A 69,391-nucleotide genomic window follows, 5' to 3' on the forward strand; every position below is an offset into this window, starting at 1 on the left:
AACAGAGGACACATTTCAAGACAGAGACAGGCTTCACAGGAGCTTCATATAGTAAGCAGGCAAATTTGAAGGTCTGAAGATAAGGGAACGCCTTCTAACTCTACAGGAATGCAAAGGCATAGGACTCCTTTTTGTAGTGAAAAAACACAAAAATACAGACAAACCTAAACAGCTCAGGAACTTCCAGCCTGCTTCCAAGGTTGAATCCTGCTTTTACTGGTTTGAATTACAGTATTTTCTTAAGGTCTACATCTTTTTCCATTTCAAAAAATCTTCTATTCCCAAGTATTACCCAAGTTTTATACAGAGAGCGCCGTAGTGACCAAGAGCTCTAGCAACTTGTGTGAAGCTGGTCCTAATTTACGTGACTGCGGGAGAATCCAAGTATTTTCATCTACGTTTCTTCCTACTACTTCATGGGAACACTGAACAGATAAAAATTCTGGGATCAGTTACATTATGAGAGGGTGTAAGTTATACAGGAAATGATAGGAACATATTCAAATAGTATGAGATATGATTAAGATTTTTTTCTCTTTAAGCAAAACAAACAAAACAAAAGGGGATTCTTTTCTATCAAGAGGGAATTCAGGGATAACATATTCTGTCTCCCTTTGCAATTCTCACCAGTTTGAAGCCAAATGAAACAGCCCATCATTCATCCCATTATATCATCTTTGATTTTTCAATTAGCTTTAATACTCAGGTCACGTACGTATACTCCTGAGTAATTAATGTAGGTCTACCAGCTCCACCAGTTTTGTTTTAAATTATCCTACTTACAGGTAATCTTTTGCCTCCTTTTGTGAGCTACTAACCACAGTCTTTTGTCAGGGAAGTCCTAAGCAAATGGTATTTATACATTTTGCAGTTCCACTATATTTGAATTCCACGTGAATTCCACGTGTCTTGGATATGTTAAGTCTGAGCAAGCACTGAGCAAGTGATCTGCAAATGTGCAGTAAATCCAGTATATTTAATATCCACATACATATACTGGCTATGTAGTTTAGGTATTCTAGGAGTAATATGTCTATACTAGGTCTTGTATTGTGCCTGATATAGGCAATTGTATTGTGCCTGATATAGGTACACCTTTGTTATCCTTATTAGCTCATTTGGCATAATTATAGATACATATATGTATATTTAAAGTTGGGAAAACTGCTTTAGACTTTAAGAGCCAATTCTAATTTCAAAATCTGGAAAAGTTGGCTCAAATCTAAAACTAGTAGTACCACATGGACTTGAACCTGGCTTATCAGTTTCTTGGGCGAATCTTGGTAGTCAGTCACTTACTCAGGGATGAACTGTGTCCACTGTAATCTCTTTTTTTTTTTTTTTTTTTTTTGAGACTGTCACATTCCTTTGAGCCACTTTCATTCCACGAAACAGTATTTTGGCAGGATTTTTTGGTGAACTCTTCTTACCATAGTTTCAATGCCTGGAGTTTATTCCTATAAAGGACAAATATAAATAAATAACAGTAAAGGCTTTGATTTATGCATGCTGGTAGATTAAAGTGCAAAGGCTGCGAGTAGCTACTGACCTCAAGTGTCCTCATTGCCACTTTCCCAGAGGCTGCTCCAGTAGAACTGACAAGCGGACAGGACATACAGCTCCCAGCTGGTTGCTGTTGACAGTTCAGTATATTAAATTGAAATTAGCTACCCTTTACTGATACTTGGAGGCATCTATTTCCCTGTCGTACCGACCCCTCCTCCCCAGCACACACACATGCACTTTGCTGATACTTTCTACTTACTGTTTCTTATTTCTTTTTTAAGTATTTGCCTGCTACAGGTGCATTTTGTACGTGAAGCTTTCAAAACATTTCTATGGCACTTTAACATCGCTACAGAAGTGCACAAAGCTAAACACAAGGCAAAAAAAAAAAAATTACAAGCTAATAAAAGCTAGGAAAAACAACTCTTCTTCTAGAAATCTACATAGGTTTAATTTTGTGAATTACTGATGGTTTTCCATTCACGTTAGACCAGATTACTCCGATATCCATCAGCTAATCTGTTTTCTCCTCAACTCTCTACCTGCCAGGCTCTGCACAAGGCTTTTCTAAACGACCTGTCCCAGGTGCCAGTGCAGGTGCCCAGCTGAGCAATGGTGGCAGCAGGCGGTAATCGGAGAAGACTTTGGAAGGGGCACAGATTTCAGAATATTTCAGAATATTTCAGAATATTTAAGGTTGGAAGGGACCTCTACAGATCATCTAGTCCAACCTTCCTGCTCAAGCAGGCACACCTACAGCATGTGGCACAGGGCGGCATCCAGGCGGGTTTTGAAGACCTCCAGAGAAGGAGACTCCACAACCTCCCTGGGCAGCCTGTTCCACTGCTCTGTCACCCTCACAGTAAAGAAGTTGCTCCTCACCTGGAGACGGAACTTCTTATGCTTCAGCTTGTGGCCATTACCCCTCGTCCTATCGCTGGCCACCAGTGAGAACAGTCTGTCCCCTTCCTCCCTGCATTCTCCCTTCCTGAACTTAATGAGATGAGGAAATTACTGATGCCAGGCCTTCATGGGAAGGGATTTCATTGTGTCTTAGGCTTGTAAGAAACAACCCAGCTCGGGATAACTGTGCAATGCTGCTCTAGATGACTGTGCTTGAACTTGGCAGGTAGAGCGGATGGTCTCTAGAGGTCCCTTCCAACCTCAACCGTTCTGTGAGTGCGTGTGTGAAGCCCTCCGTGCGGGCGGATTTGAAGGGAGGTCGGGTCCCTTTCCGAAGAGGCACCAGAAGGTCTCATCTACCCTGACCGAGCAGCACCGGTGGCCAGGCTGGTGGCAGGCACAGGGATCCGGCTCAGTGAGGCAAACGTGGAACAGCCAACTCATCCCTCTCGCTATACCTATCTGTGGATACGTCTATATAGAGGCACGGGAAGTGAAGGACAGACACACAGGTAGGTGCGTGACGCGCTGCCCGGGGGGCAGGAGGACGGGGGCGGGGAAGCCCCGCGGCCGTTGCGGCCGTTAGGGCCGTTGGCGCGGCGCGCGCTGCGGCGGCCGCGCATGACATCACCGCGCGCGGGGCCCATGCGCCGCGCTGCGCGCCCGCCATCCATCCATCCATCCGTCCATCCATCCATCCATCCGTCCATCCATCCATCCATCCGTCCGTCCGTCCGTGCGTGCGTGCGGCGTTCCGGGGGCAGCGCCCGCCGCCGCGCCGAGCCCCCCGAGCAGGGCCGGGCCGTGCCGCGCCGAGCGGAGGATGGCGGAGAGCGAGGCGGAGACGCCCAGCACGCCGGGCGAGTTCGAGAGCAAGTACTTCGAGTACAACGGCGTGCGGCTGCCGCCCTTCTGCAGGGGCAAGATGGAGGAGATCGCCAACTTCCCCGTGAGGGACAGCGACGTCTGGATCGTCACCTACCCCAAGTCAGGTGGGGCGAGCGGCCGGCCGGGCGGGGGGCCCCGCCTGCCCCCCACCCCCTCGCCCCTCCATTGCCCCGGCGGCCGCTGGGGGGGCCGTGAGGGCCGGAGGCGCCCCCGGGGGAGCCCGCCCTGGGCTCGGGGGGAGGGGAGGGGACTCCTGTTTTCCTGCCTTTCCTGCCCGCCGTGTTTCCAAGCGGGATGCTCGGGCGGCGTGAGCGCGGGGACGGTGCTGCCTGCGGGGACGGCAATATGGGAGCGTTGCAGCCCACCTGCCAGAACCGGGAGCAACTGGGACCGACAGGCAGGGCCTCTCTGTTTTTCTTTCTTTTTATTCATTTCTCTTATTATTATTTTCTTTAAGCACGTTCCAGAGTGACATCCCCCCCGCCCCGGTCCATAAGATGATCTCTCTTTTCCAGAAAATTCAAAGTCTGTCATTCACAGATGACATCTGTGGTCTCCTGGTACCCTTGTAAAATGATGTCTCAGGATTGTGGGTTACCGACCAGCTCTTACCCTCACGTACTTATTACATGGCGCTATTGGCTACTGCCTCCCCAGTTTTTCTTGGCATGGTAATACACAATTGTGCACTGCTCCTGTGATGCAGAGCCTGCCTGCCTATTTCTCAGGGAGTTTAAAATATTTCCACAGTGTTTTTTAATATTTCATGGCTAATGGTGTAGTCGGACTGGCTGCTGCTTGATAGATGCACACATTAGAGAAGAGGGAAAGTGTGTAGACAGATGGATGACCCTCAAATTGCCAAGATTCAGACCAGCCAGCTATATCTTTATTGCTCCTTTAAACTGTTTCCTTAGAGATTTATAGTCTGCAGGAAGCTGAAAGAACACTATTTAATTACTTCAGCTTATTAAGATTTCAGTGTTGCAAATCTGTGTTTACAGTGCTCGTGTATTAGTACAGCACCCCAATTTCATATTGGCAGAGCGTTAAATTTCCGCAGCTAACCTCAGTTTCCATGTTAACTGTGCAATATGTCAGGTGTCAGTAGCTGAGTTTCTGTGGCTGTACGGCCATAGAAAGCCACCTTGCAGTCATATTTAGTTTGCTATAACCTTGTGAATAGAGCAGCACTGTGCTAGGTTTCTCAGAGGCCCATCTGACATCAGTGGTAGGGCACTGTCTCTTTACAGAGTTAGTGGCACCGTTTGTTCTAACAAGGCTGGCTGTGGGGCACCGTGAAAGCAAAGAGAAAGGAGGAAATGAAAACGGAGACACCAGAACTGAAGGGACAGAGCTGTGCAGACCATCTGGAAGGGGCAGCCTTGACGCCATGATTGGTAAAACACCAATATGTTTTACTTGCCCAGAGAGGGGTTGTTTAGGATAGGTCTCAGGAACATCTCTAGAACATGCTTGCATGTTCTAGAACAACCTCAGCAAGCGCCAAGAATAAGAGGGCCACATTTAGGGGGCCTAAGTGCTAGAGGCCCTTGTAACAAGAGTTTTGTTGGCTGCCCTTACATTGCTTACAGTTTAGTGCCTTGGGTAGGGCTTCTGAGTCAGTTGTCAAAGGCTCTTTTGATTTGGGACAGCAATGCCAGTGGAAATTAGGATGCCTGAATGTGGTTTCCACATTGATTAAATCACGCTCCTGCAGGGGGTCCACAGGAAAGCTGGTTTTCCAGCTTTTGAATCCAGACTTGCAAGCTCCTCTACATTACCTTAGCCATAGCTACAGCCTCCTGTTTCTCAGTAGCAGTGAGAAAGATTTTCCTGTTAACTGGAGCTATTGGGAATTTTCATAAATTTGCTGTAATCATAAAGGAGGTTCATAAAAGGTATTTTGCACACAGAATGATACTTTGGGGAGAGTAAAGGATTTTTGAAATTCACTTTTTTTTTAATCTTTGAACAGAAATAATCAAGATGGAACAAATTACAATAAGTTTTGCAGTAATATTTTGGCAGTGAAGATTAGGAAACAAGGAAAACGTGGATTTTCAAATAGCTTCAAGGGAAAAATTTTGCCGCTTTCACAAAAATCAGCTTTTTTCAGTGTTTCACCAGCTCTCCATCTGCTCAAGTTGTGGAAAAATACACAAACAAGTCCCTCTGCTAGATGTGAGGGGCCAGAGCTTCTATCTCTCGCTGAGCCCTATCCTAGAATCTAATAACAGAAGGCTCCCTCAGTAGCTGTTGACCATATGTTGGTTTATCTGGCGCAGAAAATACACAAATGGTTTCTAGGCACGTGTTCCTGGGGGTCGGGGCTGCATCACTATTCCTAGGAACTGAAGAAGTCCCTGCACCATTTTGAAAACATTATGTCCTGCAAAACTGGATGATCTGCAGTCAGAAACACGTGAGATGGCCATAATACTTGGAAACAGTTACAGATATTGGTGAATTGGGAGTGACCCAAGAAAAAAACAAGGCCAATCATGGCAGAAAATTGAATGCACCAGTGGCTTTACTGGGAGTAATGTAATAAGCTTAATGGAAAATGACTCTGTCTTAATGTGATTTCCACTGACGGATACCTAAATAATGATACTCTTTATATCTTTAATTAATCCTAACACCTGTGTCCAATCAGTGATAACAGCTTTTGGGAACTGCTGCGCTAGGAGAAGCTTGGGCCTATAACAGGCTCATTTAAACAAGCTTATGTAAATATGTGGGAGTGCATATACTTTTATATGTAAGCATATTTTAGGCTTATAATTACAGAAAACCTTTTTGTCTTGCAACATACTATAAAATCAGGTCTGCTTCTGCTTTTCTGAAGAGACAAGTCACAAGTTTCCTCTCTCATGTAACTCCATTTGTAGCATAGAATGGACAAGATGAACAAGATCCACTGAAATTTACGAGGAGTTGCAAATGTAACGCGGGATGCCTTTCTATACAGCATTAAATAAATGGCTCTCCCACAACAGATTGCTTCACAGATGAGATTAGGAACTCTGGTTCCACAGGAAACCCATTGTACAGTCTGTCAAAACTTTCTTGGAATGCTCTAGTTAATATGGGCTTTTCTGTACGCTACTTGGAAATTCACATTTTTCTCTAAAGACTTCTAAATTAATGAATAAGCTGATTCTTTCATGGTATTTCCCCGGTCACTGTGTCAAGAGATAGATTCTTCTGTTAACGTTGATGATTTTAGGGGAATTAAGCCAATGCAGTATAGTATTGACTCCAAAATCATTTAGGTATTTTGCTGTGTCTTTGTATGTTGTCTGCTGACTGTACCTGATAAATACATTTGTTTTAATCATAACTGATGGACAGTAGCTTTCTTAATTGTTGTCCTTGTGTTTGGCAGAATGTGTACTTTGCATTCTTGGATTAAAGCCCACAAATCAATACATTTTGCAAACATGGTGATTTCAGAAAATAAGGTTTTTATGAACAGTAAAGTTGTCTCTCCCATCTTTTTTTTTTTTCCATATAATTTTGGGGAGTTCTATGGAGGAAATAATTAGTGTTAGGTAAACTTTAAGTCCAATCAGTTAATGAGAATACTTGTGGCTCTGACATGTTGTCTGATTCGAGAGCTGTGTATCCATTTTCCATTTTTTTTAACAGCAGATTCTCTCATTTGTGTAATTTGCCATTAGAAATCCACAAGTTCCTAATTATCATCTACAATATTATCTGAGTCAGATTTTACTATCAGAAACTAATATATTTCAGGCAAAAGAATGCTTCAGCTGTTGATCATGTAGGTATTTGGACTTTGGCTGTGAGATTGGTTTAAGGATTTCTTAGTTCTGATCTCTTGTTTCTTCCTTTGACCTTCTTATCAGTCTCAGTTTTGTGGGATCATTATATAAAAATACATCAGTGAAATGGCCTTTCTTTAAGAAATATACTTTAAAGAAAGTAGACCAACTGCCTGTGCCTTGTGTGGAAATGTTGCTTTGTCTGTCTTGGGCCATCTCAGCCTTCCTGTCTTGTTTTCTTGGATTATAAAATCTTTTTGCAGGGATATTACATTTACTCAGCAAGGTTGCTTTCTGGCTTAGGTCTCAGAAGGTTTTTGTACCGAACAACAATTCCATATTATTTAACACGGAGAGTATTACTGCCTGACTCAACACTGCATGGCAGCACAGGAACTGTACTTGCAGGGGTGTCCTAGTTGGTAGACATCTAACTTGCCAGCTAACACATCATCTGCAGTTATCCACCGTACCAGTCAGTGAGTGGGTGACAAGAGTCTACACGGAGCCACAGCGATTATGCTGGGGAGTCGCTGCATCCCCTCTTCTCCTGCCTGCCCATCAGTGCTTGGTGAGTTATAGCTGCTCGGCACCCTGGCTCGCTTCCTAACCACCAAACCTGGCTTATTGCATAAGACTGATACACCGAGGCACGGGGAATCTGAATCTCTTCCCACTTAGCCAGGCTTACAAGCTCCCGCACTGCTGGCAGTCAGTCCTGTTTTGTGCATACGTAGTGGAGAGGAGAATTGGGCTGAAAGGTTGTGGATGTGCCTGTGCCAGGGAAGTTTTCAAGCCTGGGAGCTGCCAGGCAGATGCACTGCCATGCGTTGGCTGCAGTGGTTTAGCCTGGAAATGGCTAGGCTGAGGTAACCTTGCATTGCGGTGCAGGGAAGGAGAGTATTGACATGGACAGGAGCGTGCTAAGTTGGCTGATTGGTCATAATTGCGGAATTCCCATATGGAACCAGGAGGTTTTCTTGATATTATTTTGTGCTAACAGTTTCTCCTCTTGCCACATAGCCAGATTCAGCCATCACTTGGGATTTATGAAAGCCTGTCTTCTTTGCAGGATATCGTTGCGTTGAGTTTAACCAGTTGTCTTTTGAAAAGAGAATTTAGTTGTTGCTGCCCTACGGGTGCATCCCAAGAAATTATGAGAATAGCATGAAAATCCATACGCTTTTTACTCAAGTAACTACCCATTTGATGTTCTTCAGTGAAGCTGTCTCACTCCGTGGAAATAGATCTATCTGGAAAGATATTCATCCTCCCTTAGTTTCATGAATGTGGAGGAATGTGATAGTTAATGGCTTAGAAAGCAGAATGGAAGCACTTACCTTTATTTAATTTCTCTGCTTTAATACCTTGCTTTAATGCCTTGATACCACGTGTCTTTAATGCAATATGAATGTACATCAGTTCTCAGACCAACTGTCCCAAAAGAATGGCCACCCTAAGTAAAGAAAATGGAACACAAACGTGGGTGATGTGTTAGGAGCTGTCATACTGATTTGCAGAGTTCAGATTTGAATCCTTTTTTCATGCTCTTGGTTTTTGGTGACCAGTGTCATATTCCTTCCAGTCAGAGGAATTAATATCCTTACTCTATTAAGTCACTCTGTGGAGTCCACAGGACCAGTCTGCTGCAGAAAGCAGTGCTTGTCCAGGAATGTTTGTGGGTCAGGGCCTTTGGGATCCTTTAATGTTAAAGCCCTTTTGAAACAGAACTATCTTTTGTTTTATTTATGTATCACTCAACAAGCAGCCTGGTGTTGACTTGGAGTCTGAAATATCATTGCAAGGCAAAGAAATGATAAATTAAAGCATCAAATAATAAGTGATTGAAGATTGTGGGAAGTCTGCCACTCCCTGTGTTTGACTGGTTTTGGAGAGGGCAGAATTTAGTACATGCCTCAAGCAGGACATAATGGTAGAGAATGGAAAATCTGTAGGTAACAAATACCTGCTTTTGTTACCTTGCTAGCAGGGCCTCTCCTTGGAACCTTTTATCAAACCAGCGAAGAGGTGTTACTAGAGACAGAGAGAACAAGTGGCAGCCAAGAGGAACAAGTTATCTGGTAGGTTTTGTTGAGTCTCTTCGAAATATATTGTAATTGCTTTTCTACTGCAAAGTAGTAGTAAACTCAAGTGAGCTGCTTTTGAAAGAAGGCTCAGGGAAAAAGAAAAAAAAAAGAAAAAAAAGTTTTATTCTGATTAAATATTTCCTGGAGATACGGAAAATCAGTATTCACTGGATTAGAAAACAATGTCCTCAAAGACTAAAGAATTAAAAATGTAATAAATCATCCCTAAGCCAACAGCCAGTCTAGTTAGTGTTCATCTTTTGTTGCAGAAGGTATTAATGAAAGGAAGCAAAATGCTTGAACATTGAACTTAAATTAGATGAAGCACATGACATTCTTCATTCTCATTATGTAATCTTTTATTAAAAGAAGACTTTTCTCATTTTAACTGCAGTGAGAATTCATGTTACCTCTACAGCGGAGAAGGATCCCTGACTTCTTTGATTTCCCATATATGTTGCTTCAGAAGGGATGCTAGCCTGGAGACACTGGACATACGATCGAACTTCTTGGCTAGAGAGTTTGTGACCTTGGATAAGTCATTTAATCTCTGTCTCCCTTTTCTAATCCTGTGATATTTCATCTCCACTAGTATTTTTGTATTTTATTTATGAAGAGAAGAAATTCTCTGGGCTAGCAGATGTCATCTGCTGTTTATATTTGCTAAGAGAAACTTAGCAAATTGTGGCTCTGAATTTGAATTAAGCAGCTAGGCATTAAAGCAGAGCAAGCAGTAATGCAAATGTGAAAGAAAGCCCTTGAGATCTCTTCACTTTGACCCTGTTAAAATTTTCTTTAAGACTTGGGAGAATCCTGTAAGAATCCAGAGTGCTATGGCACGAGAGCTGAAATACTTAGAGCTGTGTGTACCAAAGTCCTTCATGGATTCCCACAAAACAAATTGCCTCAGTTTATGTCACGTATTAATCCTGTGACCTGCAGGTGCAGTCGCAGTGAAGCGTTTTGCTGTGCGTGCGCAGGCAAGACAGCCCGGCAGAGGAAATGTTCAATTATTAAACATTTCAGCCACGTAGGCCTGCAGGCTGGGGAGGCCTCTGCGAGAGGAGTAACAGAGGAATGTCAGGAAAGAGGCTTTTGAGGGGGCTCAAAGGGTGGAAAGGAGATTTAGCTAGGCAAGGAGAAACAGCCAAGGAGAGATTTTTCTCGTTGATGCTAAAATCCATCTAAAATTTTAATGTCATATTCTCTGAACCCCCCGCCGTTTGTAGGGGAAGATGCGCAGGCCATCACCCTTTATAAGGCCGAAGTTCCGGACAGCGGATAATGGAACCAGATCGCCCTATGGGATGTAGATGGTGCTTTTGAATTAGCCCTTAACTGCACTCAAGTACATGACTAGCAGATTTGTCTAAACCAAGGAAAGGAGAGAGAAGCCACTGAGATGAGGATCATGCTCAGTAGGTGTACAGCGGCGATGCGTGCAGCAGTGCAGGCTTGTCACTGCCTGGGCTGCTTTGCGGTGTCCTGTTGATGCAGCCATCCTGTTTATGTTGACCATAAAGGTAGGCTAGCTGTCCAGGTAAAGCTTCTTTACTGTTGATCAAGGCACCCAGAGCAGCACCAAACAGCTGCAGACATTGCTGAAATGGGATTGCTCAGCATACGTAGCTGAGGGGCACGCTGATAATGATCAGTCTCAGCGCTGATATTGAGTCACCGGTACTTTCTGTTAGAAGCAGTGTATTCTCAGCAAGGATTTTGCTGCAATTCTGAAAATCCACAGTGATACAGATTTGCAGATCCTCTTTCATACTCCCAACAGGATCTGCTTCCGTTTCTAATTTTGAAAAACAGCAATAGAAATATTTGTAGTTTGCCTAACCTTGCAATTCAGCAGACAGAGAAGGAGTGACAGTGTTAAACGTGACTGAGGGCAGAGGTTCCTTGCAAAGGCTGATGCTGCAGAGAGCATCTCTTGTGATGGATAGTCAAAACTTGAGGGGGATTCTGCTTGCAATAAATGGTGTAATTCCTCATTTTAGACAACCAGTAGCTGACTAAAGAGGCTTTGTAGTTGCATGTGTAGAAAGTGAACAATGTTTCTTGAATTTCTAAGGCACAAATATGCTCCCCCCCCCCCCTTTTTTTTTTGTTTTTCTTTTTTGTACATGTGGCTCTTAACTGCCTTGTTCTCACACAGTAGTATCAGTGGGCTGCCCTCTTGCAATCTAACCATCGGGTATATGCCAAAACACAAATTTTGCTTGACAATTTTCTTGCCAGGAATTGAGAGAGGGGCATAGAGTTCTGCTTTGGATCACTATGCAAGCCTGAATGTCAAGCAAGGCACTTTCAGGCGTAGCAGGTATCCTCCCAAATATACCTGGCATACAGGGAGAGGAGCAGGTCCACATCAAAGGAAAGGAAAAATGCCTCAACACAAGTTTCTCTTATGGATGCTCAACTCTGTCTCTTCTGAGGCTGTTTCAATGAGCAGAGCTCATGGCAACACTCTGCAATTAGCCACAGACCATATTCCAACTCTATGCAATAGATAACAGAAAGGGAGGCAGTTGTCCTAGAAATCATAGAATCATAGAATGCCCAAGGTTGGAAGGGACCTCGGAGGTCATCGAGTCCAACCCCCCTGCACACGCAGGGTCACCTAGAGCACGTGGCACAGGGCTGCATCCAAGCGGGTTTTAAAGATCTCCAAAGAAGGAGACTCCACAACCTCTCTGGGCAGCCTGTTCCAGTGCCTTGTCACCCTCACAGTGAAGAAATGCTTCCTTAAGTTCCTGTGGAACTTCCGATGCTTCAGTTTGAAGCCATTTCCTCTAGTCCTATCCCTGCCCACCACTGGAAAGAGGCCGCCCGCTCCTCCTCACTGCCTCCCTTGAGGTATTTATAGACACTGATCAGGTCCCCCCTCAGCCTCCTCTTCTCCAGGCTGAACAGACCCAGCTCTCTCAGCCTTTGCTCACAGGACAGATGTTCCAGGCCCCTGATCATCCTGGTAGCCCTGCGCTGGACTCTCTCCAGCAGCTCCACATCCCTCTTGTCCTGGGGAGCCCAGAACTGGACACAGTCTCCAGATGTGGCCTCCCCAGGGCTGTGTAGAGGGGGACGATCCCCTCTCTCCATCTGCTGGAGACGCTCTTCTTACTGCACCCCAGGATCCCGTTGGCCTTCTTGGCCACCAGGGCACACTGCTGCCTCATGGACAGCTTGTTGTCCACCACGACGCTCAGGTCCCTCTCTGCGGGACTGCTCTCCAGCAGGTCCACCCCTAATCTGTACTGGTGTCCAGGGTTATTCCTCCCCAAGTGCAGGACCCTGCACTTGCCCTTGTTGAACCTCATGAGGTTTCTCGCCGCCCAGTCCTCCAGTCTGTCCAGGTCCCTCTGGATGGCAGCACAGCCCTCAGGGCTATCAGCTACTCCACCCAGTTTGGTATCGTCGGCAAACTTGCTGAGGGAGCACTCCAGCCCTTCATCCAGGTCGTTAATGAATAAGTTGAACAGGACCGGACCGAGAACTGACCCCTGGGGGACACCACTAAGTACAGGCCTCCAGCTGGACTCCGCACCATTGACAACCACTCTCTGCACCCTGCCATCGAGCCAATTCCTAATCCACCTCCCTGTCCACACATCTATCCCACACCTTTGGAGCTTGCCCAGGAGGATGCTGTGAGGGACAGTGTCAAAAGCCTTGCTCAAATCAAATCAGCGATGCTGAATAGATAACTATGCCCTTCTCTTTAACACAAGGAAATTCTTGAGGGTGATTAAAAAAAAAAAAAGAATAACCTGTCATTACAGCAAAATTCTTCTCTTCATTGTTATCCTTGCTACCATGTTGTGTCCCCTGAATGAAAATGGAAGGGAATTAGGCACAGTGGGAGCGCTTAGGTAGTGTTGGAGATAAAGTTTGGCTTCTGATGGTATGATAGATCATACAATTTGGGCATATTTTTAGTATAGGCTCTAAAAGACAGTGGGAATGGGGCTGTCAGAGGAAGCAGGAGGGCAGGGCACAAATGATGTTTGTTAGCTGCAGTAAGGGCAGATACTGTCCTCTCTATGTCCCAGTAAGGAGGTGAGTGAGGCTTGAGAATGTGGTGTTATCACCTTTGACATGTCATGGAATCACAGAATGCTTAAGGTTGGAAGGGACCTCAGAGATCATCTAGTCCAACCCCGCTGCTCACACAGGGTCACCTAGAGCACATGAGGAGTTACCGCTACTGTTTTATGCCTACAGCCCAACTTCGCTAGATAATTTTCAGAGGTTTGAGACATATTCTGCCCTTTAGCATATATTGGCTAATAAAAGCACTTATTTTTTTTGTCTATAAATTACTGTTCAGCTTGCCTGCCTTTCTGCACAAGTGCATGATCTTCATGCTCATGTTACTGTTACGATAGGGATAGCGTCCCAGATTTGGGTCATGCGAGTGTGCATGAAGGAGAAAAGCTCAGAAGGGAAGAGAACAGCTGAATGTACTGGGCTGCCTTTGAACAAGTGTGGGATAACTTCCCAAAGAAATTCTGTAATTCTGACCGTCGGATAGCTGATAAGGTAGCAAACAAGCTTGGAGCTTTAATTCACTTGTCTACTATTTTCATATTCCTGACATGGGGCATTCTTTATACAATACATTTTTTGTTTCTTTTGCCATGGTTGTGCTCTCTTCTGGAGTGGGAGAACATTTCATTTGGAGGGTGGAAATGGAAAGAAATAATCCAAGAGCACTAGCAGATGCCCCATTTTCGCATATCTACGCCAGTTGTTAGTACCCTTTACCTGCTGTGTGTCACTGTTCTTACAGAACTGTCCACGGAGCGTTTTGTGTGAAGACTTTTTAATTTGCCTCAGGCAATATTTGCCAAGTGAGTTTAATGTCAAAAATGTAAACTCCTCAAGCTAATTTGGCTGATTTGGTCTCAGATGAATTGGGTGACTTCACATAAACTGCTCCGCTGGTGAGTACATCTGTGCTGAGCGTCCCAGTGAAGGTCCAGGAGGACACCCATGAGTGAGATACTTTTGCCCTTGCTCTAGCTTTGGGATGGAGTGCACATGAAAGTCCAGGTAAGCCTTCTTTAAAATCTAGTCTTCTGGTCTTAAATCTAGTCTAGTCTCTTTCCTTAAGTTGCAGATCTTGGTTCAGTTTCTTCCTGTCCCAGACTTCTTTGGCGAGAGACTTGATTTTAAGAGGCATTTGGGCCATTTAAAGAAGGTCTCAATTTCAGAGGATACTCAGCCCTCTCTGAAAATCAGGCACTCCATCGTGTACTTAAACAGGTTGCTCAGTATTGAGAAAATAACACATTTAGTCTCAGTTTTACATAGGAACATCATAACAGATGAATGGGAAAACAATCTGTCAAGGTGTTTGCCTTATCTCTGTTATTAAAACCCTCATTCATAACAATAAAGATCTTTATTGTTAAGCATATAGGAATTCCAGGAGGTAGTAGAAACAGAACCTATGCAACTAAAGAAGAAGTATTTTTAAGGTTTGAGGTTGGTTTTTTTTTCTTCAGTGGAAAGATCTGATTTTTCCTCCACTATTGTACGCCGAAGATGGAACTGTCATAGTGACCTGCAAATCCGCATTGGAATTGGTGAAAGCAGAAGACGTCTGTAGGCAATTAGGAGACCTATATAGGGAATTGCTTTACTGCACTGGCTAAGGCCATCTATGACATCTCTGGCAGCCCTTATTTTTAATGAGCACCCGTATCTACCAATGTTATAAAAAGCAAATAGGAGTCATAATGGGTGCAATGCATTGTATTAGCTGAAACTTGATGAAACAGATCAAATAAGGTGCAACTAATTGAGAGTGCTAGAAAATTTTAAATGCCAGCGTTAGTTCCTTGTATTTTTACAGATGATTTTCCTAACAAAGGGGTGAGCACAAGGAACGTAGCAAGGACCTTTGCAGCCTTGAGCTTCTGTTTTGTCCCATTTGGCCTGATGTGGAGGAGAGAAAACTGTGGAGATAAACTGCAATAAAAACAGTGGAGAGAAGGGAAATTTTGCAGGAAACAACCTGCTTTTATAGGTGCCACTTCATCCTGAAAAAATTGGTGGTGCTCAAGGGCTGCATGGGAAAGCCTGTCAATGGTCAGCAAGTGGTAAGAGGAGCCAGGGAGCAGCTGCACGGAGGAATAGTTCTCCTACAAAGACTAAATTTGATGTTAAAAGTAATAAATGAAAATAAAAAGGAGTAACTGAGGCATTTTGGAACATTACTGATTGTCAGGATGACTCCTGATTTCTGTACAGCATGGAATTTTAGGCTTAGGTGATTTAAGGCTCTTCTAAAAGCTTAGCAGTTCTGGCAGTGGCTAATCACTGCTATTTCCCATCCTATTTCTTTCCAGATGTTCTGTGATAAATTGGAACACTTTATTTTCTCCTGAAACATCATTATTGACATAAGAAACGAGCTTGCCGGAGACGAGTGTTTCTCAGAGCAAGTGCCCTGAAGTTTCCCAGGTGCTGACTGGCACCCTTTCTATTGGTTTTGGATAAACCTAAACAGATTCCACATCTGTTTTGGCATCTGACTTTGTAGCTAGTGGGACCAGATGTTTTCTTCCGGGATGAAATACGGATCTGCAGGCAGCAGCAGCCAGAAGGCTGCATTGCTGGGTGCTCGTGCCGCGTCCCTAAAGATGCTGAATCCCGTTCTTCATATTTTGGGGGGACTGATGACAGTTTTTGTGTCATGCCCAGTGCCCAGTCACATGCAGATAGACACGAGGCCCAGTTTGTCTGTCTGTCCTGCCAGCTGATGGTCTCAGGGACCAGCCCTGGCGTCTAAGTCTGGTATGTGGCTTGCTCTGTTAAATGATCATTTCCAAACCCAAAGCATGTTTGGCTTTGTTTATTTCTGGAATTTAACTTGGAATTACTTTTAATGCTAATAGTTAGTAGTTAGTAATATGGTTATATATATTACATTGTATGTAAAGGCTTTGTTTTTCTGTTTGTTTTCTTTTTAAACTAAAATTCGGGGTGTGTGGGGGGAGATGCTTCAAGTGCTTCAAAATACAGAGGGAAACAGTTGATAACTCTTTAAATAAGGCTTTTAGAGGTGCAGGAGGGGAGAAATTGGAATTGATTAATGACTGAGCAAGAAAAGACTGGGATGATGTTTATCCCTCTACAGTTGTTCCTTTTCATGGAAAAAAAAAGTTTGCTGTAAGAGCACTTTTCCTTGCAAGCAGGATGGGAAATGCAGAAGTAAATTACAGAGAACCACAATGTCTCCTTTCGGAATAAATTTTTAATGAGAACAAGGGTTGTGCTCAGTAGAGTCACAAGGACTGATCCTGACTGCAACTATCTGGTTGTTAATTCAAATGTATAAAACCTTTGCTTGGGCTTGAAAATGCAGAGCAAACAGCCTCAAGTGGTGGTCCATATTAAGTCAGTGACAGCTGTCTGTGAGTCATGATAATGTAAAAGGTTTTTTTCCAAGCCATTTCCAATCATTCAACCATCCATCGGCAAGCAAACAGGAATGTTATTTTGTTAGGCAGTTCTCGGCGATGTGGGGGCTTTTGCACTGTGTCCAGACTATATTCCCTCTAACTCACGTCCAACATAGAACAACTTTTTTTCCCTCCTTAGATCTTAAAGAAGTTTTAAATTTTATGTTATTATGTTATGAAGCAATTTTATGTTGGAACAATGTGTAAAAATACTTTTGAAACGTGTTCAAGTCAGTGTGTGCAGTCATGCTATTCACGTGAATTTACTGCGGGGCAATTTTCAAGTGGCCACAGGACCGAAGAATGTGGTCTCTGAAACTGCAGCTCCTCTCTCCAAGAAAATGGGACTGTTGGAGTGGGAAGGCATGGCCCTTATAAGGGGCTCTGAAACAACTGCTGGTTCCTGTCGGTCACACCAGGGAGAGAGAAATCCCCGTGTTATTTCCCGCTTACAATTCGGTCTGTTGTCATATCCAGGATTTCCCGGCCCCGCACTATTTGTCGCTTGGGAGCTCGTTTTGACCCCTCCTCTTGTATCCTTCCACCTCACCAACAGCCAGTGTCCCTCTCTTCCTGAGCCACTTAACCTCTGCTTGCCTGTCCTGAAGATTTCTTCCCTTCCTGCCTGCCTGAAAGTGGTCAATATCAGTTGAATAACTTCCCCTTTCAGCCTTCCATTTGGAAGACAAGCTCTTTAGTTTCCAAAGCAGAGTCATTAAGGCTAAAATACCAGTTAGCTGCTTTATAAGTCTCTTCAGGCTGGACAGAGGTGCCTAACTGGGGCCTCTGAAGCTTCTGACCGACCCACAGCACATTCGTGTATTCAGTGGTTTATCCAAACCATAAAAGAGAGATACAACTAGATTCTCAAATCATTCCACAGCAGCAGGGTTGCCTGCAGCTGAGAATAGAGGAGCTGGTGCCAGGTTCCTAGTACTGCCAGTAATGTAGTTTTTGAACTGGGATGATTCCTAATTTTCTTTCTTTATTTTTTTTTTTTCTAAAATGGAAATAGCAGCATTTACCTAACTGGCATTCACAGTGAGAGATTCAGTGCATGCAGAAAGCTTTCCGATTCATAGATGAAAGACTTGGGAAGCAAAAACCATATTTTTAGTTAAAGCTCTACTAAAGAAAAGTCTCCCATGTTTTGAAATAAAGGAGATTTTAGCCTGTTTGAAATAAACCAAAAGGAAATGACATAAGTACAGTGAGCACCATAGTGATAGACTTAGTTCACAGCCAGCAATCTGGCCTGACAGTCGTCATTATTTCTGCGCCCGGGTCTCCTTTCCTTTGCTTCTGTTTAGATAAGGACTGTAATACAATCTGTGCTCTCTTGTTGTCTTGTTTCTGCAGGCACAGGCTTGCTGCAGGAAGTGGTTTATCTAGTGAGCCAGGGAGCCGATCCCGATGAGATTGGACTAATGAATATAGATGAACAACTGCCAGTTCTAGAGTACCCGCAGCCTGGTCTGGACATCATCAAGGTACAATTTATTTCAAAGAAGTCTTTCAGCGTTTTGAGTGTCTTTTTGCCTCAGCTCTGTATTTATCACTCCATCTCATCCTGTGTCCTTGTCCTTTTCATCACTGGACTTGCTCTGTTTGTTGGAATGATGCAGAGTATTTTTAGGTTACTTGAAAATTGCTTTAGTAAGCTTTATTGTACTGTTATGTTTTAAAACATGGTTCTTGATATCCTAAATGTCTTGGCAATGTATTTCTGCAGCAAGAGTCCTGAGCCTCCCTTGCTTACATCGGTAGAAGCCACCAAAATGAGACAGATTTGCTTTAATCCCATCTCTCAATTTGCAAACTAGGAAATTCAATATTATAAATCTATAGACTCACCACTGTCTGGATTTACAGGTGCAGATCCTTATAGACCCAGGACCTGTGGGTCTACAGACTGTAGTGCAGCCAGGGGAATTCGGCATATTCTACATGAAATGACATCCCCACTGCTCACAACAAGATTAGTGACGTGGCACATAACTCCCGTGTTGGAATGATGAGGCAAAATACTGGGCTCCATCCTAAAAGACCCGCACTGCTTAAAGAATTGAGCCAGCAAAAGCTGGCAGGGGTGGATTCTAGTCACCCCCAACAGGAGCATCAGCCTGCTTTGGGCTGAGAGCTCTGGGGGCTCAAAAATTGCTCCTCTTTTCCATCTCTGTGAGGCCTAGTGCAAGGAGACCCCCAGTGTTACCTTAATGCAAAGAAATGGTGAACAGTGAGTGGGCTTAGTTTGAGACTGCGTGTTGTTACCTGTACAGCGCGCTAGCAACTTGATCTGGTATCAGTTTATGAGGTCTTTAACTACTGGGAGATGATTCGGGTCATAAGATGATTGTTGTCCCAAAGATTACAATGGAAAAATATTCCGTGGGAAAAGCATTTGCGTGCTCACTCAGGTGAACCTGGGGATTGTTTGGCCTAAATCAGAGGATAAAATAAATTGCAAAATTAACATTTGAAAGAGAAGAAATATAGTAGAGGGTTTTCTGAATCTCTCTACATTCAGAACTTCTGAGTTTTTTCAGAAATTTTCACTAGAAGCATCACTGGGAAGAAAGTTAATCTGATGCTAAGAATTTATCACGATACCGTATCTTCCTGAAAGGGTCTTATAAATGGAAGCAATTTGAAAAAGACTGATTTTTGCACACTCAGATTATCCATCCTTTTGATATTTAAGAGTCAGATGCGAGTTGCTGACTCAGTTCCCAGTCCCAGACCCGTGTTAGCTGAGGAAGTGAATTGGTGCATGTGGCACAGTATCGTAAAGGACTTGAAGTGCGATGATTCGGGAGAGCTCAGGATGCAGCCAACACCTCATGCTCAGTAAGAAATGTTTCTCCTTTTGTTTTATTTTAGGAACTGACCTCGCCTCGCCTCATAAAAAGCCACCTACCGTATCGGTTTTTGCCTTCAGACCTCCATAATGGTAATTCTAAGGTAAAAATATTTTCGTGTTTCATTAGATGTACCAGCCGCAGGTGTTTAAATGCTTTGGGAAACAGGGGAAAAAGCTCTTTCAGTCAGATGATTTTCCCCCCTTTCATAGGTAATATACATGGCTCGCAACCCCAAAGACCTGGTCGTGTCTTATTACCAGTTTCACCGCTCCCTAAGGACCATGAGCTACAGAGGGACGTTCCAGGAGTTCTGCAGAAGGTTTATGAATGACAAGTGTAAGGAGCTGTTCTCTCTGCACAGAACAGAAAATTTTCACATTTTTATCATATTTTTACTATATTTTCTCTTTTTTTTTTTTTGTTACACATTTATTTTCATCTCTGTATTCTCTCTGCAGCTGCAGAAATGAACTGGATAAAAGTGCGTTCTGTGTTCCATTTACAGCAAGGAGATTGCTACAAATGCAGGGCTGCAAGGATTGACATTTATCTGTGCAAACTGTGACCATACCTTGTAAATAATTGCCTTACAGTATTTGACCCCATGGGCTCAGTTCCACTTAACTCAAGAAAACTCCTGGTCTACTTTTAGAAGTTTGATTTGCAAGATACCAGGTACTGCATGGAAAGTACTGAGTGTTCCCAGAACCTGTTCGTTTACATGGGAGCTCACTGGGCTCATGCTCTTTCCCAGAGTCATTTCATTACCCAGGACATGGTGGCAAGTCCTTTAATGTTTTTATTTCATCATAAAACTCAAGGTTTGTCTCTCGCAAGATGCGAGTTAATGCACAGAAACCTTTCTCTCACAGGAGATTGATCTGGACTGCATCAGATTTGCTGTCAGCCCCGTGAACAGGCAATTGGGTAAACTTGTAGGCAGTTGCTTTCTGAAAATACACCACTGTAGCAAAAGTACTAAAACCTGCATTACAGCAACTTCTCAGCTACTTAACCAGGCTTTTGCCAATGGATTGACATACTTTTTAACCAGCAATATAAAAAGCTTATTATCAAATTTTCTACTGCCCTCAGTTTCTCTAAAATCTTACCTTATTGTTACAGTAAGAAGTTGCCAGCAGCCTTGTTCTCTGCTCTGAGACCAGGATCTCCTCTCAATCATGTGCAGCAGCTTTCCTTCAATATGGAATTTGGGGAAACTGATGTCAAAGGAACTGTATAATACTGAAGGGTAGGGAAAAAATAAAAACCAGACAGTGATGGTTAATTAAAAGGCTTTATAAACCCGTGTTGTTTTCTTCTGCAAGTGTATGCAGAAAAGGTAAATGCTTTCCCAGTCCAGTCCAACCCACCCACAGCTTTTTCTGTTGCATTCCCTGAAAATGGGAAACTTGTCCAAAGCCCACAAGCTGTGACTTCGAGAGTAGTGACAAGTCGAAGGCCTTCTAAGTTGGGAGGAAGGTTCTTTATTCTCTTATATAAGTGTACCGTGAGTCATCTTGCAGCAGGTAGCTGCTTGATCACAAACCTCCCAGAGGCAATAAAATATTACAGCATTTTCTGTGTGGCCATAATTGTTCAAATGGAATGTTTTATAATGCAATAAATTTAAAATTTAGCTAAACATTTTAATCTCATGGAAGCAATGCAAAGAGCTGAAAAGGGGCTTTTTTTTTTTTTTGCCTAAAAGTCCAAGAAGTGCTGGTGGAGAAGCACTGAGCCCACATGACACAATCCCACTCTCTTTAGCCCTCCTCAAACCTGGCCATCTTGAAACAAATTCATTGCATGTCAGCTCTGTTGTTTGAAGTTGGATGGGCAGGGGATTAGTCTTGAATATGTTAATTTTTTAGCATTTCACTCTAAAGCTTGAGGGAATTTCTGAAGTAAAATGAAGGTAAATTCTGTTAGTGCAACTTTGTCTGCCTTAAGAGTAGCTGGATTTTTTTTTCCTTTTTTTGTCTTGACCATTGTGAAACCTTTTGTATGATTTTCCTTAGGAGTATGTGGAGCAAAATAGAAATGGAGTTTTCACATACCTTTATGAAAATGGAAAATGAGTCAGCTTACTTAAAAATGACCTACAGTATAAGACTTTTCGTATGAAAACTGAACCCTTCTTGTAACGAGAATGTCCTGTTTAACAAACTAAATTCTGAGGTCAAAGCTGCTGGGGGCACCGAGCAGGGAGGAGGCGTCAGCTTTTCATCCCTGGCACCCCTGCACCGTGGACCTCCTCACAGCTTGGGATGCATGAGGAGTGCCCCATCACCCTGTGCTTGCAGGGGCACCCAGCACCCACCTTGGAGCCCAGATTTACTGCACTATCCTACAAATACTCTTTTACTTACAGTGCTGTATCTGTACTGTGCTTGAGGTAAAAGGAGGCAAAAGATAGAACACTAAGTAGCATATTGTGACAGTGGATTTTTAGTTGTCTGGAAACAACAGCAGAGCATATTTGTAGGTCTGTTTCCTTTCCTTTCTCTAAATAAGAAAGGACAGTGGTTGTCAGCAAGTTGTTGCCCTTCACAGAAGATGTGCTATCCAGCTGTGCACTGCTGCTGATCTAGCTCCTAGCTGAGGGAAGCTGCAGTCTATACGTTAATTGCAGAACTATAAACCTCTGACCATAAACCACCCCAGTTCTTCTCTTTCTCCTCTGTTCCTTTCTAAAGAAGGATTAATAACATGTGTTCATATTCCTCATGTAAATCCTAATATCTTCTGTATCTGTAGTAGGATACGGTTCATGGTTTGAACATGTCCAAGAATTCTGGGAACATCATATGGATGCCAATGTACTTTTCCTCAAGTATGAAGATATGCACAAGGTAAGTTAGTTCTAGCAAAGAGATACTTTGATTACTTAAGTGTGATCACATTTAAAACACGACATGAAGTCAGAAATTTGGTTCCTGTGTACGACATCTGATCCCATTTATAAAGCACAGTCATCCTGGAGCTTCCATGGATCCCCAGCACTTTTGGAAACCCAGCAATGCACTCAGGAATCTGTCTTCCAGAGGCACTTACTGAACTACCAGCACAGGAGGAGAGAAGTGAAACTGCAGAGCTCTTGCTACGCTCAGCCTTGGGCATTCATTTTAAAGCAGTCTCTTACTCCGTGTGCTATACCAATGGAAAAAAAATCTTCATGTTTTGTTATATGTATATGGAATTTATTCTGATTATTTGAGTGTGAATCAATCTTGAAAGCAGTTAGGGGTAAGCATTTGGCATGAGGTGAACATAATTTGGGGGTCCTTATAGTGTATTGGTTAATAAATCAGCTTTTGCATGTCAGAGGTTTGTTGAAAATACTACATAAACTATGTAGATGTCCATTTCTCATTGCAAGGATATACTTTTGAGAATTAATGTAAATATTTCAAAATACAGGATTAACTAACACAGAATTAATGCAATTGTAGGGAAAAACCAGCTCATATGGCTAAACCTGCAGAAAGGTAAAACTGGGATAGAGCTCAATAACGCTGGGTAAATTGTAATTTGAATTTAAACTCAAGAAAGCTGGGCAAGTTATAAATGTAATTTAGTGTATTTCTGACAGTGGAATTCTGAAGGAGAGTGTCACATATCAGGAATGGTTTTTAAAGTTTTGAAGCAATGACTTCAAAAGTCATCGTTTTCAATAACAAAATATTAACTGTCCCCTGAATGATGCTGCTGAAATTCGGGAGCATCACAGTACCTTTCTTCTTCCTGTTAAACACTCCCATTTTTTTCTTGCCATCCCAGAAAGCTATATTTCTGAGGGTCCTTTTTTTAGGGGTCTGGATACATAATTTAAGGACTGCTCGTTCTCAGAGACCTTACCTTTTCCTTTCTATCTACATGAACGCATTTCCAGAAGCGGACAGTGAAGGAGGAGCTGTTCTAACATTCATGGTCATGTATTTTATCCAGACCAAAATGAAAATAATTCCTGTTCCCACCCATCCCCTCTCTCCTATATGCTGGTATTCCAAAGTGATCTCTTAAGTCAGGAGAGAAACCACAATTACTTTGCAGTTCCCTGCTCTCTAGGAAGCATCGCTGAAGATGCTACCTTGTGTGATTAGGTTCTCAGTCCGTCTGTCTGCCTTCCCCAAATACTCTGGAAAGTGCAGGTTTACTTTCAGCCAATCTGAAGCCTGGTAAAAAATTCAGATGCTGATGCTTCTGCAACGTAGGCATTTGTATTTTGCATCTGCAGCAGAATGCAACTGATTTTAATCTTGTTGAAATAATAAAACAAAATCCAGCAAAATCAGCTCAGACGTTCTCTTGCAGGATCTAGCCACAATGGTCGAGCAGCTGGTGAGGTTCCTGGGGGTCTCCTACGACAAAGCCCAGCTGGAGTCCATGGTGGAGCACTGCCACCAGCTCATCGATCAGTGCTGCAACGCGGAAGCGCTTCCCGTCGGCAGGGGTACGTGCCAAATCCCCAGGAAAACTCTCCCTGTAGAAGAGGCAGGAGGCAGCTGAAACAGCTCAGTAACCTCCAGGATGTGTTAAGGCAAAACACTGCTGTAGAAAGGACGGGAGGAAACTGCTGGTGCAATAGGACGTTAGTGGCTTGTTTGGTTAAAAGACTAGAGAGGAATGGAAATACTCAAGCTCAATGGTGCGCATTCGGCACCAGCCAAAGGTGCCCTGGCAGAGGGGCTGTCCTTGGCTGACCTCTGCATGTAGGGCAGTGGGTTGCCCTCCTGCAGGCCGAGCAGGTGGCTTGGCTCCTCCGGACCTTTGTCATATCAAAGGCCACCGAAAGGCCACCCTGGCCTGTGTGTTCCATTAAATCCAGTTTTCCGGAAAAGCAGGTAATACCAATTTGAAGTCATCAAATGACAAGGACCTGTAGGTTTTTACTTCTGATTTTGTTTGTATGAGCTTTTTCTTTTCTTTGCCTACATCAGTTGCTTAAAATATATATCATCTTTCTGACTTGCCTTTGTCGAGGTGTAGCTTCCAGCTCTTTATTCTTGTGAGGCCTTTCTCTAGGAATCTGGAGGGCCTTTTGATGGGCTGAAACATCTGTCCTTTGAAAACAGCAAGAAAACTGATCCATTCTCAGTCTTCTTTCTGAAGACAGAGTGAACTCCGTAAGTTCCCCTCCGGTTATTTTTTGTCTACTGCTTTATAGCGCTTACCAGCTCTTCTTAAAAATGAAGGCTAGATGGAGAGTTCCTGTGTCAGCCTCACAAATACCTTATCCAGACATAAAATGACTTTTAAGATTGGATTTTTCTCTCCCCTCCTCTGCTCTTTTTGTCCTTCCACATCAGCCTTTTTTGCTAGGGTATCAAACATGAAGCTTGTCACGACCACAAAAGCTTTTCCAAGAAAATGACTTAGAGGTTATTATCCCTTACTGTTATGGGAGCATGGTCTGAGTACTTTGCTCTTAGGTGTCTGTGCCCTTTCCATGTTACCTCACGGACATTCTTCTCGTTACCTGCAAATTTTATCAGCTATAATTTTATAATTAGTTACAGATCCCCGATTAGTATAACAAATATCATCAGTCCTTCTTGATTACTAACCCAGAATTAGCCAGCTGCCTGTTCACTATTTTCCATTTTATTGAAATTAAATAATTCTATTAAAAAGGCACTAAAATCAAGTGCCATACAAAACTCTGTTGAGTCTTTGCATTCACGTTTAATCAGCCAGACTGTAATCTTATCAACATTGAACCAGATTTGTTTGAGAAGATCTTTCTCCCATGAAAGCAGGTTCACTGGTATTTGTTACTGCCGTTATGTCTTTCCTGGCAGAGCTTTGTGTTGATTTTTTGTTCCTCTGCTGAGACTCTGCTCAGGGTAGCTGACCTGCTTAATTGTTTGTGCCTTGGCACTGGCTTTTCAGAAGGTCAGGGCTTGCCAAGAGCCCTTGTTCAGAGAGGGGAAGACACCCCGCGGGCAGTGGCGAAACGTGCTACATTTTGCCTTTGCTAAAGGTAAGGGCAAGGTTCTACCAACAACAGAGCTACCTTCTCCTCAGCTCCCTGGCATGAAGTTGCACCAACATCAAGGTTCATTCCTCAACCTTGTGCTTCTGAGATCTGCAGAGTGGTAGCGTGGCCGCCGTCCTGCCTTCCTGGGAAAGGTGGCGAAAACCCAGGAGGTGGTGGCAAAAGAACAGTGAGAACCTGAGAAGCCCTGTGCCCTTCCCCGGTCTCTGCCAGCCAGTTCACATCCACACGGACAAACGGGAGGGCTCCCGCTTTGGCTGCGTGCTCCATTCCAGCCCGGATGCCCAGTCAAGGATCCAGAGCTTATCTGCTACAAATCTTTCCAAAAAGAAGGATCCACCTAGTAGTAGAGAAGGAAGGGAGCTACAGCAGTTAATTTAACGTTTTGTCATTTGTTCTCTGTATGCTTTTTATTGAAAGTATCCTTGTTTTGAATTTCTTTTGTTTGCTGTCTCTGGCTTTTACAATGTTTTGTTACTTCAGAATGCAGCTTCATTAAGAGATGCTTTTGTCCTCTTCTGTTCATTTATGCAACAAAGAAGTGTGGCAATAACATGATGTCTTATTGTAATTTGTTTCAAATATTTTAATTTGTCATTTGTTACATCTCTTATTATTTTGCTTTATTTTAGTTTTTTTCATTTTTTTTCTTTTAGCACATTTACTCTGAAGATAATCCTGAGCTGCTGTGAAAGCAGAACAATGATTAGATATGTTACTTATATTTGACTCATATCACATCATAATTTACACAGTTGCATGATTCAAATCATTAACCAGGTGGGTGACTTTTTTGACAAGTTATCAATCCATATGGTAAAAAAAAAAATGTTACAAATAATCCACTGCTTATGTCCTTTATAAAACTTGTCATCATTTGTCCTTAGGTATTGTTAGGGAGATTCAGAAAAAAAAAAGAAAAAAAAAAAAAAAAAAAAAAAACCTGCTTATCTTTTCCAAGCAATGGATGAAAATATTTTATCATTATTGAAATGGAAAAGTACATTTCTGTGTTTCATGCTGTACTTCATGCTACTTGCCAAAGGAAAACTGAAATGAGTATCAGATGTTCCCAATTGCGAGAGTTTTCTTGAAGGCCTGTTGGATAGAGGAGAGATTTGGCCCCAACCTTGACTGACACCTTCTCTGTCAGTGTCAAGTCCTTGCAATCTTTGGAGCTTGGCTGTGTGCTACGACACTGTCGGCTCTTCCAGAGTTCCAGGAGAGCCCCGATTTCATGGGATGGCCCTTGTCACACATACTCATTCATCATGTTAAAATTTGTGGAGATTCCAGATAGTTTGGGCCTTGAACTCAGTCAGAGACTTGCTGCACAAAGGCAATGGTAATTCATTTAAACTAAATGGGTATTCTTCATATGCATCAAATAATATTTGATTGAAATATCGAGTAAATAATTAGGCTCTCTGCACGTGGTTTTGTTCTTGTTACAATTAAACTCTGTAGGAGCATGGTCCCAGTTCTCCCTCCATTTATTCCTGTTGCACGAGCCTGGATTTTGTTGTTACTATGTCTCAGTATAAATAAGACAGTTACTCCATGGGGCTGATTGATCAGCAAGTAACCCTGGCTGACTTTGTTTGGGTTAAATAAATTTAAACTGCAATGAAACAGTAGTGAAGAAGGTTGCAACATTTGACTAGTAACTTCAGTGGTGCTGTCGGGTAATGTTATTAGTTGGGTTCAATAGAACAGAAAAATATTCTATACCTGAAAACGTGTTCAGCGTCCACAGTGCAGCCTCCAAAACCTTCCTGCACCTTGTGCACAAAATGAAAAGTGTCATGGATATTTTCCCTACATGTAATCTAGGCACGCACTCATACTTGACAAATTGCTTTTCTCCCTTTTGAGACCCTTAAATGCATCTGTTGAACTTATATTCACCTCGAAGCATAAATATAATAGAAATTAGTGATATTTTATAAGAATAAGAAAAATCAGTTTAATACTCAATATTTGATACTGCTTTTGGATGGTTCTCCAACCAGGTTATACTGAAGGTACAGAAATCTTGAAATACGTAGCTGTTAATTATTAGTTAGCAGTATTAAATGACCATTATTGGCATGAAAATCAGAACCCCCCAATTAAATTAATAACCAAATCAAAATCTGCATTTGTTATTGCTGAATATTAAAGTTAAATTAAAATGATTCAAGTTATAGAGCACAATCTCCCCAGATTATAAATGTTTCCTGTACAATACTCACCCATGCAGGCGGCAAGGTGAAGGGCACCTATTTTAAGGCTTTATGGGTGTTGTAGCAGGGTGAACCAGGGAGATGTGGAACCATCCTTAAATATCATTAAATTTCAATGAAGGTTCAGGCTTACTAGCATCTCCCAGAGGCTATTTTGAGATTTATTGTCCTGTCATGTCAGCTGCCTGACTTGTCTTCCCTCTCTGTGTTTCAGGACGAGTTGGGCTATGGAAAGACATCTTCACTGTTTCAATGAATGAGAAATTCGATTTAGTTTACAAACAGAAGATGGGAAAATGTGACCTCACATTTGATTTTTATTTATAAAAAGATGCATGCCTATGATATCCAAATATAGCTAGAAGTGCTTTATGCAGTCATTTATTACTTGCTGGACAAACTCCTGTAGCTATTATGTGTGTTGAGATTTAAGGAAAGGAGAACAATCTAAGTAAACCATAGCAAATACAATTATCTTTGATCCTACACAGCTGTTTATCTTTTAGTATTTTAATCCTTTGTCCACATGCAGGAACTTCCTAGACAATACTAGAATAATCAGCTGTTACGGAATGTATTATATGCGTATAAGGTATATATCATATATGCAACTAGAATGTACACACCCTTTCAGCCCCACGTTATTTAATGTGTTTTATAGAAGCTTTTCACTAAAACCTAAAAATAAGTCCATAAACCAAATAAAAATTATTTCAGAGGGAAACAAGTTAACAGGCCAAAACTGTATGCTAGAATGATCTCAGGGGTTAATCGTCACATTTATTTTTATAGCTGGTATATCAAGTACAAATCAATCCCATTCCAAAATAGGACCTGGTTCAAGTGGGGCTTCCATTACATTCTCTCACCTGCATGACTTAGGCGCAGGCTCCGTGGGCCGCCTTACTCCGCAAGCCAGGCCTTGTTAGGAAAGACTGCTGTGACTGTCCCTGTGGTGCCCAAGGCGCCCGTGCTCTCTGGTGCACCTGGTTTGGGGGTGGTTAAAGGTCAGCTCTGTGCAGAAGTCCAGCAAACAAGAGCATCTCGCGCTCCCAAGGCTGCCCCAGGCCCTTAAAATGCAACTTAAACACAGGGCATCCAGTGCAGTTCTCTCTCTTCACAGAGCAGGGTTTCCCACAGAAACTGCCTCGTTCCTCTTGAGACCAGTGGATACAGTAAGAGCAGGTGCTGGCTCTGCTCTGGCTCAACCCAAATCCTCAAAGTGCAGGGCACAGCTCATGGTCGGTGCTACGGGATCCCATCGCGCCCAAGGGGAAGACGGATGGAGGTTTCAGCGTAAGCAGGCGCAGGAGACAGCAGCGCTGAGGGAAATGAGTTTAAGAATATGCCACCAGATGGAAGTATTGCACAAATATTCAGCCAGAATACAGTCTTGAGAATTATTAGCAATGAACCGCCTGCATTATTGTCAAAACTAAGTTCATTTCTATAGTGCTTTTTATTTATTTATTTATTTATTTATTTATTTATTTGATATGACAGTTGCACATACAGCCTGCAACAGACTAGTTTCACAGTAAAATTCTCCAGAATTATTTTATCATTGTTCCTTTACATAATGAATCTATGTTCTTTAGGTTCTCAGCTGCAGAAGGCCCATTTTTGCTAGTCCGCTATTCTGTCACACTATAGGCCGTGAGGAAGAACTAGCAGATATTTAGTGTTTCAGTTATGTTGGGAAACAAACTGCCGGTTCAGCAGCTGGCAAGTAGTGTAGCATGACGTGGCTTGACAGCACTTTTCCTTGTATATTTGTGAGTGAAAATGCTTTTGGTGAAATTTCATTTCTATTTTTATATTTTTAGTACTGTATGAATATTAAGCACTACACATGATACTTCTGTGCTTGCTTGCTTCTTGAATAAAAGATGTGCTCCATGCACTGTGGTTTGCTCTTTTTGTAAACCTCTTGTACAAGCCACGTGGGCTTCCTACAACCACCAGGCCTCTCCTCTGCACACATTTCTGTCCTTGCATAGATAGTGCACAGGCCCTATGCAATCCAGTCACGACCTTACAGAATATTATCTTATACCTCCCAGGCCACTTTATTCTGAGGAATTCTTTTCTGTATCGTACAAGAGATCAAACCCACAGAACAAGAACGAGCAAGGAGAAGAGGAAAGAGAAAGGATGTTTCCAGTGCCTTGCTACAGAGGAAGGCATAATCACCCAGCAGGTCCTACTCATTACAGGGAAATTTCATCATCCTCCAGACTCTGCTGTCACACTAAATCCCGAGGACGTGAGCAGTCCTGCTCAGCCACCTCAAAGGCTTTTTGTATTCCCCAATACACCCGGGAACGTGACTGCCATTACCAGGCACAACTCGTCTCTTGTTACACCTTCACAGAGTCTCCAAGGTGTACACGGAGGGAAAGCCTCTTTGATACGGATAGCAAATGAAAAAAAGAAAAAAAGGATTTTTTTTTTTTTTAATCTCAGCATTCGAATCTGTAAGTTTCTTCTGCTGAGGTAACTGCTAGAAAATGAGAACAGCAAATGGAAGCCAATTCTGGTGAGAGCCACTTAGTGAAATGCAGAGCCCGCTAAATGATGTGAATCTGCAAGGTGCGGGAGAAGGTTTTGCACGCCTCCAGTGCAGTGGCATCCCAAACCAGCGGGCACCCCACTTCCCATACACATCCCAAACCAACGGCACCCCACTTCCCATACACATCCCCTGCGTTGGTTCGAGCTGCCACACGACCTCGCAGGACACTGATCCCTCGCTCCGCAGCTGCACGTGAAGCGTCACTCAAAAGGCCTCGACCGTCGTTCTCAAGCTGTTGATTTTGGGGAGAAGCCGCACTGAGGTGCAGAAGCAGGTCCCAGGCCTGGGTCCTGTTGCCCGTCATCCCTGGGAGTGTCCGCTGCATGTATGTTCAGCAGTGAAGAGGAAGGGCATCTTTAATGAGTAATCATTAAAGATTTTCAGCCCTTTTGTGTAAACATAAAAATATGACATGGCAGCAACAGCTCTGACTATAAAGTATTTATAGGCCTGAGTCACCATCACCATAAGCCATTCAGTCTTGCCTGGCTTAAAAATATTTTTGAGTTATTTGAGTATTACATTTGAGTATGAGCAAAGGCTGAGGGAGCTGGGCCTGTTCAGCCTGGAGAAGAGAAGGCTGAGGGGGGACCTGATCAGTGTCTATAGATACCTCAAGGGAGGCAGTGAGGAGGAGGGGGCGGCCTCTTCTCACTGGTGGCCAGCGACAGGACAAGAGGAAACAGCCACAAACTGCAGCACCAAAAGTTCCACAGGAACTTAAGGAAACACTTCTTGACAGTGAGGGTGGCAGAGCCCTGGCACAGGCTGCCCAGGGAGGCTGTGGAGTCTCCTTCTCTGGAGATCTTCCAAACCCACCTGGATGCCGCCCTGTGCCCCGTGCTCTGGGTGACCCTGCGTGAGCAGGGGGGTTGGACTAGACGACCTCTGGAGCTTCCTTCCAACCTTAAGTGTTCTATGATTCTATGATTTATAGCAAAGGTTTGGGAGGACTAAGAGGGAGGACTAAGTAACTGCCTTTGCCTCTCCAATCAGAGGAAGAAGGCTAAGCAGAGACCCTGCTGAATCAAGTCATATCAGAACAAATCAGAAACCAAATGACCACTGAGGAGGGCAAACAATAAAAATGACTCTAAATCATCGCACAGGGAGTGCAATAATCTCAACTCCGGGTCTGATCATTGAATAATCCATTCAATTTCTTCAGCAGACTGCTGTCCTCTAGTGTTCAAATCATGAAATGTGCCCAAGTGACTAATCTTGTTACCCAGCGCAACGCCCAAGGCACAGATGAGGCAGGGAGAATTGTAACAGCAACCCTGCTTTATTCGGACACTGCAGAGGGACCTGCAAAAATAAACATGCGTTTTTTTCGTTTAAAATGCAGAGCTTTCAGCACCATGGGGTTTAGACTTGTGTCATACTCTAGTAAAAATAATTGTCTTATTTGGCCAATTCCAATCCTCATCACCATCATGCGCCGACTTGTCTTCTACAGGTGGCACATGAGTGACATCTAAAGTAACTGCCACCAAGGCATTAAATCCACTGTCACCATCTCTGACCCACACTCCACCTTTGCCAGCACTGAACATAAGATGACATTTTAATCCTGCCTTGAAGCTAACAGCAACACAGCTGGTGCAACACTGTGGGAAGACTTCACCCCTCGCAGGTCTTACATCTGCTCTTACATCTTTGGAAAAGGATCACCCATGAAAGAGGTGAGAACCAAGAGCTCAGGGTTAGAGCCAATTAGAGCCAGCCAATTAGAATAAAATAAAACCTGAGCAAAAAGCTCAGATTTCGAGCTCCACGAGGAAGACAACGTTGCGCTTTTGCCTACACGCGACGCAAACACACGGCTGGTGCCTAGTAAATACGCAGAGAGCTCCTGCAGGTGCAGAGATGATGAGCCGGACCCCCTGCTCAAAGCCCACACTTGCCCCACTGCAAATTTCCTCTCTTTCTAGGTTACTTGTGTAACACTTACTTAATTTGGCACCGGTCCTTCCTGTGGAGCCCCCTCCATGGAGCCTCCATATGCGTAGCCCCACGTGTGCCCTGCCGGCATTCTTGAGGCTCCTTGGGGCCTCCGGGGGATGGGGCCAGGGGCCCTATAGGCCTCCATGCAGCCATCTGGGACCTCCGCACGCATGGACCCAGGGGTCAATCTATGGGCATTTGTGTGCCTATACGTACGGGGACATGAGGGGCCCGATGGGCCATAGTGGGGCCACCTGGGCCCTCCATGTGCATGGGGCCGGGGGAGCCCAATGGGCCTTTGTGTGGCCCCCCAAGGCCTCCATGCGCAGGGGGCTGGAGGGTGAGAGCGGGACTCGGTGCGGCCCTTTGTGGCCTTTGTGTGCAGAGACCAGGGGTGCCCTACAAGCATTCGTGTAGGGCCCCCTGGGGCCTCTGTGTGCACAGGTCTGGGGTCCCTGTGGGCCTTCTCACAGCCCCCGGAGGTCTCCACGTGCACGGAGGGGCCAGGGTCCTTTGTGCGGCCTCCAAAAGTCCGTGTGTGCGTGGGATATGGGCCTTTGTGTGGATCCGTGGGGAATCCTGGGGGTCTTCGTGAGGCCTCCCAGGGCCTCCATGTGCGCGAGGTCAGGGGGCCTACGGGCTTTCATGCGGATTCCCAAGGACTCCGTGCACAGTGGGATTTTGTGTGGGCCCCGGGCGCACTGGTGTGCATGGGGCCAGATGGGCCCTATGGGCTTTCGTGGGGTCCCTCAAGGCCTCCATGCGCACAGGACCAGCGTAGCCCTACGGGATTTCATACGGCCCCCTGGGCCCTCCATGCGAAAGGGCGGCGAGGGGGCCCTATGGGGTTTCCTATGGCCGCCCAGGGCTTCGCTGCGCATGGGGCAGGGGTGGAAACATGGGGTTTTGTGCAGCCCCTCGGTGTGTCTGCGCACATGATTCTATGCAGGCCCATGGAGGCTGCAGGAAATCCCGTAAGGTCCCGCAGCCCAGTGCACACGGAGGCCCTGGGAAGCCGCACGAAAGCCTGTAGGGAACTCTGGCCAAGGGTGCACAGAGGCCTGGGGATGCTGCTCAAAAGCCTGGTGAGCCCTGGGGACTAGTGCACGTGGAGGCCCGGGGAGCCCACATGAATGTGCGGAGGGCCCCGGGGGCCACGTGCATGTGGAGGTCAAGGGAGGCCCGGGACCCTGGGGACACGTGCGCATGGAGGCCCTGGGAGACCACACAAATGCCTGGAGAGCCCCCGGGGCCACACGTGCATGGGTGCCAAGGAGGCTGCTTGAAATCCCAGAGGACTCCTGGGGCCATGTGCACATGGAGGCCAGGAGAGGACACACAAACAGGCAGAGAATCCCATGTGGGACGTGTGCACGGAGGTTCGGGAAGGCCCCACAAAAGGCTGGAGTGCCTCTGGGGACATGTGACCACGGAGGCCCTGGGAAGCCACATAGAAGACCGGAGGTCACTTGGAGCCATAAGCACATGGAGGGCCGGGAAGGCCACATGAAAGACTTCAGGGCCCCTCTGCCAGCTTTGTATAGAGCCTTGGGGAGGCCGCACAAAAGCCCAGAAGGCCCCGGGGGCCAGGTACTCACGGAGGCCAGAGGAGGCGACAGGAAAGCCCAGAGGGCCCTCAGGTTGACGTGTGCATGGAGGCCCAGGGAGGCTGCATGACAGCCTGGAGTTCCAAGGGGCCACATGTGCACTGAGGCCTGGGGAGGCCGCACGAATGCTCGGAGGCCCCCCCAAGCCACGTGTGCATGGAGGTCTATGGAGGTCACAGGGAGGACCAGGGAGGCTGCACGAAAGCCTGCAGGACCCCAGGACCACATGCACATGGAGACCCAGGGAGACCACAGGAAAGCCCTGAGGCCCCCAGGGCCATGTGCGCACGGAGGCCTAAGGAGCATCCACGAAAGCCCGGAGGGCCGCCAGGAGCAGAGCCCATGGAGGTGTGTGGAGGCTGCACAAAAGCCTCGAGGGTTTCCAATGCCACATGCGCACAGAGGCTCGGGCAAGACGCACGAAAGCCTGGAGTTCCTCTGGGGCTATGTGTGTACAGAGGCCGGGGAGGCTGCACGAATGTCCGCAGGGCCCCCAGGGCCACGTGCCCAGCAAGGCCCGGGGAGGCTGCACGAGTGTGCGGGGTGTCCTTTGGGCCACAGGCGCACGGAGGCCTGGGGAGGCGGCACAAATGCCCGGAGGTCCCCCAGGACCCCATGTGCACAGACGCCCTGGTAGGCCACACAAAAGCCCAGAGGGCCCCCGGGGCTGTGTGCGCATGGAGGCCCATGGAGGCCAGAAGAAAGCCCAGAGGGCAACCAGCACCACGTGCGCACGGAGCACTGAGGAGGCCACACAAAATCCTGCAGGTCCCTCAGGGCTGACATGCACTCGGAGGTGCGGGAAGACAGCTCGACAGCCTGTAGGGACCCATGGCTTAGTGCGCACGGAGGCCCGGGGAGGCCGCACGAAGGCGGGAGGACCCCTGGGGAGATGTTCGCACGGACACCAGGAAGGTGGAATGAAAGCCCATTGGGCCTCCGCAGCCGGATGTGCATGGAGGCCCAGGGAGGCTGCACGAAGGCCCAGAGGGTCCCTGTGGGGCACTGCCCACGGAGGCCCAGAGAGGCTGCACTTCTAGACTGCAGAAGCAGCAAACAAAACGGAGACACCAGTGGACCAAGTCAGTGCTCCAGACTTACCATGTCTGCAGGCAGTAACGCAGCAAGCGCTTAGAGCTCTCCGGGGTTTGCTTGGTGGTGTTCAGAGGGCTGCCCACGTGCTAACAGGACAGCAGGCTGCTGCAAAGCCTCTGCTCACCGGAGCAGGGCTTCGCTCACGTTAGACAAGACCTGGCGGGATTTTCAGAAAGCAGAGCCCAGGATCCCTCCTTCCAAAACCTCACTGCTGGTTAGAGCAACGCGTGCTCCTTCCTCGGTCTGCAGTGGATCAGGAAAGGGCTTTTCCAAACGCTGACCGAGGGCGAGCAAGACCCCCCTGAAGAGTATGTGCCCACGTGGCTTCAAACTCAAAGGTACTTTTGCCTGCGGTATATTGCAAGCTAGATATGTCGAATTTCAATAGATTCTCCCTTTGGGTTAGCCAAGGTTTGTAGCAGCAAAGTTTGTTGTTTTTCCCTTGGACAACTTGTCAGCATAAGCCAAATGTAGAAGAAAAAAAAACACTTTGACACGTTTGTGGAAAACACCAAAGCTGTTTCACTGACGGTGGCAAGAAAAGGCAGGTGGGAGCAGCAGGCCGGCCAGGTGCTGCCAGCAGCCAGAGCAGGGCCGTGGGCCGCTTCTGCCAGCGTAAAGGAATTACGTGTTGTGCCAAGAACTAGAGAGAAAAAAACCTTCTTTCTGAAAGTGTAAGGAAGTAAAACAAAGTACTGCAAACATTTATGCAAGAAAAAAAAAAAAAGAATACCTATATCAAAATAGTCAGATATGAAGGGAAATTAATTATAATCCCTTGGCTTGTAAATAACACAGGATGTTGGTAATCCAAAATTAAAAAAAAAAAAAAAAGAGTTGTTCAGGACTTGCACTTAGGATGATGGTAAGTGGTGCTCAGTAGGAGCTGTGTGAGTGGCCTCTGCTCTAATGGTATCATTTATTTCAGAATATTTAAGGTTGGAAGGGACCTCTACAGATCATCTAGTCCAACCTTCCTGCTCAAGCAGGCACACCTAGAGCATGTGGCACAGGGTGGCATCCAGGCGGGTTTTGAAGACCTCCAGAGAAGGAGACTCCACAACCTCCCTGGGCAGCCTGTTCCACTGCTCTGTCACCCTAACAGTAAAGAAGTTCCTCCTCACCTGGAGACGGAACTTCTTGTGTTTCAGCTTGTGGCCATTACCCCTCGTCCTATCGCTGGCCACCAGTGAGAACAGCCTGTCCCCTTCCTCCCTGCATTCTCCCTTCCTGAACTTATACATATTAATCATATCCCYTCTGAGCCGTCTCTTCTCCAGAGAAAACAGGCCCAGCTCACTCAGCCTCTCTTCATACGAGAGATGTTCCATTCCCTTAATCATCCTGGTTGCCCTTATCTGGACCCTCTCCAGAAGCTCCACGTCTCTCCTATACTGGGGTGCCCAGAACTGAACACAGTACTCCAGGTGCGGCCTCGTTGGTACTTTTGCTGTGGCTTTCTAAAGCAGATTAATACTGTCAAGTCCAGATGCTACTCGCTGATTGTGATCAACTTTGTCAAAATAACATCTTTCTCAAAGACAGGAGGATTCTGCAGGAACTGTGAGAATCAATCAGGGTGCATGGAGATCTGAAACCATCTCTGCTTTATTGAGGGCAGAGAAGCTTTAGCTGTTAGATCTGGCCCGGAGTCTACCCTGGGCTGGAGTCTACCTTGGCAGTCCGCATACCTACCATAGCAGCACGTGTCGATGTCCCAAATCACCTTCTGCAAACCACTTTCTTATCCATTCTACAGGACAAGCAAAGATAGGGATAGGAATAGTAAGACCTGAAAACACTACTTTCTGGGGTGTGAAAATAGATCTGTGTCCTCTGGTGGTGAGAGGAGAGATGGGCAAATGTAGCTGAGAAGACACAGGAAGGGAATCAGATGTGCAGAGGACAAGCAGCTTTTGGGTGGACTTGGAGAAATGAGGATATTTTAATATAGAAATATAAAGAATATGTAAGAAATGGGTTGTTGCAGTGCAGGCACTGTAGGGGGTGTGGAAGATATCTGCTGAAAACAGCAATTAATTTTATAGGATGCTTCACTTTATTCACTTACCCAACACTGTTAACACTCAAGCACTTTCTATGAACATGCTTTTATGAAAGTACTGCTGCATGTATTTCCCCTACAAGCACTGAATGTACCAAATGGGAAAATACAAATAAACAATCAAAAACCTCTCTTTAAGTGGATTTCTTAGTAGGTTTCTTTCCTCTAGGCTAAATATTATACTTGTTACAAAAAGAATTTAGGGGAGCTGAGTCTGTTTTGAGAGGGGGCCTCAGGCTGAGGTGATGAATGGGCATTTTTTTCTGTCTGGGAAGAGGCAATGATATCACAGAGAAAATCTGATAACTTCATCAGTTTCTTAGTGCAGCATAAACTGTTTCCCTCAGAAAACAAATCAATAACAGCCGGGTCTTACTCTACTAAAAAGTTGCCAATGAAGCCATCTCGGAGGTAGTTTATCTCAGTGCGGTGTCATGGAAGTACTGGAATTTCAGAGGAAATAGAGCTGGAATGTGGGTCATTTGGGCTTGTTTTTATTAGTGTTACTTGTTCCATGATAAAACTGGTAGAAGATGTACCTAAGCACTATTATCTTGAGCAGAGTTGGTCGCAACTCTGTGTAAGACACTCTTTCTTGCAGACAGAGTCAAAGCACCTTAAAAAAAAAAAAAAGAAAAGAAAAAGAAAGATTAAAAAAAAGAAACTTTTCTTGAATCTCTGAGTTGAAACCCATTTTCTTGTTTTTTTTGATACTTGGTCCTAAGGATAAATCCCTTAGATGACAGCTGTGTGGTACAATGTGGCCTCGAAAGGTAAGCAGCAACAGCAGGCATTTCTTCTTCTGTGCAGCTGTGACGGAAAGAAACCTTTGGAAGGAAGATTTGTCCCTCCAGGCAGTGTTTTGCACACAAAATCCAGTTAGCGCTTGTGTGGGTAAGAGCAAGTTTCATCTCCAATGTTTAGGCATTGGTGACTCACAACCCTGTGACACCTGCATCTTCTGAAATGACATTACTATTGTGTTCCATACTCATATATTTTATGTATCTTTTTCAGTTACATCCAATTTTAAACCTTGGAGTCTAATCCTTGCACCCACTAAGGATCGTTTAAACAATCGGTAACAAATCATTTCTATGGACGTGTGTCCTGGCGTGACTTACTGTCACAGCTTGTACTTGTAGACAAGGCAGGGCTGACTGATAAGTGTGGCAACAACAGCAAGGAATTCAGAGTGGGCTTCAAAGTTCTTCACAGAAACGGGTGAACATTCAAGCAATTGGTCCATGCTGCATTTTGTATTGGTACAGCTGCACTGTTAGGGGCAGCCCAGCCTTGTTTGGGTGTGTGTTTATAACACGGAAGCTACAGCTTTGCTTTGGGAGGAAAGGCTTGGAAACTCTGAACTAAATCACTGCTATATCCCCAGGTAAGTTTATGGGATTGTGCTTCACATGCTAATGCCCAGTGCAAGGATCTTTTAAAACTCCAGAGAGGATCTCACAAAAGGCAGCAACGTGTTAGTTACCAGTACTGACAATCCCATCCTTCCTATTCCGTCTGAGATATTCCTTGTTCCTCAGCATCCGCATCCTTAGCTTGCAGACAGGGACTGATGCAAGGACAGGGATGTCACTGGTCTCTTCTGTGGAAAAGGGAGAGGGAGAAAGGGAGAAAGATGAGCAAAGCTGTGTTGTACTGGCGAGAAGTGAGGCATATTTGGTCGGGAGAATGCGCCACCTGTAGTCTGGTCTGTAGCCATGAAAATTAACTGAAAATTAATGCAAATCAACTGACGATGCTGTTAAGGCTGATGGGAGGAAAATGCATGTATATATTCTGCATCATAAAGTAACCCAACCATAGTGATGAGCCAGGGAAAACATCAGAGCCTCTTCCAGAGCATCATTTTATAACCAAAAGAGACTGACAGAGGAGAGGTGGGCAGGCCGGCCAGCTATCTGCCATTCATCAGAGAAAAATCTGGCCCCAGCACCAAAGGAATCTTCCAGGGCCTGAGTAACCAAGTTGTCAGTGTAAAAGCTTTTCAGCAATACGTGCCTGGACAGAACTGTCTGCAGCTCACACGTGGTGTAGAGGAACAGGCAACGGGATTTGGGGCTGAAGTCTGCGATAATGCAAAACTGCTGCTCAAAAGGGAGCCGTGAATTGCTCTGCAGGAAAAGACGGGGTTTAAAGATGGGGATGTTGTTAAAAACAAACTGTTTTTACAGAATGAACTGTAACAAAAGGCAAACATCATTAGGCTGATTGCGGGCCAACTAAATTTCATCTCGAAGAATGAATGTTTGGGACCATGAAAATAAATGGGCAGAAGGGCTAGAAAGAACACTTTTGCAGATATTTGTTAAGTTATTTCAACTAAATTTTCATCTCTTCTTTATTTTTCTCTATTGCTGTATGGGAAAAGAGAACCAATCTTTTTTTTTTTTTTTTTGTCAGCCTTCAGTGTAATTTGGTTTCAAGATTATCTCTTTCCTCCATTATTTCCTCTTTCTCACTTGACATGCTATGACAGGACTCTTTTTTGTTTGTTTTATTTTGTTTCTTTACACATAGACTGGAAAAGCATTCCTCTTGTCTGTGCAAAAAGTAATCATTCAAAAGGATTTCTTGCCACCAGCAGAGCCTCCTTGCTTTGAGGAAGCATCTCCGAGCATCTTCCTGTGCAGAACAGCCTTTCGTTGGTTTGGTATCAACTTGCCTTGGATTCTGCGCTGCCGCTTGGCAGCTTTTGCAAATATTGCCCCCGGTTTTTAACTGTGCAACTCTGCCCATGCCTTACTACTGTCCTGAGTACCAGTGTGAGAGGAGAGTAACCTGCACCCACGTTCAGACGGTTCAGGTCACCCAGCACCTGCATCCTCCGGAGGTGGCAACGGCAGCAGGAGTTCCCAGCTGTTGTTCACCCATGGGATAAATAACTCCTGCGGGCTGTAATGAAGCAGTGAATCATATTTTTGGCCTCTTGTGATGCAAAACGTCCAGCTTTCTGGATTTATTAGTTCTCATGACTCTACAGCGGCAAAAATGTGCTTGGCACAGCAAGGAGCAAATGGAGAGACAGAGCGTTTCTGCGGGAGCCTTTTCCCCGCATCCAGCCAACGTGCGGATGATGCTGGGGCTCCAGCAGCCAGCCAGGGGATAAAGGGCCAGTGGCACCAAGTTAATTTCTGAGTTGGGCCTGATTTTTATGAGTGTCACAGCGAGGCGGGGAGCAGCGGCACCACGGAGTTGCCACAGCCTGTGGGAAGAGGCACGGGGAGAAAGGAAACAACTTGCGGCATTGCCTGGGGGGGGACCGGGGGAGCTGAAGGCCCTCAAGAAGGCGATGCTGGAACACGCCTCCTTTCCCTCTGCCCTGCTGGAACAGAAGGGGCAAGGAGCGGTCCCCAGAGCCGCCTCGGGCGCCATTTTGACGCCGCGCCCATCGCGCCAAGGCCCGCCACAGCGCGGCCGCCACCACCAAGATGGCGGCGGGCGAGCGGGCGGGCGGCGCCACCAAGATGGCGGCGCGAGGCGGCCGGCCCGCCCCGCTCCGCCCGCTCGTGGGCCGGGCGCGGCCTCCCGCCGCCGCCTCTCGCGGTGGCTGCTGCCGCCGCCGCCGCCTGTCGCCCTGTGATGAGAGCATCAGCCCTCGCTGCCACGTCTGCCGGGCAGCTGCGGCGGCGACGGGGGCAGCCGCGGTGCAGGGCAGCGCAGCGCCGCGCCGCCCCGGGGCCGCGCACGGGGCTCCGGCCGCCGGCGGGAGCGGAGCCGCCGCCGACGGGAGCGGAGCCGCCTCGCAGCCCATGTCTGAGCGGCGCCGCTGCCTGCCCCGACGGCGCTTGGATGTGTGAGTAGGGGCGCGCGTGGGGCGCCCCGCCGCCGGGCGACCCCGCGCCAACAATATTTATTTAGTCATCTGTTTATTTAGCCATTTATTTATTTATTGGGGGAAGGAGGGTTTCTTCTTCGCCTCGTTGTCTGACTCCCAGACTTTTTTTTTTTTTTTTTTCCCTCTCCAAACGTATGTTGATGCTTTGGGGCCGAGGCCGGGGCACGTTCCCGCCAGGCGCCGTGAGGGTCTCGCACAAAGTTTGCCCGCCCGGGTCTGCCCGGGGCGCGGGCCGTGGCGCCGAGCACCATGGCAGGGAGCGGACGGAGCTCCTCTCCCCGGAGGCTCCGCTCCCCAGCCCGGTGAAGCCCCAGGCGCCGCAGCCCTCGCCGCGAGCGTGAAGGCGGGAGCGAGGTGTCCGTGCTCCCGCGCGGCAAGCCCTGGAGGTTTCGGCGGCACCCGGCTGGCCTGTGGGCAGCAGCAGGAAATGGACACCGAGGCTTTAAACCGCCGTGTGCTGCTCCGTGCTGCTGCGTGCCGCTCGCTCCGGCACGGCGGCCCGGGACCGCGTGGAGGCCAGGCCACCATGGTGCCTATGGAGCCAACGGTGCCTGCCGGAGCTGCGCAGAGGCCTCGGTCGCTCGGAGGCTCCTCAGGTGCCAACACCTGAGCACGTGGAAGCACATGGGCTCTCTGCTTTGGTTCTCCAGCATCTTCCCTTGTTTCCCAGCCTCTAGGGTGGCAGTGACATCTCCGGGGCCATCTCTTGACGCATCGGGGGACCTGCAGGCATCTGGCACCTGATTTTCGTGCAGTCCAGTGTCTGCCCTCCCAGCAAAAACCCCTCTTTGCTGGTTTTGCAGTTGGGCAGCAGTGAGCGCATGTTTCTTCTCGGGAGTTCAGATCAGTTTGCAGTGCAAATCTGAGGTCTGTAAAACAAACATCTTTTTTTTTTCTTCTGCAGGCATCAAATCTGCGTGTTTGAAAACAGAGCAGAGGGAATATCTGTTAGAAGTGTCTGTTAAACTGGCTTCCAGTTTCCATGAGCGCTCCGTGCTCGATGTTGCTCCACGGAGTTGGAATTGCTAAGGACGGGAATGGTGCAGGTCAATGAGGCAGTATCGACTGTGGCCTTTCCACTCTTTGGTCTCTGGGCTTCCTAGTGCCTCAGTATCCTGAAGTCTTCACTGGCAGTTGTGCTGCAAGCATAGGGTTCAGTTTTAGTTTATGAATGAGAAACTCCTGAGTTTATGGGTTTGGATTCGTCCTCTGGATCTAAATAAATCGAGGATCTTTTGTCAGCATAATGAGACGTGCCTTTTTAGCACTTGTGAAAAGCCACTGCGTTTCTGTTTGAACTTTTAGAATTGATTTACTATTTGAATAACCAGTTAAAAAAATGTATTAGCTCTGCAATACAGTTTTCTGTTATTTAATTTTTTTCCCCCCCTTTTAGGCCCATTTTTTATTCTTGCGCTGCTGTTTGGTGCAGTTCAATGCTGGTATTGCAGTATTAGTTTATGCATGAGAAACTTTAAGGAAGGTAGGAGATGATGGCAGCCAGCCTTCCTCTTCTGTCTGGGGTCGCTTCCTCAGCAGTCCCCTCTCCGTCTGCAGAGCGCGGCGGCCTCGCATGGCCATGGGTAGTGTCAAGAAGCTGCCGCTCTCCCCTCCTCTGTTTACTCGCCACAAAAAGGTCTCTTGAACTGAAGGAAACTCTATAGCTGGTTTTTCTATGTTACAATTTGAAATGCAGGGGAATTTTTAAAAACTGGAGGTAAACCTCTCATTGCTGTGTGGCTTGTCCAGATCATTGCTCAGCTAACAGATTTTCTGCCACTCTTTATGGGGTGCATTAATTTGAGTGGTTCGGGTGTATTTATTTGTTCCAGCCTTTCTGGACCTTCTGCACTCAACGTGTTGCAAGCGGAAAAAGAGACTTCTGGTAGAAAGTAGGTATTAGGCAACCTAGGCAGAACCGCAGCGCTGGCCAACGTGGTGCAGCAGCATCCGTGTGTGCTGGCAGGTTTAAAACGACTGACTGAAAGCAGGATTATCAGCACGTTTCTGAGGCCCAGAAGGGTTTTTCATGGAAACACGCGTATGAATTCGGACAGCCAAGCTGGGCTTGCTGTGATGGATGATCCTGGGGGTTGCTCTTCCCTGCTGCCTTTTCCTGACGTGCTGGGTTACCTGCTCTGCAGATGTCACGTGGGGCTCCGGGTTAGCGCTCGGGAGGCAAAGTCCACCAGAGGAAAGGGAACTGAGCCCAAGGCCCTCCCAGTTTTGCTAGTGTAAGGACACGGCTCTATGAAATGACTGTGGATTAAAACGTTACCTATGCCTGCTGTTTAAGAGACACATAGAGGGGAGTTGATGTGTTTCTATGTGTGCTTTTATTGCAAATTGTGTTTTCAGGATGATCTGTTCAGAATTCCCTACTGTCATTTCTCTTCTCTGTATTGCCGGGGTGTGTAAATCATTGTTGTGCTGCTAGTTTCCCATAGGAATTCCAGCTTGGAGTAAGGCTCAAGGAATTTGCAGCTGATCCGAATGCGCAAGGAAGCCAGGGCTTTCGGAGGAGCTGCTTTGTGAGTTCCCAGGAGGTGCAGCTGGGCACACCCAGCCGCGCACGGGGCCAGCAGAAGTTGCATTAGGTGCCACTAGGAAAAAACAAACAATGTGAAATGACTGGGAGAACCATTCGGTCTTCAAACTCCCCGCTGCAGATGGCAGATCCGTGCCCTATTTTTAGCCTACGCAAGGACAAATAGAAAAATCAGGATAGTGACTCCCCATGATCTGTCAGCAGGGCTGATCTCCTTTAAATTTAAACATAGGGGTTGGCAGAGGAGCCTAAACAGCAGGGAAGCGGCTTCTGTTTGTTTAAACAAGGCTTGTCAAGAGCACTAAAATAATACCGTAAAAATCTTTGCTGCTACGTGCAGAAACCCCTGGGGAGAGCAATACTCGCCCAAATATTTTTTTTTCCTGTTTGGAATAACAAAATTGAGGTGCAAATTGATGAAACAATTTCCCCGAAGGTAAATTGAAGAGCATAGATTAGAAAGGAAAGAGTTTCTGGCTTGCAGTCCTGTACTCAGGCCACTAGACCACACGTCTGCATGGTGTGGGGCTTGGAAGCAAATGCTGATTTCAGTGCCATTCGAGTCTGAAGACTCTTAAGAGTGTCCTTAAGTAGCTTGATTGTTTATTACCTCTTCCAGAGAGGTGTGTTTTGCTGTAGCTTTGTCCCGATAGGTTAGAAAAGGAAACACTCGGTGCCCGTATCACAAATTCCCGTCCTTTGACAGTTGTCGTCACCAAGCAGATGCTGTTTGATCTTTGGCGTTAAGATAAGAATATGCCACGATAATTTTTATTAACAGATTGCTTTTGTAGCTTTGCCTGTATTGCCTGCTATTAAAACAGCCTCATGATATAGCTTAGCTTCCCAACCTTTGGGTAAGTTTCTCTTAAGTTCCTGCTCTATTTGATGCACTATTAGCCTCAGAGCTGACCATAAGCTCATCTAGCTGTGAATTTCTGATACGCTAGAAATATAAAACATCTAAATGTAAGAGAGTCTTGTAAACTCTCTGGTCTGTTGGTGGTCAATTTAAGGAGAAAAATAAAGAGGAATCATTTCTACAGTGATAAAACATTGTTTTTATCTGCGACAGGTTACAAAATTGGGAGTTAAAACTTCTTGTTTTGGATCTCGAGTGCTTTCCGTCTTCAGGTGACGGCGCTCATTGTCTTTCAGAAACGTTTGTCTCACCGAGGAATTCCTGCCAGCTTTTTAGTTTGAATCTCCTGCTCCGTGGGAGACTGGAATTACTGTCCATTTCTCCATATGATCTGGAACATAGGAACTGAAAGATAAAAATAGACTGTGATCCAACCAGTCAGGCCTGCGTTTCCCTCCAGTGCCGGAAAAGCTGAACTTTGCGCTTCTCTCTTGCTCTCATGCAAGAATAAGCGAATGTCTTCTTTATTCCCAAATCCATTTTTTAGCTGGGATCACTGCAGGGTTTCTCCACAAGAGCCCAAAGACTCTTTCAATACATGGCTAATTGTGCGATACTGTCCTCTAGGTGAGAAGTGCGTTATTGGCCACTTGTAGGTGACGAGCTCCAAGGACTCTCTTTTTGACTTAACAGCACTTGTCTTCATTCATAAAATTATTGTAATACTTCATTAAAGTCCCACTAAGCTGTTTGCTTTAGCATCCTGCAGCAGTTAGTTACAGAAGGTAACAACTATAGGGCTCTGGGGTATTACTGACCAGCGCAGAAATTGCAGCTTTGTTCCTCTACCAGTCAGAGGTGGCCCTCTTAGGAGGCCTCTTAGGAGGGCTCAGCGTGGGCATCAATCTCTGTCCAACTCGCAAGGACACGGCGCAGTTTACCCGTATCCTGAAGAAGACCAACTCTCCTGAATGCCTCTGGAAGTATCTTCCTCTCCGCCCCAGAAATAGATTTTTGAGGAGATTTCTAAGGAGTGTAGGACGCTTGTTGGAGATCTCTGTGGTTTTTAAAAATTGCTTTTTTAGTCTCTTGGATAATTTTGCTGGCCTAGAGTATTAAGAGCTTAAATATATGTGCCATCCTTCTTGAGTATGTCGGCTGAATGAGCTAAACTGAGCTGCCTGCATTTTCCCATGGACAGGCTTGGAGTGGAGGAATAGGCCTTTCCTGCTCCAGTTGCTTCAACAGGTATTGGAGGTATGAGGTAGCTACAAGTGGTAGGTGCTACGTTCATACTGTCTCTAGCTGGAGCTTTATTTCCCGCACTCGCTTATCTCCTTATCTCTGGCCTTCCTCCTTGAAGGTGTCTGAAACCGGTGCTGCGCCACGCGGGCGGTTTCGACATCTTGCCTCTCTCGTGCTAACATTTTCCCCTTTGCTTCTGGGGACGCGTGCAGAAGATGGCCCCCTGGGTCCCCTTCTTTGGCCGCAGTTGTGCTCCCTCAGAAAGTCCCATGCTGACTTGGTCTGTTTTGTTTTGGCAAAGGAGGTTGTCAGTCACGGAGCAACAACCGGTCCGGGTGAGGAATCACCTGAGCAGCGGGTGAGTCACAGCCCCGCTGACCCTTCCCGCCTCCAGCCACGTTGACATCTCCCTGTTAACCTCCTGCTCCGGAGAGGTGGGCCGGCGGGAGGACGTGGAAAATGGGCCGACTTCCTCTGCGAGCGGGTCCTGCCTCCCAGCGCCCGGAGCCGCTCGGCTCAAAGGTCCTGTTTACTGTACGCGGCGGGGGGAGACCTGGGCAAGCCAAATATTTGGCTTTCAGCCTGATAACCTATCGGTTGTTCCTCCTGGGAACTGGCTTTGGGAGCGGGAGAGCGTTGGGTTGTTGTGACGTGGGAGCTCCTGCGAAGCTCTGCGGCGTCCCGGCTTTCGCCGCGGCAGCGCCAGCGAGGCGGCCTCGCGAGCTCAGCCGCAGCCAGTGCTGCTCCCAGTCTGTGGGCTAAACGGGTTGCTGAATTGCATCGAAGTTTCCTGTCAAATGTCCCTTTAAAAGAAAAGAATTGAAAAAAGAAATTGAAAAAAATCGAAAAACGCTTTTTACTGCGCTTGGGTGGTTGAGTTGCCGAGTTCTTGGATGGTCCTGCGCCCTTGCCCATAGGAAGCACGAACGTCAGAGCTCCTTTGGACAGTCCCCTGGGTCCTGCCCCAGCCTAGGTCCCCTTACGGAGGGAATGACGTGGAAGTCGGTGGTGCCGGCGACAGGGCGTTGGGCACGTGGTGCAGAGGTGGCGGGGGAACTGCTTGGATGCAGGGCCGCCTTTGGGGCCTGCTCTGCCATTTCCCACAAGGAGGAAGCCGGAGCAGTGACAGGGCCTTCTTCTGCACCCCTTGACTCATCCCTTTCCTGTGTTACTTAACGGTTCTTTGTGCCGTTGGGGTTGGTTAGGGTTGTAATGAGAGTCCCGTGGCCTTCCCGAGCCACGTTACTGCACATGAGGGTGGCTGCCTCGTTTCCCTTCTGCTCTTAAGAGCACCTGGCTGTACAGGCCTTTGGGAGTCAAGGGGAACCTCTTGAGCCTTTTCCAGGCTCTGGCAGTTTCCAGACCTCGGTGCAGCGCGGCTCCTGAGAGGACTTGGAGTTTTCTGCAGTTAAAAAGCACTCACGTCACTGAAATAATTGGCTGAGCGGGGTGGCGTTCCCAGCAAAGAGAGGGGGAAGGAGGCAGGTCCTTCACTCTGGTGACTCACCGGCTCTCTTCTGGTTTCTGCCTTGTAAGTGTTGTGCAGGCAGCCGCAGATGCAGGAAGGTGGCTGGGAACAATGGTGCCTGGGGAGCAGGATGAGCCCACGGATCCCAGGCGCAGCTCATCCGCCAGCTCTGCAGCGCCAAAGCTTGGCCTAAAACAGCTAAAGCTTGGTCTGCAATGGTGGCTCTCACCTGCCCTGCTCCTGCCGCTCCAAGATAGCTCAGGGAGCGGGTGGGGAGAAATAGAAATGTCCCATCATCCTAAATGCATTGGGCAAAATGAAGATGACCTGGCCCACTTCACTCCTATGCCTTCTGTTAACCATGTCCTAGTTGAAGGTTTTGTCTTCTGTCCTGAAGAAAGAGTGACTCGAGTGATCTATCTCTCATATTCTTTCCATCTCTCATATTCTTTCCGTCTGCGAGGACAAGAGCCCTGTTCTGTAGCTGGTTCTCAAGGCATTCTCCAGCATTTTTATGATGTCTGCTTTTGCCGGAGAGAGGAGAACTTGGAAGCCGGGCTGCTTCTGGCTTGGAGATGCTGAGGAGACACCCCTACAGATTCACACGTTCCCTTGCAGCTTCCCTCCAAGCACTGCGGAACCAAACAAACAGGCTGCAGAGCCTGGGCAAGAAAAGTGTTTTATCTACCGCAAGGCACTTGTATCTGAGACTGTATGTGAAATAAGAGATGTTGATGTGCAGCTGCGGGGGTGCCTTCAAAGAATGATGGGGGAGCCTGGGAGGCCACCAGCTTCCTCTGCTGGCGCTTTACACGAAGGGCTTGGGTGCTCACAGGAGTCGCACCCACTGGAGTGAAAGGTCTGAATTATTTTTCCTTCACACAGTCATTTCTCACAGTAGATTCATGCCTTAATTTAAGCTATCAGTTGGAAACTACTAAGGCTTTTTTTGTGCCTCCTTATTCCAGAGGAGGACTGTTGTCTTGTCCCAGGCAAAAAAATGCCAGTTTAGAGTCAAACTGGTCTGTAGTCTGGCCCCTTCGTTTGACAGGGCCTAGGCAGCTTTGGTCCCATCTGACTATTAAAAAGACAAACAAAACCAATAAAAAAGTTTTGAGGGAGATCTTGATCTTATAGAAACTTGATCAGAGTCCAGTTACTTGAAGTGTGTCTTTATAATGGTTCTCATAGGTTATCCCAATCTATATGTCCATGGCTCGCTGTGAAAGGCATTATTTAAGTGCATTTAAAATGTGGTGTACTTGCATTAGAGAGAACTGCTTCCTATATGCATTCTCCTTTTGCAATTAGAGGCCAGCAGCTGCCTGGCTTGCAAAAGCAGAGGGTGGAAATAGGACTGCTTAGTGTCCAAGTGTCTAAGCTGGAGAGCATGTAAAGCAGAGAAGCTGAATAATACAAATGCGAGCTGTTAAATTATTAGGAAATGCAATATATCTTCCACTTGGATCACCAGCTTCTGGGTGTTGTATCTGTTATCATAGATATCCTGTAGGTTGAATCAGATCAATAATTTTAGCTAGCATTTTTTTAAGCATTTAGCATTTTAAGCTGAATTTGGCTTGAAGTAGCTTTTGAAGTTATTCCTTTTAGATGTTTTTATGCTTTTCTGCTTAACTGTCCCTGTAAAACGTCTGGATGCCTTAGGTGAATTCTGCAGTCCTTTGCCTTCTCCTCTTGTCCTATGCATGCAGGGTTGGCAAGGGAGTTTTCCTCTGCTTATATTTATTTCCTGAAATATGAGTCTTTAAAGTGTTCCCAAATAAAACTGGAGAACATTCTGGAGAAAGCTTTGAAGTATTGATCAGAAAGATAAGGGAGGCTTCAGTTCCGTTTTGTCACTGGAATCATAATGAAACTTGAAGTCTGAAAAATTATATACGTATATTTTTCTCCCCCAAACATAAATATCCAAATTCATGCAATTTCAGACTTCTAACGTGTTCTTCAGTGTCTCTTTTATACTGTTTTTTTTTGCAATATGGGCATGTCTGCAAGGTTCCTCTTTAGAAATACTGGTTTGGTTTTTGCTGAAACTTTGAGAAACGGTTTATGGAGAAGAGAGGCGGCGCGAGGGACGTTGATACAAAAGTGCTCAGACAGGGTGTTGCAGAGTCGTCCTCTTGCAGCCCGTGCTGGTGGTGGCAGAGGTGGGACTCGTTCAGCAAGCTCCCTGGCCCTTCTGTGGGCTGTGAGTGCTCCTGATTTTTAAAGGGGGTGATAAGTGATTTGTAGATTATGGAAATAGAGGATAGGCTCTGTCTGTGAAATCGGAAGCTGGATTCGGAGCTTCCCAAAAGAGCACTCCCACCTTCTGGGCCCCTGGGCGGTTCTGGCTGAGGTATTTTGCCAAGAGGGCTCTATATTAGTCTTGTCTGGAGACGCACACGCAGATGTCCTTGTGGTGACGTGTTCACCTGGAGGGTCTCGTTCTTGAACGGCACGCGCGTGCTTGGAATCGTCTCCGGATTAGCACTGTTTTCCCTTGCCCTTCTCCTGTGGCTGTCAGCAGTTACAAAGACTTAACTTGACTCCCAACATCCTTGTGGTGCCACGTGTGAGATGTATGAAATAAAAGCAGAATTGTATGGAAAGCGGTGAGGTATGTGTTGGAGGACCCAGCTGTGTCAGTGGCCTTCGGAGTTGTCTGGTCTCTCTCTGAGCACTAAGGGAGCTGAGCTGGGCCATGAAGTTCTTTACTAGACCTTCAAAGACCAATTAGGGCTTTCCGTGTTGAGCTCCAGTCTGCTGGAGTCTGCTGTTTGGAGATGGTCCAAACTATCTGTCAGCGTCAGATGCTGTGGGATAGCACGTTGGGTGGTTGGAAGGACCCTCTCTAATTCCGACCATCGTCTGGGGACGAGCACGGCCTCTTGTTGCAGAATCCCTTTGGCGTGGAGCAGCTCGCCAGAAGTTTGCAGCTCACCAGGTGCTTCTGTCTCTCCGCAGACCTGGGAAGGCCTCGGGATCGTCGTGTGGCTCCCGGGGCGCAGCCTGCTGGAGGCACCGGAGCTGGGTCGGTTCCTGGTCATGCCCGGTGGACGGAGGGGACCCAGTCGGCAGCAGCTAAGCCGTTCAGCTTTGCCTTCTCTCCAGACGCTGGTTGGTGGGAGCTGCGGCAACGGTGCTGGTTTGAGGAACAGGTGAGGGCAGAAGGGTCGCTGAGACACCGGAGTATCGCTGAGGTGCCCCGGGAAGTGGGCTGGGGTGACACAAACGTGGTCTGCTCTGAACTGTGCAAGTGGAGCTTGATAGTCAAAGACCTAGGAGATGGGAACGTGGAGCCCATGCTGTGGGGGCAGACAGAGCTGACCGTCAAGGCTCTTTATAACCCAGCTCCTTCCCAGCCTCTCTTCCCAGATCCACTGGTGATGTGCTTCCCTCTGCAGCCCATCTTTCGACCCATGGCAAGATCTGCCTCAGGGGGAAGCTTGTGGAAGGGCTCAGCTTGTGGAAGGGCTGGGGGGTGGAAAATGCACAGTGCTCTTTTTGTTTTTCCCCTGCAGAAATTCCCCAGGTAGTGAATTCTAGCCAATTATGAGTCCCTCTCTCTCTTACTCCATTGCCTGCAATGTCCTGGGAAATCACTGTGATGTAATGAGTTCTGAGTTGTGAGTTCCCCTCCTGCATGGTAGAAAGGCAGGAGGATGTCTAGATTTTGAGTTGGTCCTGCCAGCTCCATGTGAAATAAATTTGCACAACTGGTAAAGCTCAGCTCCGTTTTCTGGGGAAGTTGGGAGTCAGAAAAAGGAACACACATGGCATTTAATCTCGTCCTTTCAATAAAGGGGCAGCCCAGTGTTGTCTCCTTCTATGCAGAAGTGAACTGGGGAAACTTATTTGCTGCATGTTGAGGTCCTGACTTAGTTGATAAAGGTTAATTCTTACAGAATAGAGAGAGCCAAGGCATTTAGTCTTGGCCTTTAAAACCTTCTTGGGCTAGGGCAGCTGTATTGATGGCCCAGTCTTAGATCCTTGAGGAAAAAGTGCCTGTCCTGGAAACATAGCAATAACACCACAAATTCCTGGGGGGAATATTGTTTATTTTGCTCTCAAAGACAGCAGAGTTTTCACCTCTTCAGTTTTCTTCATCAGAATAGTCTGGTGAGGTTTCCGTTGTCACAGGCTCCTGTGAAGGCTGGGGAAGAAGGAAATGCGAGCACAGAGGGAGGTCAGCTCTAGGTTTATTTAAGAAAGACCCATCCCTACTCCAGCAGTGCCGTCCCTGCTCCAGCAGTGCATAGCCCCAAACGGGCAGTGCTTCCAAGCACTGCCTGTCCAGGAAGGTGGTGCAGGTGGTGTAGGATGCTCCTGCAAGAGGCCGGTGTCCGTTTCAGGAATGGGAGTGCCGTCAGCCTCTCGGCGCCGCCCATCACAGCGCTGATCACGCCTGAGCCTGTTCGTCACTGCCAGATCCCGGAACTGCCTCTGGACGGGAGCCTGCTCTTCGAATTCCTCTTCTTCATATACCTGCTGGTCGCCCTCTTCATTCAGTACATCAACATCTACAAAACGGTCTGGTGGTACCCGTACAACCATCCTGCTTCCTGCACCTCGCTGGTGAGTTTCCCAGCTCAGGCCCTCGCCTGTGTTTTCAGCTTCTGTTCATTCTGCTTCAGCCCAGGACCTGCCGAGCATTTCACACCATTGCACAGGAAAGGGGGCTTCACGTGCCCCCCCATCACCCAGGGCCATGTCACTCTTGGTTTAAAGGGCAGAAGATTCATGGAAAATGAAAGAGAACGAGGTGTTATCAGGCCTACTCCAGTGCAGATCTCTTTCATGATGCTTGTGAGGTCCAGCTAGCTCCAAGGTGTTGTAACGGAGATGAGGCTCTGGAAGCCTGTTGTTTCCTGGTCTCCATGCCTCTTCCCCATGGAATCACCAGGCATTAAGAGAATGGGGATGACAGAAGTTTTCAGGAGCATCTCAGGTCAATAGCAGAGGGAAGGAGGTCCAATCCTCAGAGCTCATGTAAACCACGCAGTCTCCTCAGGTTCAGTCTTAATCTTTCCTGGGCCAAAAACCTGGGCTTTCTGGCAGTGACCTGTGTCTGGGTCTCCTAATGCCATTAGAATTCATCGGGATGGAGCTGGCATGTGAGGTGGCCCCCGACTTAGGTGGTCGCTTTCTTGCTTTGAAGCAAGGAACCATAGGTGGTTCCTTAGTTTCCATTGTGGTGCTGATGGTATTCCAGCTATCTGATGATATGTTTCAAATTCAGCTACGTGGTGCTGGGCACGGTATCTAGTGTCTTGCTGCATTTGGTCTCATCCGAAGTCAAGGATCAATCATTCTAATTTACTCAGGAAAAAAAAATCCTGCAAAGCGCAGAGAACAGTATTCAGAGTCTGCTGGTACAATGAGAACCCCTATAATGGCTTTATTAATAAACTGTAAGGAGCCCAAGAGCTGTATCCAACTTGATGCAGCCAGAGCCAACATTAACTTGTAATACAGAGCTATGATCCATGAAGGTGACACTTCTCAAATCAACTTGATGGTTAATGGCTTTTTCCAGAAGAGCTTGTGAGCAGTTTTCCACAGCAGGGTCCTGGTCCCATAACTCCCAAAATATCTGTGTGAAGGTTTGGTGTTTTCTTTGTCCCTCAGTAGAATTTTCTTCCTTAGGGAGAAGATCTTTCTTCTGTAGATATTCCTCTGTTGCTGATTTTTCTTCTTTCTTCCTTAATAGACAGATGTGGGACACTTAGGGACCTCTGTGTATGTCAGGTCCCAGTGCACTCGCACACAGGGAGCTTTCCCAGTCCCACTCCTCTCGGTAAAGACCTTTTCTCTTTCCTCCCCCAGAATTTTCACCTCATTGACTACCACCTGGCGGCATTCATTACCGTGATGCTGGCGCGGAGACTCGTGTGGGCCCTCATCTCCGAGGTAACATCTCCACCATTCCCTCTCCAGCACCCAGTGCTGGCCAGAGAACATAACCATTCATGGCTGGAGAGCCTTCCCGGGTTGGATAGCTAGAGGGCTCCTTCCCATGGGAAGAATATGGGTCTGAAGGACTAGGATTTTGTGAGTGCCCTCTGCCTTGGAGTTCTTCTACCTCAGCCCACTCATGTCCTGGAGTATTTGGGAGCATTGTTGTCTCGGCACCTGGAAGGAGATGCAGTGGTCCCACTTGCTTCTGCAGGCATGAGACCTGTAGCTCACTATCTTCTGCCAGAAAAGAGAGAGCTGTCATATAGCAGAAGAATAAATGGGAAAGTTTGGAGTTTTGAAAAGCAAACAAGACATTACAGAGGTCATGGCAGAAGAAGGAGAATGTCTGAGTACACCAGAGTGAAACAGGAATAGCTGGTAGAACTGTTCTTCCTGTGCTAGTGCTTCTTCCTAAACGTAGATTATTCTGAGGTTTTGATATGGTGAATCTGGATTTTGAGAGCATGTCCATCTGTGCATCTGAGAGGAGACCCAGGCCAAGTAAAAATCTGAGAAAGGTCGTCCTGGGTAAAGTGGAAGTTCTGACCACTGAAGCAGTTAATACGACTAAGCAAGAGGTTTAAAATGCATGCATACATATGTACGTGCATGCCTACATACGCACACATTATGTACTGTTGAATCAGTAAATAGACTAAGCGGGATCCTGGAAGTCTCTTCCACTTGTCATTCCTGCCATTAATTACTTTCCCATCCACAGTAAACCGCCCTTAGACTGAAATTCCTGCTTTGAAACCTTCCATGCAGCCTTTTGAGCTTCCTTCCGATGGGCAGTAATCCCTGGGATTCTTTGTAGCTCAGTTTGCCTTCCCTGCTGGAACTGAATGTTTCTTCTGGATTTGCAGGCCTCTCAGGTGGGCGCAACCTCAGTGATTCACTACCTGGTGCGCCTGGTGCTGCTCACCCTCTGTGGATGGGTGCTCTGCTGGACTTTGGTCAACCTCTTCCGCAGCCACTCTGTGCTCAACCTCCTCTTCCTGGGCTACCCGTGAGTAACACCACCGTGTACCTTCAGCCCGTGGGAAACATAAGCTGCACAGGGAACAGTGGGGGAAGTAGGGCTGTGATGTGCCCCCAGAAGCTAGGCAAACGAAACACCTTTTCTGACCTAACAAATTGAGGAGAATTAGGAATGAGAGAGGAATAAGAGCCCCGAGCTTATGAAGCAAATCGCATGCAGCGTGCGAGTTGCATGGGGGACCCTTACTGCCAAGTCTGAGCCACTGAGCTCACTGGTTTCCATAAACAGGAGGTGTAAAGAAGCTTTTCTGCACAGTTGTCAAGGCTGCTGTAGTCTCTAGGAAGAACAAGAGTCGGCCACTAGCCTCTTGGATGAGGGTTCTCCGAGTTACCCCTATGTTATGGGCCAGAAGAGGCACTGTTTGTGTTGGGATGCCTGTCATTTCAGCCCACGTTCCTTTCTTCCTTCTCTTCCTTCAGGTTTGGTGTGTACGTTCCTCTGTGCTGCTTCCACCAGGACAGCAGAGCACAGCCCCTACCTGCAGACTGTGGTTACTTGGTACAAGATCAGATGGTGGACGATGGGGCTTCAGGTGTCAGCAGCCTCGTCAAACCCAAAGATTTCCTCTCTCTCCTGTGGGACTCCGTGAGAGAACAGTTCAATAATCCCACATCTATCCCCACCCACAGCTGTCCCCTCTCCCCAGATCTCATCCGTAATGAGGTGGAGTGCCTAAAAGCAGACTTCAACCACAGGATCAAGGAAGTTCTCTTCAACTCCCTCTTCAGTGCCTACTATGTGGCCTTCCTGCCACTGTGTTTCGTGAAGGTAGCTCTTGTCTGGTGCTCTCTGTGCCCCTGCCCACTGTCTCCTTCTGAATGTCGTGCGAATTTCTGCCAGGCCGGATTCCTGGTTAATTCCCCTTTTCTCTGTCTCCCCTTTGGCAGCCCGGATAGCGGAGCATGGCTGCATCCGGAGGGCACTAGTACTGCTCCTGGTTGGCGGATAGGTATTGCCATAAATGTGATGCACCTCTAGTCCCATCACCCTACTTACTAACTCTCCTTCTCCCACTCCCTGTCCTAGATAGATGGAGAGCTGTGTTCCTGAACAAGGGTACCCATTCCTGTCTCGGATCCAATGTCCTGGTTCTCGAGTGCTTGGATCAGAGGCTTTGGTGTCAGCTTGTTAGAAAACAGAGCCAACTACGATGTTGTGGGGAACCTAAATCTGAGAACCACTTGCCAGTTGTATATTTTTATCCATGTTTCCCTAACTTGAACCAGCTCAGCATTCATTAACAAGGAAGTTTGGGACTCGCGCAGCCAGCCCAGTTGGTCTAATGCAATAGGCAGGGCCCCACAGTCCATGGAGCCATCCTGGTGCAACTGGTTCTCCCGGGGCAGTCCTGTGGCACGTGAACCCTCCCATTACCTGCTGCCGGGGGAGCAGATGCAGCAGCTGCAGCATCAGCCCCCTTCCTTTTCTCCTTCAGGTCAAGGAGAAGGGAATACCCGGTGTTTCCCGAGCTGTAACCCTGCAAAATCATCGGCCCCAAAGCGCATGCCTGTGACGTGTGGTGTGGGCCTGCTGGATGCACATGCAAGATGTGTCCTCCTGTCATCCCTTCTCTGCTCCGTGACAGCTCCGTGGTGCTGAATTCTTGTGTGCTCTCTTTGCAGAGCACCCAGTACTACGACATGCGCTGGTCTTGCGAGCACCTCATCATGGTGTGGATCAACGCCTTTGTCATGCTCACCACGCAGCTGCTGCCCCCCAAGTACTGCGACCTGCTCCACAGATCAGCTGCCCACCTGGGCAAGTGGCAGAAGCTCGAGCACGGTTCCTACAGCAATGCTCCACAGCACATGTGAGTGTGGGGATGCCACGGGGCTGCTAAGACCATGCAGTAGTTAGGCAGAGAGCAGCAGTGCTACCTCGCGGGGAAGCTTTTCCATTCTCCACAGTGCTGGGGTCACGGGTACCACTCTGCTGGTCTTTCTCTTCCCTAGAAACCAACATTTGCCCTAGAGCTGTTGAACTCCTGCAGTCCAGCTTGTTCCCTCTGAGCGATAAACGCTCAGGTTCCTCTCAGCTGCTGGGGCAGCAGCTTGCGTAGTGTGGAAGGAGCAGCCTAGGGCAGTGAAAGGCCCTTGTCCTGGGAGCCGTTTCTTCACACTGCTGGCTCTCGGAGACCTTCTGATGAGCTCATGATCTCCTCCTCTCGCTGTGGTTTTCCAGTGGACCCGGGATATTTCCTCACGGAAATGGTTGAGATTAGAAAGGACTCTTAGAGATCATCTAGTCCAATCCCCCCGCTCAAGCAGGGACACCTAGAGCACAGGGCGCAGTTAACAACAGAGGCTTTGTTATTTTTCAAGATGTGGTCAGTTGTGTGGGCTGGGGACCTGCTCTCCCTGGGTTTCCCTTCGGTGCTAACTCCAGGGCCTTCTTTCCCTGCAGCTGGTCAGAAAACACCATCTGGCCGCAGGGAGTCCTGGTGCGGCGCAGCCGATGCCTGTACAAGGCGGTGGGGCCTTACAACGTAGCAGTGCCTTCCGACGCCTCGCACGCCCGCTTCTACGCAAGTATCTCCCCTGTGGCCCTGGCCTGGGCTTGTGGGAGGGAGGAGGGACTCAAACCAGGGCACATGGTGCTGAAACGGAGCAACTGGGTTAGATGTTTCCTTCAGCGAAGGACAATGTTAGCACAATAGTCCTACCTTCCTGCTTTTATGCTCCCCATCACCTTTTAGGGTCTGACTTTAGGGACGCTCTAGGGGATCCTGTCTTTATCCAACAGAAGTATCCTACTCAAATTAACTGAGTAGCAAGTTAAAAAAAAAAAAAAAAAGCCACTCCTGCCATAACTGCAGTAGTCCTAAAATCTTGTCCTGCAGAGATCACCCCAGCATCCTTTGTTGTGGGTTGTGTCTCCTGGCAGTGGGAGACACTTACTGGCCCTACCATGGTGTGCTCGTAACAGCACCCTTTCTCATTTCTCAGTGTGTTCCTGAAACAAATGCACATCAGCAAAGAGTAAAAATTAGACAGCAGCTTGGAGCATCTGTCCAAAAGGTCCTAGTTTTCTCCATCTCTCCCCGGTCAAGTAGCTATTTTTTAGAGTCTGTACTCTATGCCATGCAGGTTTGCAGATGTGTTTTCATTCCCCCGGAGGTGTGGGGCCTGCAGCAGCCTCACGAGTCATCAGTGGTGATGGCTGACACGTTCTTGGCACTCAGTTATGTGGTTCTTGAGAACTGAGGCAGCTCTGGAGAGAGCTGGAGAGCTCAGTCAGCTCTTGGGGTGCGCCAGGGAAGAGTGTAAAACCCCGGAGACTTTCACCATTCCAGCAGCAGTGCCTTGCTAAGAGTTGTTTCTAGTTCAGGAAGCTGGAGAGTCCCTTTCCCACCACGAGTTGGCTGCATCAAACCCATTTGTGGTGTCAGCCGAGCCTTGTTCCCCGGTGCCCGTCCCCCACGTGGGCTGCACGGGGCAGAGTTGTGTGCGCCGGGTGGCATGGGCTTTCCGGCCAAACCAAGTATGTGCTCGTGGCAGAGGGAATTCCCCACTGCAGCAGGAGGGTGACACCCGGGCACGGCAAAAGCCGGTGCTTTCCGACCATAGTGATGCCGCTCCCTCATCAGACAGCAGGCTCTTCCTAAGAATATCCTAGTTAATAACAGAACCTCTTCCAGAGCAACTGAAAGACACGTGTGCCGGCCATTGGGTTGTTCTGTGAGTCCTCCTCAAGGAAAATCACAGTTGTGCATGTGACGTTTTTTACACTTCATCCTCTAAGGAGCAGCTAGTGGGGGGCAGGATCCAAGAGCTTTTCTTCCCCGCAGCACTGTGCTCCCCAGCTCCGCAGAGCCAGGAAGCATTATGCAGGCCCAGTCTCCGCTTCCTGCCTTAGTGCCGCGGCAAACCAGAGCGGTGCCACTGACGTCCGTCCTCTTCCCTCCTTTTTAATTGTTCCCCTGCAGTTCCTTTTCCACCGTCCGTTACGGCTGCTCAACCTGCTGATCCTCATCGAGGGCAGTGTGGTCTGCTACCAGCTCTACTCGCTGCTGCGCTCCGAGAAGTGGAACCACACGCTCTCCATGGCCCTCATCCTCTTCTGCAACTACTACGTCTTATTTAAGCTCCTCCGGGACCGGATAGTATTAGGCAGGGCATATTCCTACCCCCTTAACAACTATGGACTCAAGGCACACTAGGCCGGCCAAGCGTGTACCCCTTTCCTTTCCCTTCCCACAGGCCAGGGAGAGAACCTCAGAAAAAAATATTTTCGTACAGTTCTATTTTTTTCTTGCGGCGTTTATAAATATTTAAAATATTTTATATTTTGTATACTATTGTTTTTGCGGGGTGGGAAGGGAACCAGTGGCAATTAAATGTCGCTTTATAAACAAGGTGTTATTTTATATATATATATATATATACATAAAAAAAATCAGTGTGTATATACCGTATATCTATACCCATACATATATCTATGTGAAGCAACAGGATTGTGCGTGTGGTCACTGTGTCTGCTTCGCTCACACAACTGCCCCGCTGCTGTGGGCGGTGACGGTGGGGCTGCTGTTGCTGCCAGGAACGGGTCTCTGGGGGAGCTGTGGAGGAGCCAACACGGAGGGGAAGCGGGAAGCACCGGGGCCTTTCAGCAGTGCCCGCAGCTTGCCAAGGAAACCCCAACACCAGGGCAGTTGGGCGCTGGAGCTCATGAGAAGGGCTGGGCTGCCAGCTTCCCGGGAGGAAGCAGCGTGCTGGGAGCCGGGCTGACTTACTCTCAGCACCTGCTCCCTCTGCCCTTTTCTTCCCAGCCTTAGCAAGAGGCAAGTACTCATTTGTTCTTTTTTAAAGCAAACCATTTACTTTAGGTCCTAGCCATTGTACAAACCTGAGCTCCCTCATTCCACCCACAGAATTATGTAGAATTATGGATAAAAATTACAGATTAAATTAGTGTTTCATTTAGGAAAGAGGAAGTTTGAAATAGTTTCCTTTTGTAGACGGTGACTGTTTCATACTGCCCTTTCTAACCCCTACAGGATTAAATCGGCAAATATTCCTCCGGTATTTTCTGCAAGCAGCAATGTTTCTTGGAGAAATTTATTCTTGTCAAGTGCTGGTCAATGCTTGCTATTTCCATACGATGCACTTTACCAGTGTTCCATCTTGCAGGCATATTAATACTAAGGTATTTTAGAAGTGTTCAATAAGTTATTGGTAATATTAGGGGAAATATTGTGCTCTTAAAATCTGCTCTTCATAGAATTGAACTATACTAGTATCTCGTGAATGATAGTGCTGGTAGTATCATACAGGGGAACTGAAGACAAAAGACATTATCAAGTTTCATTACTTCAGCTATGGATGCTGCTAACAGCTGCTGCTAGCTGTTGAGGTTTTGACGTAAGTAATTAAGGGAAAAGTAGGTCGTGTTTGGGGTTTTTCCATTCAGATGCTATCTGCCTGCCAACTTTAGCCATCAGTAAGGTGCAAGCTCTCTTTAAAGGTGACTTAAAACAAACTGAGAAAGCAACAGACAAGCTAAGCTTTGGGAGAAACTGCACTCCCTCCCTCTGTTCCTCCTCTCCGTCCAAGCTATGTAAGAATGCAGTGCGCTTTTCTGTTGCTGACAGCTCCTCCAGCAGCCTCATCACAAGGCCAGCAGTTTCCCTTCTCGGATATCTGATAAGGAGGGTAACAGGAGAAGGCTCTGAGTGTTAACTCCTTCTGGCAAGCCTGCTGAGATCCTCTTCATTCCAAGGGAATGAGGTGCTAAAGCCCTGGGAATGTGTCTATAGGGGAAGCTGCCTTTCTCCTGCAGGAGTCGCTTTGTTACATCCTAGGGCAGGGGAGAAGGTCCTTTGAGAAGGTTTAAGGACTCGGGATTGTGGCTTTTCCATGTAAAGCTGCCTGAGCACAATCCACCTGCCTTCCGTCTTACACATAAGAGCCATCCAGGAAAAGCGGTTGCAGAAAATGGTTGCAGCTTCCCCAGCTGGCAGAAAAAAAGGAATGAGCTAGCACAAGTGGTCTCCCCAGTATAACCTGGAATATCCCCTACCCAAAAGGGAGCAGAACTCTGCTCACATCAATGCCTGCTTAAATCAGTCTTCCTCCCCTTTCTTCTCGTGGGGCTGCTAAACTTATTGAGGTAATCACTGAAAATAAGTCCACTCTTACACTTACAGGTCAGACTAGGAACAACAAGTTAGAATATTGCTGATATTGGCCACCCATCATGCAAGGATGTCATAATAAACGGAGGGTTTTTTGGTCTGGTGACGAAACTGCTCCAGCTTCAGGCCAACCCTGAGCAGCGTAGCTTCATCCCACCATTTTGTCATGACCTAGGAGAGAGAGGGAAAGAAATGGCAGGAAGGGAAGGCCCTCCTGAAAGCCCTGCAGATTATGGCTAAAATAACTTGTAGCAGCATCAGAAGTGCCCAGGCTTTTCCCTCTTACCCCAGTAAGTGGGACAGCACTGCATTTTGGATAAAGGCAGCTCTGACAGCTGAAAAACACACTTTCATTTACATGACACCATTTCAAAAGGAGAAGAACAAGGGAGGGCTCAGAGAAATTACGTAACTGAAAATTAGGAAAGAGGGAAGAGTAGTGACAGATGATAGGGGCAGCCAGGTGGTTAGTAATACAGGTAAACTGGAAGATAAGAGAAATCCAACTCCTAGATGCCACAGAATTGCCTTCTAAGCAAGTCTTCGCTCAGAAGCTAAACCTTCATTACCATTCCCTCTACATTCCTCAACGGTGCTGCATGGAATAGCAGAACCTGGTTACAGTGGCTTCAGTTCAGAGGGACTGTCTTACCTGGAGGTTGATAGGAAGCCCAGCAGCAGAATATCCAACAGGAACCACCAGCCCTGGAATGCCCGTGAAGTTGCCAAGCTGCATGAACCTGGGGGAGAAGCTGCCATCAGCAGTCCAGCCTTGGGACAGCAACAGTCTCAGCCTTTCTGCGGGAGGCAGCTAAGCTGGAGCTGTCCTGCTCTCCAGCCTGAGCTCCTTTGGCTAGTGCAGCTCGTCCCCAGCTACTCCCCAGCTTGGTTCTACAGCGTAAGCAGCTCTCTCCTCACCTCATGGCCCGCACTGTGAGCGAGAAATCGCTGAACCCGGTCACGAGGTCGGAGTCGTGGATTCTTGGGGCAGTAGAAGCAGTAGCTGTGGAAGGGAAGAGACAGGCAGTCGGCAGACACCAAGATACAGCTCAGCTCCTTAAAGCCATGTTTGATCCACATGGGTGATGCAAAAAATCATTGAGATTTTGTATTTGAACAGCTGGGTTTCAGTTGGAATGTGACCATCTTAATGTCTAAGAAGCAGATGTCCAGTCGCCCCTGTGTAACCATGCCAGCTCTGCAGGTTGTATTTCAGCTACCAAGAAGGACTTTTCTGATTGCCATGGATATGGGCAACAGGTCTAGAAATGTGCAGCACACACCCTAACCCAAACCCATTTTCCTCTACAGGCCTGAGGCACTGCGAAGTCTTTGCACAGAAGTCATGCTCTTAAAAGTAGGGAGGGGAACTTAATGAAGTAACTGTTCTTAAAATGCACCGTGCAACTGTTTGGGAGCAGCTCCGTGGCTAAAACGGCTAATACCTGGGGTGAGGATACAGTTCACAGTGGAGAAAATCTCTCGCAAGAAGCCCATGCTCCGGGTCCTCTGCCGATTTGCCTGCGAACAGAGGGACTCCTATTGACAGGGTCTCCTGGTTCACAGGGCTCACCTTTGACAGCCCCAAAGCCTGCACCGATGGGTTCATTCCTGTAGTTGGGACTCAACGTGCAATACACCAACCCGTCCCAGTGGTGGGGCCTCTGGGGTGCCCCACCATTTAGCGTGTCCCCACAGCAGGAGGCCAGATTGCTAGATAATGTATTTCCACAGCCCATGCCCAAGGAGATTAAGTGAACCCTCCCCGCCAGCCTCCACCACAGCATGTTCCTCACCGTAATATAGTCCAGAGCTGTGAACTGGCAAGCCACAGCCAGGCTGATCCGAGTCTCCAGATTCTGAAACAGGAATCCTTGGTCATGGCTCTGCTTGCAGCTAGCTAGTTAACAATATCTTCTTGTTTTAGACAAGCACATGGTAAGAAAAACTAACCAACTCCCTCTTTTCTCCCGACCTTTCTCATCCTTATTAACGTTGCAACAAGCACCTTACAGTTCTAGCAACCGCAGTTCACATCTTTGCACACTTGGACAGTGTTCCATGGTGACAGGAAGAGTTTTGCATTGGTCATGACAGTTAGAGATGTGGTTAAGAGCAAGAAACTGGGCTGGATATTTCTGGAGTTCTCTTTTAGGTCAACATTCCTGTATGAGTAGTCCCCCAGCGGTTGCTTTGACATAGGAAAAGCAGAAGAACCCCACGTTTCTTGCTAGTGTTAAGCACTGGATATGCATTAACCCTGATTCCACTACTTACCAGTTGATGGAAATGTTTGTTGAAGTCAGGCTGCAGGAAGTCCCTCATCTCACTGAGGATAGAGATTCCATGAGACACTCGCACCTCCTCCATCTCCGGAAGAAACACTTCAACCACGCTGGCTCCCTGGCTCCGCAGGAACTCCACAGCTGAGGACACAACAGGTTGAGCAGGCAGCACCCTTGAGTTCAGCAAATGTTACCGGAGGCGGAAAGTCCCACTCCCCTGCAAAGTCAGAAATTCCCTAGGCCTTCAGTGCATCGTGTGGCATGCAGGCTGCTGTTCCGACACTTAAAAGCTTTAGGCTTAACTGGATCTCAGTGCTCCAGCACTCCAGCAGAGCCATGTTGGGCGCTAAAAGGCAGGCTCATAACTCACCCACTACATTTTGAGCAAGTTTATCTCCTCCCTCCATCTCCCAGATAACCGAGACAGTAAAGATGGGATGAAAATGCTCCCCGGAGCACTTGACATGACCAGTAATGTAAGGGCATGAAGCGGTTATTTAGCACCAGGAGATTCGCATTCAAAGCCTATTCTGAACAACAGTGGTAGGAGAATCTTAGGACGGGCTCAGAGACCAAGTCAGCAGAACAGGGCTGCCAAATCCTAACACACTTCAGCAAAGCTGAACATCAGCACTTTGGTGAAAAACAAGTGTTTAGCATCGTATGAAGAACAACATTCTTTGATCCCAACTTGTTTATAAACTCCCAGGCTTGCCTATTTCACTGACATATGGTGTGTCCCTCGTAATAAAACTCTTCCCCCTGTGGAAGGAAGGCCAGATCTCTGAATTCTTCTGATGGATAAGTAGGATAACTAACCATCTGTCTTTGAAGCTGCATGCCATTGGGAGAGGAGCTGTGTTTTCAGGGAACCTCTTGGGCACTTTAAAGCCTCACACTGTCTTTTGGATCTCTGAGTGCAAGGATGTTGCAGAGTCTGTAGCACTCTGTGTCTACAGAAATAAGAGCTTAAAATAAGGAAGTTAAAGACAATTCAGGCTAGCAAAGCCCAAGTACTGTGAATCACCTCAGTTCCAATGTGGTCAGCTGTTCTGCTAGAGACTCTGGAGCCTGTCTCCTCTCCCAGTACACACTGGGAGCTCAGTTTTGCTTAGTCTAAAATTTGACAAGGCCACCCGAATGGTCCTCTTTGGCCGATTCCAAGGAAACACCACGTGACTGGATGCATCGTAAAGACCTGGCCCTATCTTTCCTGCTAATCAGTGGATTGCCAAACAAGTCCCTCTGCTCAGAGTCTTTCACCACTGAAGCTTGCAGAGTGAGCATTAATAAGCACAGACAGAGTGGCCTTTATAGAGAGACAGAGACTTAGCACATTAGAGCCCATTCTTCCATTGTAAGCAGGCGAGCCTACAACTGCCGTGCTTTTTAACCCTCAGTAGTCAGGAAGATTTCCCTAGTACAAGGCTACTGCTGTGTGTCCAGCCAGACAGTTTTAAGCATCTCCTATAAAGGACTTCAAGCCAGACCTCTTTAATGGGTGCCCGAAAGGAGCACCGAGTGATCCGAAGGCCTCGGATAGATGGAGCGACATGACACGCGTTTGCTTTTTACCTTTCTCACAGATGGACAGGATTTCTGCATCACACGCCTGGAGAGAAAGAAGAAAGAGATTTTCATAGCTGCACTCCCTCCCCCTAGGACATGGCTTCACTCCTGTTTCTGTCTCCTTTTGGGCAGCTTGGAGGCTCTAACTGCACGGAGAAGGAGTGGTCTCCCTTTCCAGGGGAGAGGATGTTCCTCCTCCACACCGAGACAGAGCCAGGAAGAGCCCTCGTTCTCGCCCAGGGAGGAAACCCTGGGCACCTCTGTGGGGTTGCATTGCAATTGCCGAGCAGTACTAGCTTGTCAGTCCAGTTTCTACATTGGAATGATGAAATACTGTGCAGCAGCAGCTACAGTGTTGTAACCAAATGGATAAACTAATTTACCTCATTTGTTTTTAAACAAATTACTTGTTGGAAGCAGTTCAGAAGCATCACCTCCAAGGCAAGTACTAATATGAGGAAGCACATCGCCATCAACTGGATAGAGTCATTAGCTTCCCTCATATTTCCCCTTGACCTTTGCTCAGAGGCCTGTCCCAGGAAAGAAAGTCATCCCGGTGGATAATAAATTCCCCTGAACCATATTCCTCTCTAAATAGAGAACTAAATACGAGGAGCTCTCAAGTTGACAGGCAAGGGGCACTGACCATGCTGAATTCCTTCAAAATCCCATCCTGCAAAGCATCTAGAGGAGAGAAAAAGGACAGGTACCTTAAAAAACGTCCAGTCCACTCCCAGCTTTAAGCCCCTCAGGTCCGGTGCGCACATATTTGACAGGGTTGCTTTGGGCTGCTTTAGTCCTGCAGGGAACAAACAAGACTTCCTCTCTTGATCTTGGATACCTCCGGGAAGGCCGATCTTACGGCTGACGGAGGGAGAGGTTTCACCTACCATACGGGCAGAGTGGATCCGGCTCAGCAAGCACGCTGTACACAATAGCTGCATCTGCCACCGAGGTACAGATAGGGCCTGGCAAAGAAAAATCAGTGTGTGGCAAGGGACAAACAGGACCAGCTTTCCAAGGCTTTGTGTAGGCACAAATTGCATCCCCGAGCAGCAACACCAGCACACAGTGAGGTCCCTGGAGTGTGGGTTCTTACCCACACTGACGGTGGAATAGGAAAGCGGGAGGCAGCCGTGAGAACTGATCCGCCCAAAGGTACCTTGAGAAAAAGAAACACACAGGTAGATATGCAAGGCAGTAACAAGCAGTTGCTGACATGGTCTCACCTGGACGGTTCTGGCCCTTCCAGTCATGTTCCTCAGCATTTGACAGTAAGCAATACACGCTGCCAGTCACTTCTGTGAGGTGTTTCCCAGCCTGAACACTGATTATTCAAAACCCAGCTCTCCTGACTGTCTTTCTCATCAGTGAAGACGAGACTCGTAACTTCAAATACTGAAACCATTTCCACCCATAAGAACTGATCTAGTGAAGAGGAAACATGTACAGGGATTTATGGAACGCATGCATTCAGATATACAGAAGCAGCACTTATGGTGCAAAGGATGAAGAGGCAGAACCAGAATTATCAACAGGAGGAGAAGCTGGACTCTGGGTGCAGATCACTGCTTCTGAAGATCTCACTGCTTCACCAGTGAGACTTAATGCCTAACACCGGTTGTCTCCTGTGAGTGTTCTTGTTGTCTCTTTCTGACCAGCTACATGTGTCGTAAGTGTCATGATCTTCCTGTCACGAGTCAAGTTGAATCAAGTCAAGTGCTTGTAAACAATGGAAAAACAAAGTGTTGGTTTGAGTGTTAGGTCTCAAATGAAGCAGCCAAGATCCTAAAGGGTGAAAAACTTTTCCAAAAATCCAGTATCTCTTTCAACCGGCAATTCTGCCCATCTCTCCATCCTCCAGGCTGCAATTCTGCCCTGTGCAGAGTTTCCGGGGCATGTTCCCCCTCCTGTCAGAAAAACTCCTTTGCAAACATGCATCCTTGACACATAAGTCTACATCCTGGTTTGGTACCAGCCTCCTACCCAGTTTAACGTAACAGATAGGAGTCTGAGCAGTCTCAACCTCCCCATCTAATTGAGGTGATGGGAATCCATGTTTAGTACAGCATCTTTTCACTAGCTTACCATGGATACCTGACCAAGTTGGGAAAATGTCCCAGCAGATGCGCAGATGAGGATAGAAAAGTGAGTAGAAAGAAAAGCAGTACGTGTGTTTTGTTGAGCATTTGGCTCACTCAGAGAAGTTAATACTTTTTTGAATCTCTGTTCAGTGGTCAGTACTAGGAACATTTAAATTCTGCCAATCCCACCCAGGATGTTATACCACAGGGTGTTGTATCTGGAGTTTCTGTGGCTGGGTTTTGCTGACAGGAATGAACACACGGTGCCTCACTTGTTTGTGGCCTCCTATCTGATGCAGGAAACAAAAGTCCCCCCGTCATGACTGCAGGGGCACTACCTTTCAGCCCTACCACGCCACAGAATGAAGCAGGAATCCTCACAGAGCCTCCTCCATCTGTGCCAATAGCCACAGGGCAGAGACCTACCAAAAAAAAAAAAAAAAAAAACTGGTCTGAGATCAGAGAGGTGTCACATTGTCCCTTCCAGCCTGCTGCCAGCTGTGGCCAAGACAGTGCAGAGAGATCTCTGCTGGCCTAGGAGTTTCCCCCCAGCTTCCCTCATAAGAAGCCAATGCCTGAAGCTCAGGCCTTTCCTCTTCCCACCCCTGAGCTCAACTTAGGGCCACTTACCTGCTGCCACAGCTGCCGCCGACCCACTGGAGCTCCCACCTGTGTAGTGATTAGGCTTGTAGGGATTCCTTGGGATCTTGTGGTACCTGAGGCAGACAAGCATTATGGAATCTTTTTCTAGGAAAGGCCAAATGCATTATAGGGCAGGGAAGATCCAGAAACACAAGTCAGGGATTCAGTTCTCCCAGTAAAAAAAACATACTTCTATCCCATAAAATTCTCTGTCCCTAGAAAATCAGTCCCACAAAGGATCTGTAGCTGAGTCCAGTCTCCTGTTCTCATAGGCAGCCTATTTGAGGAAGAGCAAAGGAAGAGAAAGGATGCCATTCCAGCTCTTTTCTTTATGATGGTGCTGTACCATGTTAAGCATTACACATTTCCAAAGGATGGGCAACTTGCTGACCAGCTCTTAGTGTATCACGAGCAGATGAGCATCCCCTTCTCTGCCCTTTTTCCTTCCAGAGCAGAGACCTCAAACTTCCTAGTCCAACCACAGTGCCCATCCACCAGAGAGGCCTGCCACCTTGAAAGGAGGATAGCCTGATAGAGCCCACGCAAGGGGAAATGCCCTGGCACTCTGCAATAGATGAGGAGGGGGTCCTGGTTCTGTCTATGCATGCACACAGTTCATCAGGGCCATCAGGACCACTGCTCTGGAAGAGCTGTCCTCAGCTTGCTATAGTTGGAAAAATCACAGAACTAAAACATTACAGGAACCTGTTTTGGAAATAAAAACAGTAAGCTCTCCTGAGCTAGCTGTACCTCTTCTCATCATTAAGGGCCTTTCTCTGTTACTGTGATTAAGCTGAATACTGTTTATTTGTTTTCTGTCCCTGAAGCTTTCACCTATCCCTTATCCTGTAAACATTTATGCTTCCAAGTCTGTAAGTCTTGGCAAAGCAACATCATTATTCAACAGCCACCATTTTGATCCTCTTGTTCCTTTAGTTTCAGGAACCTTTGGGCTTCTACAATTGTCCTGACTTTCCAATCTGCAATGCTGGGTTTTCATATTCCCAGGGCTCCTCACTTCACTGGGCACTTTGTCAGTTTTATTTTCACATCTTTTTCCTATTTTTGCACCATTCCCTGTCAGGTCTGGGTAGGTCTTTTGGCTTTTTTAGTTGGTTAAGGATAACTTAGTTTGGTTAAGGATGGCAGAGGAAGGGGAAGGAAGGGGAAAAGGATTTTTACCCATTTGGGTTGCATCCACTTGTTCCAGTCCCTAGTTCATGCATGTTTGAGACCCCAATAATGATAGCTCCAGCCTCTCGCAGCTTCTTAGCCACAGTAGCATCTTCTGTTTCAGGCTCTGTCCCAAGATACTCTGTTCCCACTCGGTGATGGTAAGGCACCTTAGCAAGAAGATACCTTGTCATGCATCCTAAAACCCTGGTCAGGCAGGCAAGCACATGCACATGCTTCACCGTTTACCCCCACCCCAAATCTCAGACATCACAACCCTCAGAGTTAAGACATAGCCAAGCAGCTTCATTCTTCATCTCATTCCGCATTGGTTTCTGTTAGGAGGGACATTGAACTTCAACTTTTGATCCTTCCTACATGCAGAGAAGCCGTTCTACTGTCATGATACAGAGCAGCAGAAACACACGGGCAATCTAGAGCAAGGCAGTTGTTACACCCACAGGCTGCAGAACAGATACTCTGCCCCACAGCACACAGCCATTCTCCTTTCCACTTGCCTGCGGAAGGAGCTGCAGTGTTTCAAGCAAAGGCACTAAGATTAGACAGGTGATAAAATTCCAGGTGGGCTCATTTTCAGGATACGCTAAACACTTTCCACAGTGTTTACAACAGTGGAAGAGTTCTGTGCATAAAGAGGACTCCCACCCTAAGGGTAGGTATCTGCAGAGCCTATGACAGCTTGATGGCACTGTCAGGAATACTTAATAAGGACTGTTGCTAGGCCACACGCAAAATATCCCATGGCTTGGATTTTGAGAGTAACTTGCATATTTCTGACACGTATGTCCTTGAAAGTAAGGGGAGGGAGATGTTTAGCCAGTGGGGCAGAGTTAGTGCCTGAGAAATCCATGCAGTTCCTGCTACTGCTACAGATGTATTTATTCACTTTGTCAGGTAAGGGATGGTTCCCCACCCTACCCCACATTGAACTCCCTAGAGACTAAAGAGATTAGTAGCAGATATGGAGCATGGCTGTCATTGCCAAGCTCTGTCTTCACCTGGGAACCACCAGTCACAAACCTACGTACTACCTTTATTGCAAACAGCTTCTCAGGCTTTTGCTGAGCTGCTGCTCTTAAAACCTTGCTGCAGTGAGTTGCACAGCTTGACCACCTTGTATTTGCAGGAGCAAAAAAGCTACTGTGAGCTGCCTGAAATGGGCTGCTTTGAGCTCCTTCACAAGAAGGAACAAATCAAGCTCCTAGAATGCCCTACAGCATGAAGCGACTACTTAGAAAAGGAAACCCACCACTTTAAACTCTTCCTTCAGGCACACTGGGATCCCATCCAGATGAGATAGGGTACATTTATTCTTGTAACGAGTAGTGGAGGCCTCAGCCATCTGCACAGAGGGGAGGAAAAAAAATAGTTGAACTGAAGATCATTACCAGTTTTAGAGTAGAAATACAAATGGCCATTTTTAGGCTGCTGCTAAGCCCAACTATAAATGTCTTTCATTTTCCACCAGTCTCT

The 69,391-nt window shown here is 47.0% G+C and overlaps 3 protein-coding genes and 1 long non-coding RNA gene across 6 annotated transcripts in view; 3 read left to right on the forward strand and 1 right to left on the reverse strand.

Annotated features, from left to right (window-relative positions):
- Positions 1-3,174: 3,174 nt before the first annotated feature.
- Positions 3,175-29,583, forward strand: SULT4A1 (sulfotransferase family 4A member 1). Of its 2 annotated transcripts, none has more exons than XM_026050316.1 (7): positions 3,175-3,401; positions 18,010-18,140; positions 19,531-19,611; positions 19,721-19,847; positions 22,272-22,366; positions 23,829-23,967; positions 27,952-29,583. In XM_026050316.1, the coding sequence occupies exons 1-7, from the start codon at positions 3,233-3,235 to the stop codon at positions 28,062-28,064; spliced, it is 855 nt and encodes a 284-aa protein (XP_025906101.1). In that variant the 5' UTR covers positions 3,175-3,232; the 3' UTR covers positions 28,065-29,583. The 2 variants fall into 2 exon arrangements, with proteins under 2 accessions (XP_025906101.1, XP_025906102.1); XM_026050317.1 differs by having other exon boundaries at positions 3,204-3,401; positions 19,531-19,612; positions 19,770-19,847.
- Positions 23,976-26,383, forward strand: LOC112956850. The gene is made up of 2 exons (XR_003251119.1): positions 23,976-24,640; positions 26,169-26,383. It is a non-coding gene; the product is annotated as an uncharacterized LOC112956850 (long non-coding RNA).
- An 11,196-nt stretch (positions 29,584-40,779) lies between the features above and the next one.
- On the forward strand, positions 40,780-58,294 carry TMEM39A (transmembrane protein 39A). 2 transcript variants are annotated; one of them, XM_026050386.1, is made up of 10 exons: positions 40,780-40,843; positions 49,976-50,169; positions 51,364-51,586; positions 52,838-52,921; positions 53,836-53,978; positions 54,431-54,543; positions 54,658-54,779; positions 55,634-55,821; positions 56,415-56,535; positions 57,937-58,294. In XM_026050386.1, exons 2-10 carry the CDS (start codon positions 50,057-50,059, stop codon positions 58,168-58,170), a joined length of 1,341 nt encoding a protein of 446 aa, XP_025906171.1. In that variant the 5' UTR covers positions 40,780-40,843; positions 49,976-50,056; the 3' UTR covers positions 58,171-58,294. The 2 variants fall into 2 exon arrangements, with proteins under 2 accessions (XP_025906171.1, XP_025906170.1); XM_026050385.1 differs by having other exon boundaries at positions 54,431-54,779.
- Positions 58,295-59,019: 725 nt separating this feature from the next.
- The window catches only part of LOC112956861 (fatty acid amide hydrolase-like), a 17,320-nt gene continuing 6,948 nt past the window's right edge, over positions 59,020-69,391 (reverse strand). Inside the window, exons 7-20 of the mRNA XM_026050330.1 lie at positions 69,168-69,260; positions 67,907-68,067; positions 66,713-66,798; positions 66,421-66,504; positions 65,098-65,160; positions 64,889-64,966; positions 64,709-64,797; positions 64,005-64,041; positions 62,422-62,570; positions 61,941-62,003; positions 61,590-61,665; positions 61,063-61,147; positions 60,797-60,884; positions 59,020-60,315 (exon numbers count right to left, since the gene is read on the reverse strand). Coding sequence (XP_025906115.1) covers positions 60,205-60,315; positions 60,797-60,884; positions 61,063-61,147; positions 61,590-61,665; positions 61,941-62,003; positions 62,422-62,570; positions 64,005-64,041; positions 64,709-64,797; positions 64,889-64,966; positions 65,098-65,160; positions 66,421-66,504; positions 66,713-66,798; positions 67,907-68,067; positions 69,168-69,260 — 1,263 coding nt within the window. The 3' untranslated portion in view covers positions 59,020-60,204. The remainder of the gene's footprint in view (positions 60,316-60,796; positions 60,885-61,062; positions 61,148-61,589; positions 61,666-61,940; positions 62,004-62,421; positions 62,571-64,004; positions 64,042-64,708; positions 64,798-64,888; positions 64,967-65,097; positions 65,161-66,420; positions 66,505-66,712; positions 66,799-67,906; positions 68,068-69,167; positions 69,261-69,391) is intronic.

Source organism: Nothoprocta perdicaria, unplaced genomic scaffold, assembly GCF_003342845.1.
Source record: "Nothoprocta perdicaria isolate Ctin4 unplaced genomic scaffold, notPer1 scaffold_68, whole genome shotgun sequence".
In the NCBI taxonomy this organism is placed as follows: domain Eukaryota; kingdom Metazoa; phylum Chordata; class Aves; order Tinamiformes; family Tinamidae; genus Nothoprocta; species Nothoprocta perdicaria.

Coding starts and splice junctions, on each gene's coding strand:
- SULT4A1 (XM_026050316.1), top strand. CDS start 3,233: ATGGCGGAGAGCGAGGCGGAGACGCCCAGCACGCCGGGCGAGTTCGAG. Junction 19,612..19,720: donor TCCATAATGGTAATTCTAAG/GTAAAAATATTT, acceptor CCCCTTTCATAG/GTAATATACATGGCTCGCAA. Junction 23,968..27,951: donor AGCGCTTCCCGTCGGCAGGG/GTACGTGCCAAA, acceptor TCTGTGTTTCAG/GACGAGTTGGGCTATGGAAA.
- TMEM39A (XM_026050385.1), top strand. CDS start 50,057: ATGCCCGGTGGACGGAGGGGACCCAGTCGGCAGCAGCTAAGCCGTTCA. Junction 50,170..51,363: donor GGTGCTGGTTTGAGGAACAG/GTGAGGGCAGAA, acceptor TGTCCGTTTCAG/GAATGGGAGTGCCGTCAGCC. Junction 55,822..56,414: donor AGCAATGCTCCACAGCACAT/GTGAGTGTGGGG, acceptor CTTTCCCTGCAG/CTGGTCAGAAAACACCATCT.